Here is a 51,841-nt window from a genome sequence, read left to right on the forward strand (position 1 = left end):
ATAATCATGGGTTATTTCCTATTTTGCTTTATCGGAGCCATTTTTCCAGCACAAGAGTAGAGAATTATCCACTAATGTGCTTTTTAAAAAGTAGACACTCTCTTGATTTGATAGATAACCCACATCTGAGGCTTACTCATTATTATGTTTACGGGAAAATATAGATTGTTTAGGCCAATCTCCTCTGTAATATTTTGGAGACATACTGTGGAAATTTATTGACAATTTCAACTTTAGCTCTTTTGTCTTCCAGGTGCTTATCTTTTACCCCCTGTGTAAACTCCATGATCATCTGTGAAAATGTTGAATCCGGTGAGTAGATCAGCTTCACAAGAAAGCAGGTGCTGGAAAGGAGAAGCCTTGGTTAGAGTCATAGCGCCAAGTTGCCAGCAGGGGCTGGGTCCTGCACCATCGAGGACCTTAAGTCTTATTGGCTGACTGCGTTGGAAAGAGCACGTCCAGGCGGCATCATCCAGAAAACAGAGCTGACCCCTGTTCACATCTCACACTACAGTAGGACGGCACCTAGACTCAGATTCCGTAGTTTTCAATCATCCACCATATTCTAGGCACTATCCTAAGGCATATTTCCCAAAATTTATTTTATTTTATCCTTTTAACAACTGTGTAAGCAAGGTGATACCATCACTACCATCATTACCATCACTGTCACCACCATCATCGCTGTCACCACCATCATTGCTGTCACCATCATCACCACCACCATCACCGTCACCACCATCATTGCTGTCACCATCATCACCACCATCACCACCATCACCACCATCACCATCATCATCATCACCATAACCGTCATCACCACCGCCATAACCGTCATCACCATCACCACCACCATCACCATCATCACATCACTACTGTTGTAATCATCATCACCACTATCATCACCATCACCACCACCATAGCCATCATCACCATCACCATTACCATCATCACCACCGCCATAACCATCTTCACCATCACCGTCATCATCACCGCCATAGCCATCATCACCACCACCACCATAGCCATCATCACCATCACCATCACCATCATCACCACCACCACCATAACCATCATCACCATCGCCATCATCACCACCACCATAACCATCATCACCATCACCATCATCACCACCACCACCATAACCATCATCACCATCACCATCATCACCACCACCATAACCATCATCACCATCATCACCACCACTATAACCATCATCACCACCACCACCATGACCATCATCACCATCACCATCATCACTACCACTATAACCATCATCACCATCACCATCATCACCACCACTACCATAACCATCATCACCATCACCATCATCACCACCACTATAACCATCATCATCACCACCACTACCACCACCATCATCATCACCATTGTCATCATTCCTATTTCACATATGAGGACTGAGAGCCTCAAATGAATAAGTGACTTGCCCAAGGTGGCATAACTAGTAAGGGGCAATAAAAAGATTTGAACTCAGATCTTCCATTCCATGGCCCATGGTCTCTCCACCACTTTTTTAGGGCTTAGGATCAATCACATCCATTCTGATGGGTCACACATGGTGCTTGTTTCCTTGCTAGGTTTCTCTGAGTCATCAGTCTGAGGTTTACGTCCAACCTGGGCACTCTCCTGCTCCCTCAAGGGAATTGTTGTGATCCCCCCAGGGCCTCAAGAAAATTTCTAAGTTCCTGCCCAATGACCTGGCAGTTCCACTTCTGAGTATATAACCCAAAGAACTGGAAGACAGGTGTTCAAACAAAAACTTGTATGTGAATATTCCTTGTAGCACTATTCACAATAGCCAAAAGGTAGAAACACCCCAAGTGTCCATCACCTGATGAACAGATAAACAAAATGTGGTCTGTCCACACAATGGAATATTATTCAGCCATAGAAAGGAATGAAGAATGAAGTAGTGATACAAGGAGCAACCTCGAAAACATCATGCTAAGTGAAAGAAGCCAGGCACGAAGGCTGCATGTTGTGTGATTCTACTCATACACAATGTCCAGAATAGGCAAATCCACAGTCAGAAAGAAGATTAGTGGTTGCCAGGGGCCAGGGAGGGGGCTGGGGAGTGAGAGCTTAATAGCTATGGGGTTTCTTTGGGGGATGATGAAAAAGCTCTGGAACTAGATAACGGCGATGGTTGCATAACATCGTAAATGTACTAAATGCCATTAAATTGTACACTGTAAAATGGATAAAATGGTGAATTTTATGTTTTGGGTATTTTACTGCAATAAAAAATTCCTTACCTGAGATCTTCTCAGTTTAATCTCTCTCTCCGAAGGACACGTTAGGTAAGTACTCAAACAACACTCCTTGAAGCACAACACTATCACTGCTGGTGCATTCTTCAGAGCTACCTGCAAAGAAACGGTCTTTCTCTCTGACCTTTTGCCTCTGGCACCACATGTCTTAGATCTTAAATTCCAAATTACTTTGTAGCTTGAGATCCTCAGTCTACAGAACACTGCATCTTTGCCTTGAGAAGATGCCCCATGAGAAATCTTGGCCGTGTTTGGAAATTAACCAATATTTTAAAATTGTTCTTGATTTTCTTTCTGCTGTACAATTTGGAAAATCTGACATTTATGTGAGGTTAAAAAAGATTTTCTTTCTTTCTTTGATTACCAAGCAGCACAAAGTTCGGCTGGAGCGCCGGACAGTTGGCTCAACCAACCGGTGGCGTTTTCCTAAAGAGCCTTTCTCTGGGGACCTGCTGGCACTTTCCCAGATGTGCAAAGCTCTGAGCATAGACTTCGACAAAGCTCTGGAGAACCCAGACAGGTAAGGAGAATCAAAGGCCTGATGCAGGGTCCTTCAGGGTGGACTGCATTCCTGGAAGGGAAGGAAGCTGTCACAGTCACTTCTGCAAGGAAAGTTTCCTCTGGCTTGGTGTTTGGACATTTCTCACAAATATGCATTTTCACCTAACCAATTGACCTCCCTGCCCTGCCTCAATCACGTGGTATTCTGAGCAGCAGGCTAGACCATCACTTCCCCGTGTTACGAGCTCTCTCTTGCTCCTCCTGGAGACACAGAGCTGTATCCTGTTGCAGAAGGTACACTTCATTTCCCTGAGATTTGGACCTGGCTTTATGTTTCTTCCCTCCCTGGGCTGGCAGCATCTGTCTTGAGAGCTCACAGTCAAATCTGCCTGGGCGTACCTCTGGGGCAGCATCTGGCACAGAAGAGCTGCTTGCCCGATGTTTGCTGAGCAGGTAGCCCAGTCTTCCCTCCCTTGACCCACTAACCAACCCTGTACCATTGCCCAATTCCTTAGTGCCAGGGCCAGGCTGGAAAAGCAGGTGCTGGAGCTGGGCCTAGGAATAGAGGCACATTCCCAACATCCCCACCTGTCACTTCATCTCAAGCCATTTGGTCCCAAACAGTGAAGAGGACAGCTCACAGATGCCATTTATTCCATTAGCTTTTCCAATGATCCTAAAATGAACCCCAGCCCTTGGGGTCTACAGAGCCTGCAGGATACATGGTATATCTTGACAAGCAGCCATCGTACACAGGAGATGGCAGTGTGGTTACTTCTGTAATTTGGCACCTCCTAGCTCTGCTGATGACAGATGTTTGTGAGCATGGTTGAGCTCATAGGCATTGCTCCATATTTTCCAAAGCCCGTTTTCCACTTTGAGATCAGTCTGAACTCTTGACCCTGGCCCGCTCTTTCCAGACATGTCACCCAAGCCACCAAGGGGATAGAGGGTGGCTTGGGTCAGGTCCACTGCTCCTGTTGGGTAAACAACTCAAGCTCCCACCACCTCCCGTGGCTGAGTCACTAGTCATCATCCTGTTCCCTGGAAAGGGCAGCACGTAGTCAATGTTATCCTGGAACAGGCTCCCACTCAAAGCTGCCCCCAGGCATCCTGGCCCATGAGGTCTCATGCATCATGGAAACAGTGTGGCCAATTTGACAGTGCATTACACAGGCCAGATGTGGTCATCAAGAGTCCCTTGGCTGGTTGGCTTTCTTGAGATGACTGTCTTCAGGCTGTGAAGATATGACTCAAATTTTGTTTCATTTCCTTGCTCAGCATGATGAGTACATAATGTTTATGGACAAGTATCCTGTCTACGTTGTCATTCGTTCATTCAGCAAATATTTACTAAGCACCTGCACAATGGCTTGTGCTAGGGTCACAGCAGTAATCAAACACCATATCTGTCATGCAGAGGACACATGAGTAAACAGGCAGCCACAAGAAACTGCAGAAGTTTTAAGGGGGGTAATCCCAGGATGATTAGGGGGAGGGCTGCCAGCCCAGCCTCCCCTGAGAAAGCAACGACTAACCTTCTCGTGAAGGATGTGTAGGAGCTTGGCAAGGGAAAGGTGAGGGGGAGAGCATTCAGGCAGTAGGGCCAATGCCTCTGGGAGGATAGAAGCAGGAGCTGGTAACAGGGCCTGGAGCGGGGAGCACGGAGGGAGGAGGCTGCAGAGATGAGCAAGAGCTGAGGAGTGTGGGTTTCCCCCAGGAGCCCTGGGGAGACACTGGAGACTCTCAGCGAGAGAGGCAAGAACAGCTTTATACTTCCTGCGGGGCGTGCACCCTAGTGGAGCAGGGCTGGGATCTGGGAGGTGTAGGCAATGACTAGGGGGAGATGATGGTGGCTTGGGCGAAGGTCATGGCAATAAGGACAAAGAGACATGCACAAATTCAAAAGATATTTCTCCAGATCTAGGCAAGTGATCAGATGTGACAGTGCTCAGTATTCTGGCTTGTGCTGGTGCTGCCATTTCCAGAAACAGAAACCTCTGGGCCGAGGAGCAGGGTAGGGTTCAGGATAGATTCTGAGTTTAGTTTCTGAACATGCTGAGACTGGGGACTGAATGACGTCTAAACAAAATTGTTGGTGAGTTAACATCCCAGAAATAAGCAGAACCCTCTATTTTTTTCTCCAGCAGATATTTATTGAGCACCTACTACATGCCATTATTTTAGACACTCAACAAAGGAGGTTTCATTTAGGCAGTGAAGCATGCCTCAAATACCTCCGGGGTAAGTCCTACCCACAAACTGAAAACAGGAATCCACATTTTGAGCCAGCCATCAGACAGCCTATAGTTTATCAAATCAGCAGACAAATAATAACCCATGGAAATTTCCAAAGGGCAAGATGTGATAAGGTTGATTAATGGATGCTTTAGGGATGCTTATGCTAGAAAGATCCATGTCACATTGGAGACAAATGTCAGTATTAACTCCTGGATTTTTTGTTTGTAATTTTCCTTGAGGTTATGCATTCCACAACTTCAGAAATTTTTCTCTGAGAATTTGAAGAATGGGGCCATCCAAAGTGGGGAGGCAGGTGAGTTTTTGTCACCCATGGATTAAATCAGAATGTTGTTAACTTCAGGGGCATCTTGTGGTCTTTATGGAAGGAAACCAGCCCATACACTAGGTCACTAGTCTACAAATTGCAATTCTTTCCCACTGTACAATGTCCAACATACATACAATAGGTGTCCTGTAAATGTTTGTCAAATGCACAATGAATAAACCAAGCTTGGCAACCACATTTTCATATACTAATGGCCACAATAAAGACAGATGTGCTGATGTCAATAAATAGCCTTCAGACTGGAAGTCTCTGTCTCTTTGGGCTCTAGCCAGTCATAACAGATATTCACATCTGCCCTTGTACGAGAGGACTTTTGTGAGGTAGTATCAAGAATCAGAGCAGGTCTGCCCAGCTTAGAAAAAGGCTCATTGAGCCTCAGTGAGGAGCCTGGATAGATCAGCTCCTTAAAAGAGGTTTTTTTTGAATAAACCACACCCCACGGTATGGCTGCCTGAGATTGGAGCCAGCTTCTTTCCAAGGAGAGGCTAATAGATTTCTTCCCACCTGTCAACTCTGATTGACCCAGTGAAGTAGTCTGAGGCCACCTCCTGGCTGGGGAGAAAGTGTTCTGGGATTGACTAGTGATGCACTGGCCATCCTGAAAGTGGCAATCGGCATCTGGCAAGAGAACATGCCTCGTCCACAATTCTGCTCCTGCCGACAATCACCCTAACGGGGTGGGATTTTTTTCTAACCTAGCGTAACCAGACCACCTGAGGCAATCCAAGATTTGAGAGGTAAACTCAGATTCTGAACCCCAGCACCAAACGATACCATAAAGCTGGTGAATAACAATAAGGAAGAGGAAAACAGGTACCCAAAGTCATGCAGTCAAAATAATGGCACAGCCAAGAAGTAAGAAGATGGGGCTAGTGGCCTTCCGGGTCCTGTCTGGCACAGAGATTTAGGGTCTGGGGGATTGCCCCGGCCAGCCCCGTTCTCCCAGCCTTGCAGTAGCACAGGAGTTGAGCCATGCAGAGCCCTCACCCACAGCCTCTCGGGCCACTCCCAGACTATGTCCTTGCATTCTCCACCTGCCCTCCTATCACAGCCTCTTCTCGTTTTAATCATCTATGCTGCCCGCCGGTTAGACTCCCCGGCATTAAGCCTTCCACAGTTTGCAAAGAGTCGTCACATTGCCGTTGGCTCTTTGGTGGGCCCCACTCCCTGGAGGAGAATCCTGCTCTCTGATGAGCCTTTTACTGTGTGCACCTTGCTGTGGCCTCCCAGGTGGGTAGTAATTGGGTGCTAATAGCCCAGTCGTTCTCACCAGGGAACCAGGCAGCGATTTAGCTCCACAGGGGACATTTAGCAATGTCTGGAGACATTTTTGGTCTTTGTGACTGGGGAGGAGAGTGCTACTGGCATCCAGTAGGCAGAGGCCAGAGATTGCTGAGCATTCACAATGCACAGGACAGCCCCCACCACCGAGAATTATCTGGCCCAAAACATCAACAGTGCTGAGGCTGAGAAACTCTGTAACAAGGGAAGGAAAGATGAGCTGCCCCCAAAAGTGTCCCAGCTAGCGTCAGCTCTGCAAAACCTTTTCCGGTTCCCAAGTTGGTGGCATACGTGCCTCTGACGTCCCTGTTAGTCAGTATGTCTGTTGGACGTTTGTGGCTTCCTGTGGACCCTGTAGGACTGCTTACAGTGTCCCCTCAAAGCCAGTGAGCTCCTGAGGCCTCCACCCCACTGTTTCACTCCTGAATAGCTGATTGAATGGAGGAGGATTGGGGAGAAGCTAGTGCTTCTTTGGGAAGGGATGTTGTTGAATCATTTGTCCGCTGTTATTTTCTCTCCTCAGATGTGATTCTCGAATGCCTGGGCTACAGGTGGGAACTCCATCAGCCCCAGCTTTTTCAGTCCAAGACCTTGACCAAGCTGTACTTGGTGGCCCTGACACGGGGTACCACAAACCCCCCGAGGGAACTGGAGAAGCCTCTGCCAGGTACTTTCTCACCAGCACCTGGCGCTGCAGCCCCAGGGCCCTCTAGTTTGAGAGACCCCAGCTTGGCACTTGGTTATTTTGAGACCAGGGGGACTCTGGCTCCAGGGTGTGACCTCATCACATGACTTAAGCTCTGTTTTCTCAGTAAGATGGGGGTGGAGTTCTTATGTGGCTTTGAAGACTAGAGGAGGTAATAGATGTGAGGTTCTAGAATAACATCTGGCTCATGTGCGCACTCAGTAGATGCCAGTTATTATCCTTGTGATAACCCAAGTCTTGTCTGGCCAGCTAACACCCAGAGACTCTACCTACTTCTCTGAGAAGAGAAAACGGGCTGTGTTGAATCTTCTGAAGAGTTTTCTGGAAGGAAGGCATAGTTCTGATATCTGTGGCTTGTTTGTGCTCATTAGAGGTTTACACGTATATGTCTGTTTTATTGTCTTTTCTTTCCAACTTCACCTCATTCCAAAAAGAATTTAGGTCACTTCTTTCTTTCTCCTTTTTCATCCTAACCATCCCCAGCCTCCTCTTACCTGTTCTATAAGTCTTCCCCGAACACATTGCCAATTTCTTTGGGCAACAGATCGACATCACCTCACACTGACTCATGAGCAGGTGCTGTGGAAAATTCAAGGCCCGCAAAGCCAGACAGTCTGCCGGTCAGGATGGGTTTGCATTTCCAGGACATGGCAGCAAAGCCCTGTTATTCTGGAGCCAGACAGACAGCTGGAGTCCCCTGTCGCCACCCCTCCCTGAGCCTGGGGAGAGAGCCCTGCTGCCTGCAGAGTCTGCCTGGCCCCAAAGCCTCTGACTCAGCCCCTCCCCGGCTGAGCTGGCAGTGAGAGCCAGCTGCAGCTTTTTCACAGAATCGGAGAGGCCTTGGTGCTAGCTCTTCCTAGGCGTCCATCGCAGTGTCTCCAAGAGCAGGACTGGGCTCCAAGAGCAGACTGGGCATCTCCCCTGTGCCCAGGACAGAGCATTCCCCAGGCCACCATGGAAGGCTCTGGTGACTCAGGCAGTGAGCACATTGGAGAGAAAGAGATTTGGGAAGGAGCAAGGGACGTTATTAATGTCATGGTCTTTAACATGTCCAGAATGGTTTCACTAAAAAGAGATTTGGCCCTGCTAAGACAAGCTACTATGATCCAAGCCCCTCTGCTAGGTGCTGGCCTGGCTGGGAGACATCAGTGAAGGTGCGGAAATAAAACCTCAATGCCCTGGACTGTCACGACTTGCCAGGGTCTCTCTCAAGCACCATGAACTAATCAGACCCTGGGACTTGTGTCTCCAAGACTTTCAATGGGAATAGTCACACTCCTTCATGTGCCCATACATGTCTCACAATAACGGTTTGCACACCCATCTCACAGTTACTACTTTCGTGCTCTTGAGAACGTCTGTGTCGCTGTCCTGGAATCAGCAGCAGAGGAGGTTTCTGATCCTGCCCTGGAGCGGTGGGCTCTGCGGAGGCGGAGACCCTCCCAGCTGCCCAGCCTCCCCCAGCTGCACTTGAATGGGACCTGCTTATTCTCCAGGAGGAAACCCAAGAAGGAAACAGCACTCTTTTATTGAAAGCAAACCAACCATCTTGGTTTCGGAGAACCTCAGCAGAGAATGACCAAATTATTCCTTTCCTATCCTACTTGGGGGTCTTACTTAACCCGGAGGGGATGTTAAACTTCTGTCTTCCACTCACTCTGACCTCGCCGATAAAATTCCTTCCTTCCTTCAGCAAACTTTGAGTGCTTAGCCCATGCCAGGCGCTGTAACAGGAACTTACCACTGGGGCGACAGAGGAGCCAACCCAGCATGATGAGAGGCACTATCAATGGCATGACACAGAGTCATACGAACTGCACCTCCTGGGAACCTTCCGTGTGCTGGGCACTCAGGGCGCTGTCTCAGTTACGGGGAAGGGTAGGCTGGCGCAGGCAGACGGGAGGCCGTGTGGTAACGCCAGAGAGGAAAATGACCCTGAGCCGGGAACAAGGCCTGGCACTTAGTAGATGCTCAATAAAATATTTGCTGAATGACAGCCTGAACTGAGCCAAGTGCTAGAGGATACTGAGGGGAGACTGAGGAAAGGGGACCTTTGTTCTCTCTTTTTTCTGCAGTCTGTGCAGTTGCAAAGCATGACATCCTTTTTGCTGCCTAACGTATGTCATTTTTCATTATTGGAACCTTGAGCTTACTGGTGATGGAACTCTTTCATTCCATTAGTTCAGCTGATCTGTACTTTGCACCAGTGTGTGCAGGACTGTGGTGGGTCTGGGGATGGAATGGCCAGTAAACCATCCACCGTGCCACCCCACAGATCCATGGGGTGACAGCAGGTCGTGGTAAGGCTAGTCTGTGAGGAAGAAAGAAGCCCGTATGGTATCAAGGAGGGCCTCTCTGAGGAGGGACATGTGAGCAGGCCCCTGACGAGGGAGGGTCCACACTGTCCTGGGGAACAGGACAAGAGGAGGCAGGTTTGGGGTACGGTGAGCAGAATGGGGGGAAGGGGTCAGAGGTCACAGGACCTTGGGTCATTGGTGGGGCTTTGGCTCATGCATCAAGGGTGTGGGACGTTGCTGGAGACCCGGAGGCAGGGCCATGTTGAGACTCACATTTGAGAGTGACTCCGAGTGGATGGGGTTGGCTGGTGATGAATTGGCCCCCCCCCTTGTCCTTCTTCCTGGAAGCATTTGGTGGCAGGGCTCCCCAGTCTGGAGGTGTTCCAGGCAAAGTGTCAAGAGCCACTGGGTGGACGCTTTGGTCCCACATCATCCTTCAGCAGGTGGTCACTGGGCTCCCTCCTCAGGCCTGCCCTGCCCTAGGTGTTGGGAGAGCAGAAGCCACCAAGGCCCACTCTTTGTCCCCAAATTGCCCACAGCATAATGGGGGAGGGTGTGGAGGGAAGAGAGAAAGAGAGAGTTCTAGTAATAAATATTTAAAATGCATTGTGAGCATCAGTTTCCGTTTTGACAATGCCCAGTGGCTGTGGACGATCGTTGGGGGAAAGCTGAGTAAGGGAGCACAAGAACTCTCTGCACTATTTTTGCAACTTCTTGTGAGTCTTGGACTATTTCAAAATAAATAATTATTTTTAAATGTATCCACTAAACAAACTAAATATAATGTAATGCATGCCAAGATCAAGGTTGTGCTAAGGGCAGTGGGGGCTTCGCGCGGGGTCCTCGCTGTGGCTCTCGCAGAGACACACACGTCATTGTCTGACTTCCTTTACCAGCTCAGTTGCCAGAGAAGATCAAAGAAAGGTTCCCTGTGAAGAAGATGATCATTTCCTTGAAGATCAACGACCCGGTGGTCACTAAAGTTGGTAATGCACACCTGTCTTCATGTTCTGAGAATGCCATTGAACAAAAGGTCCTCCCAGACTTAGAAACAAACATGCTAACCACAAACAAGCAGTGCATATTCCTTATCAAAAATGCCTGACCAGTGCAAAGAAAGAAGGGGCAAGAGGGCTGGGATGACATGGAGAGATGGGGGAGGTGGAATGCTGCTAAACAGAGGTGCTTGTCAGTGGGACAGGGAAGGATGCGGAAGGGAAGGAAGCAGTCAGCCCCTTCCCGAGCTCACTCCCACCCGGAAGCCCTCAGGCCCACCCTTGCTCCCCAGCAGGCTTGACCTTCCCCCTCCCAACGAGGACCCCAGCTGGGGGGCTTCCAGTAGCAGAAGCCACCCCCAGGGTGCTCCCCTGGACTCTCTTCCCATCCCTTCCTGGCCACCTAGACTTCTGTGTTAGTGCAACATGTGTGACATCACGTGATGATGCGGGTTTAAAAGTTGCTAGGTCACGATATAATCCACGTGAGCGGGTCCAGCCAGTTGTCCTCAGAGGACACCATGATGACACAGCAGCACTATTTGGGATCATGTAGGACTTGGAATGGGCCAAATCCATCTGGCTGGCCCCCAGCCAAGGCAGTCTAGTCCCTGAACTATCAAATTATCCTGGATCTTTTCAGGAGTCCTTGGCCTCTTTTGAAGTCCCTAGACTCCAAGGGAAATCTGCTGTAAGCTATGTGTCATCTCCAGAGAAAAAAATGCACCTGCACACAATTGCTGCACGTTTGGGCAGTCAGACTTCTGCATAGGCCAAGGCCCCAGGTTAAGCAAGACCCCTGAGACAGTCTCACCCCTGAAGTGACCAAAGCAGAGACCCTGAGGCTGGGCTGGAAAGAGCGTCCTTTCTACAGGAGCTCAGCTTTCTTTAGTTTCCTCCTCAACTCCCTCGGGGAGGCCAGGGCTCAGACTGAAACTTGCCCGGCAGTGTCTGCACCAAGGGCAGGGCTGGTGTGTTTTCTTGAAGGGCCTCTCTGCCTGCCCAGCTGCAGGGGACAGGGAGGGCCCCGGGAGGCGTCCTGCGTGCAGAGCCCATGCTGAGGGCTCTCTCGGCTGCTGCCTCCCCAGCCTTCGCCACGGCCCTGAAGAGCCTCTACATAAGCGAGGTGGAGGTGAACTTGGACGATGTGCTGGGGGTGCTGGCCTCTGCCCACGTTCTCCAGTTCAGCAGCCTGTTCCAAAGGTAAGGACACGCGGCCAGGCTCCGGCCAGGGTTGGCGCTGGGTAATATCAGAAGGGCCCGGCCCGGCCCGTTCCATGGAGCATTTCTCTTCCCTGGGCTAAGATGCCTCGGGTTTTTTGGGCCAAGCACTGCTTTGAACCTGGAAAAGAACCAAGACTATTAATTCGCACTAATGCATCACGAGCTTGTAACTGAGCCCTCTCTCCAGCAACACACTGGTGCTAACCAAATGATCCTCCACCCACAGGGATGAAATGCCAGTGGGGGACTCCCACCACCAGGAGAGACTTTGCACTTGTGGGCATGCAAAGCTACTTCCCCGTAGCCCTCAGAGCAGGCTTGCTTGTCAATTCCACCTCTCCTCATTTTTGCCTAAAAAATTCTCTCTCCATGAACACACACTCATCAACTGGCCGTTGGAGGACAGGTTGACTTTTCCCATCATTGTCAGGCCTCGTGTTTTTTTCCCACTCTGTCCAAATAAAGCCTTGTATTTTCTTGTAAATAATATTTTTATTGTTACAAATGTTACACACAGTCATTGCAGATCTTTTGGAAGAGAGAAAAAGGCAAAGATCAAAGTCAAAAATCGCCCAGGGATTTCACTGCCTATTTTGGGGCACAGCCGTTCTCCAGGGCAGTCAGCCCTGCTGGGCACCTGGGCTGCCCACTAGGGGAGCTTCCAGGGTAAACAGGAGGCAGTCACAGTGGACTGGCATCGGATGTGGAAGCTTCCTCATCCTGACATGCTTACCTGGGATTCTGGACGCCTATAGGGTTTGTGGAGGCTGAAAGCATTAGGGAACCATAGACACGTCTCAGTGTCTGCCTTTGTCCAAGCAGCCACTGAAGAGCAGTCTAGGAGGCTGAGCATCAGAGGCTCCCAGCTTTCACTGGATTTTTTCTGCAGAGTCCAAAGCAACCTGGCGTGTGAGATGCAGGGCCTGTCCTCAGCCCTGCAACAAGCAGCGTCTTAGCCTCCAGGTACCTGAGTGGTCTCCACTGTCAAATGCAGCTCATAATATTTGTCCTTCCTACTTTCCAGGACTTTGTTGATTAGGGGATGTCAGCACCCAGGGCTTTGGGATGGAGTGTTTGCCATGATCAGACACTGTTCTCAACTCTTTGCGGGGATTACCTCATTTCCTTCTCCCTGCATCCCTAGGAGGTAGTACTATTACTATGCTCATTTTACAGATGAGGAAACTGAGGCCTCCAGAGGTAAGTAACTTACCGAAGGCCACGTAGCTCCCAAGAGAGAAGCTAGGACTTAAAGGAGGTCTAGGGGCCCCAGAGCCTGCACCCCTAACACTGTACTATTCTGCTTTGCTCAGGTGAGGCGGTAATGTCACCTGCTCATTTGTGGTCCTGGCCCTCCCTGCACCCCTCCCTTCAGTGGCATTTGGTCAGGTGGGGTTTGCGTAGGATCATTCACTTCTCAGTTTATTCCATCATCCCTTCGTTCATTCGTCTGCTCCTTCAGGAACAATTTCCTGGGCTTCTCCAGCCTGCCTAGGGGACAGGAATGGACCAAACAGGCAGGGTCCCTGCCTCTACAGCCTCCTGTCCAACAGTCTCCAAGACACTGGAAAGGAGTAAAGCTGGGTGGAGCGGAGGATGGGAATGGAAAATTTCGTGCTGTATATTACTAATTTCAAGTAAAGTTGGTACCTATGATAAGAAAAAGCATTTCTTAGAACCACTTCTCCCCTTTGTATCCTATAATATTCCCGTGTTCGTTAATGATTATGAAAGGGTAAGTGAACCAAATGGAAAATCATTAATGGGATTCATTTTTCTAGAATATTTTGTTCCTTCTCCTGGGCTTTTTCAGAGATGTGTGCTGACTGCACTAATGTCCTGAAGGCAGAGGTGATAATCTCGCAGATTTTTGCTCTCCTAATTCCTGATGCAATTCAATACAGAGAGGAGATTTAGGGCAGGGGATGGTCTGCCTGGCTTGTTTCACCTCAAGAATCAGTTTCATCTCAGTGAATGAATGAATGAATGAATGAATGAATGAATATCCCATCCAAGCCAAGAGAGGACATCAGCTGCTCTGCAGAGGGCAGAGACAGAATCCCTCCTGGTGACCTTGCAGGTTTTAACTTACTTTTTGTAGAGTCCACACAGCCAGATTCAATCTCACAAACATGTTTGAGCTGGTGCCTCATTCCTGGGGTCACCTGAGATGACTCAGGCCAGGCACTTACTTGACCTGGAACATCTGACAGCCTCCTTGGGGATGGAGATGCCCTGTGAACCCTGAGAAGCAGGTGCTTAGAGGCCTGGACCCATCTGCAGGGGACACACTGAGGAGGAGCCCAGAGCCCTGAAAAGGCACTCCAGCATGTCAGCATGGTCAGACTTGTGGGGCTGGCTGGCTGTGGTAGATGACAGATGAGCAACCATAGGCAGAGCCATCTTGTGTAGGGTCTTGGAGTCGTCTAACGAACCTGGACTTGACGCTGCAGATCATCAGGGAAAAAGTCTGGGTTTTCCTGAGATTGGCCCTTCCATTGCATATGTCACCTGCCTTCGGCTCAGCACAGCTTTTGACTCAGGGCACGTGCGTGCAGCTATTTCTGGTGCTGTGCAGGAAGCTATCTCCACTCACGTGCTGGAAGAGCAGCTTCCCTCTTGAGGCAGGGCCTCCTGCCACCTCCTGTCTCTGAGCCTTGGCTGTCCGACCTCAGGCCCGGATTGGGAGCCCCATCTTCCTCTCAGAGCCCCAGCCCTGGCTTATCTGGGGGTGAGCTGATGGCTTGTTCTCCATTCTCCTTCCTCCTCCCCCACCTCGTTTGGAATGCCAGGGCGGGAAGGGCTTTGGAGATCGGCAGATGTAGGCCTGCCGGAAGCTGGTGGGACTTGCCCAAGAGTCTACAGGTAACTGAGGACAGACTGGTATTCTAGGGCAGAGGCCAGAGCAGGCCTGAACGCAGGGGGCTGGGTCTTGCCTGCCTTTGAGAGGTTGATGGTGCAGTTGTCCGTGGTGTGGCTGCACAAGCCTTGATGTGTGTGTGTGTGTGTGTGTGTGTGTGTGTGTGTGTGTGTGTGTGTGTGTGTGTGTGTGTGTGTGTGTGGAGTGGAACAGAAATGCCCTGGGTCACTCCGGTAGCATCGTGACATCCAGGCGCTGGATGAACCCTCAGAGTGCCCAGACAGCTGCTTACCTCTGAATCACACATAACTGAGGCCCATCTTTAGGGGATGAAGTGTGTGCATGCAGGTTCCACTGGGTGCTGTTCCTTTGACTCTCACATCAATGTCCCCATTGGCACTTGGGCTGGAGTCTCAGCTGGGATCATGGTTGTTGCATGCATGTGTGCACACATACACACATGCATGCACACACACGTGCACATTAGCATCTCCCTCATGGTCACTTGGGGTCCTCCAGGCTCACAGGGCCCGAAGGGCATTTCCTTGCCTCTACACGGGGCTGAACTCCCTTATGGGCAACTGCCTGGGCCTTTAGAATTTCCAGAAGTGGGAATCCCCATTCTCTCTGAGCCTAGAGGCGGGTCTAGGCCACTCAGGTCTGAGAAGCCCGACCATCCCATTTCAGCCTGGCCAGTGGGTCCGACAAGGAGGAAGGGGAGCATAAGAAGATGCCAGCCTCCTGAGGTGCTCATTTCTGCACCCCAAATCCACGTCCAGCTAGTTCTGCCCATGCATCTCGACAGACAAAAGCTGGCACCCAGGGGTCCTGTGCCCGATGAGGGTGGGACCTGAGCCTGCTGCTCAGCCCCCTCAACTCCTTGGGCTTCACCCTCTGCTGACTGGTGAGGCCATGAGCTCCAGGAGGAGAGGGGCTTCGTCTGTCCGTGGCGGTATGTCCAGGGCTGGCACAGCACAGGCACTCAGGATGAATTGGTGTTGGGGGGGCTGCTTCCTGGCCATGTGTCATTTTATGGAAGGTGCAGGGAGGCAAGGGACCAGGTAGAAGGAGGCCGTGGAAATCCAAGTTAAGGGAACATTGAGGAGGAGCAATCGGGGGACTTCCAAGAGGAGGTGGTGCTGGAGCTGAGCCCAGGAGGATTCCAGCAGTCAAAGGGTGGGAGAGAAGGGGACTTCGGGCAGAGCAGCATCAAGCCTGGGATGGTCCTGGCCACTAAGACCCTCTGCGGCTGGAGCGAGAGATGAAGGGAAAGGCAGGCCGGGAGGTTAGGGTGAGCTGGGGTGCGAGGAGCGTGGAGCCGCGTGAGCAGGTCCTGCTTGGTCCACTCAGCAAAGGCTTGGCAGGGGAGAGGGCAGGAGCCCCATGCAGCTGCAGCCTGGAGCATGCGGTGGGGGGTGGGAGGCCACGGAGGCAGGGAGTCGGCTGTTGAGAGGCTGTGGCTGAGGCCCAGCTGAGGGACGGGGAGGAGAGGAGGGCAGGCCCAAGAAACAGTGACAATGTGGAATTGCCAGGATTTAGAGATCTGATGAGCCAGAGTGCCGAGAGGTGGCACCGAGGCCTGGTGTTTACACAGCACAGGTTTCCCCAAGACAATTTCTCATGATGGGTATGACCAGTCTCACGGTAGTGAAGGGACAGTCCTAGAATCTCAGGGGGTAAAGTGCTTGGTCATGACCCAATTATTTATTCATTTATTATTTCTTACCTTATTCCAGTAAAGGTTTTAGGGAGCTTAAACAAATGCATAAAATAAAACAACAGGAGATTAAACTGTTTAAAGAAAAATAGGGATGGAGAAGCTAAAATTGTGCACTGTAACAACCTACAGTCTGGCTATACGTGGACCACACCTTTGGCTCTGAACTTCCTAGCAGCTGAGATGAAAAGAGAAACTTGATCAGAAACATTAGATAATATCAAGATTAGATTAAAAATTTTTTAGAATAAATCCTTTGGGGGAAATACAGTTCCTATTAGTATTAAAACCATGGGTGTCTTTATCAGATGATCCCAGGGGCTCAATGCTGTCAGCAATACCTGTAGAGTAAATGCAACTGTAAATCTTACAATGCTCTTTCGCCATGTTGACAAAGGCTTCACACCAAAATACCACTCAGTAAAAGCTATTCTTCGGAGGTGTGGTTGTTGTTGGTAAGAAGCTGCCAGCTCTGGGCTGGTCTGGCTTCATTGAAGAATGCATTTTCGAATATGTGCGAGAGTTCCTGGATATCCTTTGAGCCTTGGTCCATGAGCGTTGTGTATTTCACCTGAGTCAAGGATAACCAGAGGGACGATGAGTTCAAGGTTGTGCTTCAGTATGAGCCCAGTAGCAGTTCTCTGGTGCCGTGTTCAAGGAAGTGGACATGCTTTAAGGCAATTTTGCCGAAGAAAGGTTAATACCTGCTATGAAAGCTGAGTCACTGAAACTCCCGTGACCCCACCTCGCACCCAGCACATCCAGCCCCTCCCCCACTCCCCTCCCCCAGGGCATCCTCCTGGTTTGCTCTCCCTCCTTCCCTGCACAGCTGCTGTGCCAGCCTCGATGTTCCTTCAAAGTATGGCCCCTGCTGCTGCCTCAGGGCCTTTGTACGTGCTGTTTCCTCTTCTTGGAATGCTGGTCTCCCAATCCCCGGCCTGGCCAATTCATTGTCGCTCTCTTACAGGTTTTAAGTGTCCTTCCTGATTTCTGATCACTTTTCTGATCTAATCACTCTAGGCTGGAGTCCCTTTTCTGCATTCTCATGGCACCTTGTTCTTTAACTTTTTAACCCTTCACACAACTGTAATGATGTGGTTATCTGTCTGAATGTTTACTTACCGTGTCACCTCACTGGCCTATCAGCTTTGTTCTCTGCACACCAAGGGCCTCGCCAGGTGGCTCATGGTACGTGCTCAGTAAATAGATCCTTAACGAGTATGCCAAGTTAACATGTCCTAGTCATGAGAAAGAACTGAGATTTTCATCAGAAAGCTGCTCTTTGAATCCTTTGTGCAGAGAGGGTGTCAGCCCCCTCTAGCAGCACTGCAATGGTCTGTACAGGAAGAAAAGGCCTCAGGCAGGAAGGTCGTGAGATGGCCATCTTGGCTAAAATTAGGCAGTTAGGCACCTTTAGGAGCGTTAGCTCTGACCAATAATATTGCTCCCTGGTGACAAGTATAGTTTGTTTCCTTCCGAAGGATTTGATATCAGGCCTCATCTCCCTCAGCCCAGAGCTCTTTGTAACAGGCCCTTCAGGGCTTGTCCTCTGGCCAAAAGTCCATATCCCTAAAATGAGGCTTCCTGCCATGTGCAAGGTCTCTGCTGCCATCTTGGAGTTGAACAAAACTTCTGGGGCTGCCCGCTTCTCTGAGAGCAGCCCAGGGGTCCTCTAGGAACAGCAGTTCTTTCTCTGCAGGTGTGTGGTCATGATGATGAATGGACTCACGCCCAGCACCATCAAGAACTTCTACCTGGCCGGCTGCAAGGTGAGAACAACCTGGACCCTTGGGGGCCTTCAAGAGTACCCCAGACTCTGGGATCTCACCTACCGGGCCCAGCTCCAAAAAATGTATTCGGAGGCACCAACTTAAGGATAGTAATATTTTAGTTTGCCAAGTGAACACATTTTTTAAAAAAATCATTTTATTTTTAAAAGGATGTTTTAACACCAAAAAAGTAAAAAGGACTTAATCTTGCGGGGAGGTAGGAAGTAGCACAGCCTTTCTCCCCAAGACAGCAGACAACCTTCCAGGACATTCTTGCTGGAGTTGTGTCATCTTGTCCCACCTGGGCCCAGTCAGAGTGCTGTGTCAGTGCTGGGGACAAATGACCCAGTCCAACTCTGTCATTACCAGAGGAGAAAACTGAGACCCAAGTAGGGCAGCAGCTTGCCCAGGTGACCAGCTTTGGAGGGGCAGTGCTGGGTTCAAACCTCAGGCCACCTGATCCCAGTTCCCTCCATGTGGCCACCATTGACCTGGAGGAACACAGGCATTGTGAAACAGACGCATTTTACCATAACATTCGGATCACGCACAATCAGCCTGTCACAGTTCTCTTGTCATCATATCTGAGAATGTTTTATCTGCCTGTTTTGTCAAAGACCACTACGTGGTCCTCCCCCTCACTCTACTAGTATTAGAAAGTCACTCTTGGTGGCATCTTTGCATTCTAGTCTGCATTTCCCAGCAACTCTTTTACCCCAGAAGGACCCCAAACCCTGAGGATGTTCAAGGTGTGCAAGACCCTCTCAGGGTCCACTTTCCCTGTCCTTTAATTCTTGCTTTTAAGGTGTGTGCCCCTTATAGCCTCAGAACTCCACATGGCCTATCTGGCCCTTCTGTGATCAGTCACTGACTTTAGCCCAGGGATTTCTGTGTCCAAGGCCCACCTGAGCTTGTGTCTGGCTCTGCCACTTAACTGGCACGTGACCACAGGCAAGAGCGGAAACCTGGGAGCCTCAGTTTCTCCATTGGTAAAATAGGGATAATTATGAACCAACTTAGTAGGATTGGGGTAAGGATTGATTTAAATCAACCAGGTGCAGCGCCCCAAGCCTAGCAAACACTCAGACAATGGTACCTGCTATAATTTGTGTATTCTGTGAAAAAGGTTTGAGCACGTCCGGGCGTGACATTCACTCTCGGGCACGCATGCAGCATCATCGCAGGCCAGCAGAGGGCGCTGAGAACTCAGAAATTCCTTTGGCTTTTCTTGCCTTCTCAGTACAAGGAAGAGCAGCTCACCACGGCCTGTGTGAAGTGGTTGGAAATGAACTTGGTCCCTCTGGTGGGGACACAGATCCACCTCCGGAAAATCCCTCAGGAGCTGCTCCACAAAGTGCTGATGTCCCCCAGGTTAGATCTGGTTCCAGGGGTGGGCCTGTTGGGAAAGAATGTGCCCAGGGGGGCTGCCCCCACACCCCTGCAGAGCATGCTTGTGTCCTCCTTGACGCCAAACTTCCTGCCCTCCTGGATGGCCAGGCCTCGAGTGGGCCTGAAACTCAGGGAACTGTGTGAGGGATTGGGGAGGGAGCTCCCTTCACACTCCTTCTAGGTAGGGACCCTCTGGGTGCCCGCTGTCTCATTACCCACCTGGGTGAGAAAAGTGAAAGATCTTATTGCCTAAGTAATTTTTTTAAAAAAATCAAATTAAGATTAAAATCAAATTAAATTCATGACAACATGAATACACATTGATTGTGGAAATTTTGGAAAACAGGGAAAGGCTGAAAAGGGGAAATAAAACCTCTTACCCTAAATTAGTGTACATCTCCAGCCCTGACCCCTCTAATGAATAGCTCTAGAACCAGATACTTGAGAGAGTGACCTCTCTGACAGTTAAGACTAAACCCCAATTCTTGGTGCCCCTTGCCCTTTACTGTACCCTCACTCCACACCCAGTGTTCCTCGACCACTTGACCAGCTGCTCGAGCTAGGCCCTGAGGGTCCTCTGGACACCACGCCACTCTGGCCTCACTCTGACCTTGAGGTCAGTTCTCCTTACGGACTGAGCCCATCTCTATGGGCTTTCTGTCCACGGGCACCAGCCCCAGCCAAGCCTCCGTTGTCTCTCATTTGGACCATCACAGCGACCTCTAACTCAGTGTCTGCCTTCTGGTCTTGACCCCTTTCCAATCACATCTCTGGCCACGGGGCTTTGGCTCTGTGGACCAGTCCCCTGAGTCATTCATGGAACCATTCCCCAGTGCTTGGCTTTTTCGGTTATTTCCAGTGTTTTATAAATATAAATATCACCTTGGTCCTTTGACATACGTTTATCATAATCTCCGATTATTTCCCCACATTAAACTCCTAGAAATGAAATTACCAAGTCAAAAGGACTTTCTGTTTGTTTCCATTAGTCTTTTAAAAAATATTTCATTTGAAAATAATTTGCAACTTAAGAAAAATTCCAAGAGTAATATAAAGAGTATCAACATACCCTTTACCCTGAGCCAGCCTATTATTCAATTTGTGCCCTGTTTTGTCATTTATATCTATATGTGTATCTACATGTACACATACTCAGGGGATGAGAAGGGGCCTGGCAGGGACGTGCATTTCAGGCAGCAGGGTCAGCACTCACAGAGGCCCGTGAGGCAGGACTCAGCAGGGAAGTCTGGGCAGGAGCCAAAGGCCCGTGGCTGGACGTGTGCTTGGAAGGGGGTCAAGACCAGAAGGCAGACGCTGAGTTAGAGGTCACTGTGGTGGTCCACATGAGAGATGTGTATATGTATCTACACACACACCTACTTTTTTCCTGAACTGTTGGAGGTAAGTTGCACACATAATGCTCCTTTACCCCAAATGCTTCAGTGTTTATTTCCTATAAAAAAATTTTTGTTTAATATAACCTCAGTCAGTGCAGTTATCAACTTCAAGCAATTTAACATTGATATAATACTTTAACATCATTGGCCCGATACCGTCTTTTACACACTTTTTCCCTCCGATGCAGGATCCAGTTTAGGATCACATATTGCATTTTGTGTTGTCTCGTTTCTTTGAGCCTCTTTTTAATAGGATCTTGGCACCTGTTGCAAGTTACCAAGGTTGTATTCCCTTTGGGTGAATTTAAAAAGTGAAAACTAAATTCTACTAACAATCTTAGTGGTAACTTAGAGAATAAGTGTTTACCCACGTCAGTGTGGTGGAGAGCCTTGTGATTTCAGAAGTTAGATCTGGAAAGACTGACTCCACTGCTGGCTTGCATTTACTAAGCAGCATGTAGTGCCCTCACATTGATGGAGACGAAAGGCTGCTAGAACAGAGTTCTGATGTTGAGGGAGACCAGACCATATTATCTAAGAAGACTCCAGCCAGGAACCCCAGCCCCATGAGCAGCCCCAGGGCACTGGGTGTGTCCCCAGAGTCATTCTGCTCTGTCCTCCTAGGCCTCTCCCGACTCGTGCACTCCCCCACCCTCAAAGGGGCAAAGGTTATGCAATCATTGAAGAAAATATAAACATGACATCTCTTAGACTTTTCACAACACTGTCCCTCCCTTGGAAAGGCTGAGCTGTCCCACCCTGGTACCATTTAACCAAAAAGGGTGGGGGGTGGGGGGAAATGTCTGACCACAACCAGAACGTTAGTGATGGAATAGGCCTGACAAAATGTAGCTGGGCAGGAAAAGAGGTCAAGGACATTACGTGTTCAGTGTCTAGACTCACCAGCTGGGGCAGACATGAGTGATTTGGAAACTGGGTCCTGCTCCTCCTGCCCCCTCCCCAGGAGCTGTCTGCACAGGCAGTCCAGGGCTACCCCAGCTCACGGAGGGCAGAGCCCGCATGGCCTCAAGTGGGCAAGGAGATGGTACCACAGTTGATGGCTGCCCAGATTCGGGTTCACATCATCCAAAGTCAATCTCCAGTGGCCACCCATTTTAAAGCCTGGGGTCAGTGGGGGACAGAGGATGCAGGAAGAGGGACGCTTGTTAGAAATTTAACCAGGCTGGGGTTCCTTGTCTACGGGCGCTTGGTGAGTGGATTGGGTGCCATGGCCCACACCTGATTAAGAATGCACCTATCCGTGAGCTAACTTTTGTTGAGCACTTTGTGATGTGTGCTATGCCATGTGCACTGTCCCTATTAATCCCTGCAACCCCATGGGGCAGGTCTGGTGATTATCCCTGAGATAACAGGAGCTCCAAGCCCAAATCCTGCCCTCAACCCTGCACCTCCTCATTTGCTGTGGAGGCTGAGTCTTTCCAGCAGCCAGAGGAACACAGCAGGAACTGGATTGTCCCGAAGAGTCTTGTGGCCTCAGAGTGGAATGTGTGGAAGTGCCAACTCCTGAGGTCAGGGGGACATGTCCCTCGGCCTCACTCAGCTGTGCCTCCAGCCACCATCTGTGGCCCATCCCCAGGTGTGGTGTTTGGAACAACATCCGTTTTCAGCAGATGCTTCAACTTCTGGGCCGTTTAGTCTTCCCCGTCTCTTTGACCTCATCTGCCTCTGGGTTTTGCTTTCCATTTTGTAAACGACCTGGGGTAAAATATACACACCTTTCCTGACCTCCTGGGCCTCTGGTTTTATTTTGTTTGCCTGGGCATTTGGTGTTCAGTTCATTTTCTCCTTAGAGGTCACCACTAGGTTACCCTGTGCTACTGACTCTAATATTATGAAACCTTCATTCCAAGTTCTGTTTTCCTGGAAGCCAAGCTCCTTGTGGACATAGGAGGATGGGGACCTCCCAGGACTATCTAATTCCTGTCTACGCAAAAGGCTACCTTGCAACCAGGGGGCTCTGTGTCTCTCCGTGTTTCCAGTTCTCCCTGACTTCCTGCCTATGGTCCAAGGAGTCCTGGGGTCTCAGGGCTTCCCTAAGAAAAGCCACCCCGTCCTCCTGGTCATGTATGTCCCACGGCCTTCTTCTCAGTGTGAGACGCTGGTTCCCACTGGCATCTGGAAGAACTCCACTAATGTTAAAGCTTCTCTGGCTATAATAACTATAACTACCAATTATGTAAGCACTAGTTGTGTACAGAACACTCTGAGTGGGTTGGCCAGACTAATTCCTATAGCAGCCCCATGGGGTGGGTACTGCTACCTGTGTTTTTCACCTGTGGATTGGAGATTTCAGGAAATGTAGGGACTAGCCAAAGGTCCCCCCATGCAACATGAGAGTTGGGATTTGAACTCAGGTCTGAGTGGCCTCAAAGCCCATGGTCATAACCAGCCCCCTGACATGCTGCCCTTCATGAGGCCTTCTTTTTCCTTATTGATGGTCAAGATCAATAACGATATTGATATTATTATTATCAATGTAAAAAAAATTATAAAGGTGGGAGGATAATACAAAACACAATCATGCTCATGTCCTCAAATGAACAAATATAGTTGGCCCTCCGTATCTGTGGGTTCTGCATCCACAGATTCAGTCACCTGAGAATTGAAAATATTAAAAAAAGATCACAATGATAAAAAAATAAATAAAAAACAATATAGTGTAACAGCTATTCACATAGCAGTTACATTGCATTAGGTGTTGTAAGTAATCTAGAGATGATTTAAATGACATGGGAGGATGTGCGTAGGTCATATGCGGATACGACGCCATTTTATAAAAGGGACTTGAGCGTCCACGGATTTTGGTTACTGTGGGGTCCTGGAACCAATCCCCTGAAGATATGGAGGGATGACTGTAGTAACATTTTGTCATAAATTAAGACGTCAAGCATTGCCAGTAAAGCAGGTCACCTATGTTCCGCTTCCCAGTCCTGTTCCCTTCCGCTCTGTCTGTCCCTTTGCTTCCTATCAAACCACGGTTAGGAACTTGTGCAGAACCAATGCATGTGACATGCTCTTACTACATATGTGTCATCTGTAAGTAAAGTGTAATCTTGTTTTGCAAAGGTTTGAACTTCAAATACATGTTCTCACAGTGATTGTGATGTTCTGCGGCTTATTCAGGAACATCAAGCGGTGTGTTGTCTCCATGTTGACACTTACATATCTAATTAGCATTTTAAATTTAGTGTCCCTCATTGTCTCTTTTTATGGTTTTTAGTTTAAAGTCTATTTTGTCAGATATAAGAATAGCTACTCCAGCTCGTTTTTCTTTTCTGTTTGCATGGTAAATCTTTTTCCATCCTTTCACTCTTAGTCTGTGTGAATCTTTATGGGTGAGGTGGGTCTCTTGTAGACAGCATATAGTTGGGTCCTGCTTTTTGATCCAGTCAGCCAGTCTGTGTCTTTTAATTGGGGAATTTAAGCCTTTTACTGGGCACAGACTTCATGAATACGACCCCAAAAGCACGGGCAACCAAAGGAAAAATAAACAAATGGGATTATATCAAACTAAAAAGCTTCTGCACAGCAAAAGAAACAATTAACAGAGTTAAAAGACAACCAACAGAGTGGGAGAAAATATTTGCAAAATATACATCTGACAAAGGATTAATATCCAGAATATATAAGGAACTCAAACAACTGTACAAGAAGAAAACAAGCAACCCAATTAAAAAATGGGCAAAAGAGCTAAGTAGGCATTTCTCTAAGGAAGATATACAAATGGCCAACAGACATATGAAAAAATGCTCAACATCACTCAGCATCCGGGAAATGCAAATCAAAACCACACTGAGATACCATCTAACCCCAGTTAGGATGGCTAAAATCCAAAAGACTATGAACGATAAATGCTGGCGAGGTTGCGGAGAAAAAGGAACTCTCATACATTGTTGGTGGGACTGCAAAATGGTGCAGCCTCTATGGAAAATGGTATGGAGGTTCCTCAAACAATTGCAGATAGATCTACCATACGACCCAACTATCCCACTGTTGGGAATATACCCAGAGGAATGGAAATCATCAAGTCGAAGGTATACCTGTTTCCCAATGTTTATCGCAGCACTCTTTACAATAGCCAAGAGTTGGAACCAGCCCAAATGCCCATCATCGGATGAGTGGATACGGAAAATGTGGTACATCTACACAATGGAATACTACTCAGCTATAAAAACGAATGAAATACTGCCATTTGCAACAACATGGATAGACCTTGAGAGAATTATATTAAGTGAAACAAGTCAGGCACAGAAAGAGAAATACCACATGTTCTCACTTATTGGTGGGAGCTAAAAATTAATATATAAATTCACACACACACACACACACACGCACACAAACCGGGGGGGGGGGGAAGAAGATATAACAACCACAATTATTTGAAGTTGATATGACAAGCAAACAGAAAGGACATTGTTGGGGGGGAGGGGGGGAGGGAGAAGGGAGGGAGGTTTTGGTGATGGGGAGCAATAATCAGACACGATGTATATCGACAAAATAAAATTAAAAAAAAAAAAATAAATAAATAAATTTAATTGTTGTGCAGGGTTCTATTGAATGGACACACAGCGATCTTTTTTCATTCCCTTCCTAATGGCCTTTCATTTTGTTTATTTTGTTGCTATGACAAACAGTGCTGCCATGAGCATGCTTGTTCGTATCTCATTCACACGGGCACAGCTTTCTCTATGGTCTATGTTCAAAATGGGGCTTTCATTGTGTATATACAGTTTTCTCAAATAAAATATAGAAGACAGGAGGACAGTGTCTTGTGAAAAGCATTTTTTCCCTCCTAAAGAACAAACACCAGTTGTGTTCCAGGGGCTGCTAGCAAGCAGCAGTAAACACAAGTAGTGCACAGCCCAGCTGCGTCCGCCTGTGCTGCAGGGAGGTTTGGAGTCACTGTGAGTCCCATTCTCATTGAGGCCATCAGAGCTCTTAGGTAAATGAAAGCATGTTTGACTGTCCTCGGCATGGTTACTTGCTGCAGGAACTGATACTTTTGGGTACTGATACTGGTTTAAAGGCAAAAGGCTTTGCTTCAATAATTATCCTTCATAAATAAAACCAGATTCTGATCAGTGGAGCTCCAGATTGTTCCCCGTGCTGCTACGAGCTCCTCTTTTGTAAGATCTCCAAGAACTTTCTAGGCTTCAGGAATGCATGCATGGAGTCTGTGCTGGAAGTCACGTAGTTTTTCCAGTTGAGCTGACACATTTCTTTGTGGGGACATCACACCCAGTGGCTCTGCGAGGAATCGCCCCGTTCCTGCCTCGCCGTTGTTGCCCAGACAGCGGCCAACTTGGTCCTGTCTAGCCGGGATCAAAGCCCATGCATCTGTAGGTGGCCCGAAAATGGAAAAGGAGGAAAGAGACAGTTCTGCTCTGTCCAGAAATAGCATGAGAGGTGGGTGGTGACATTTCCATTGCTGTTTAGAGTCACGACTTAGCCTGGGTTCCACCCACTATGCCCACTTAAAGTGGTGAATAAAGAGACTGGGGCATATTTTAAAGCAGGGTGCCATGTCCACGGTCAGAGACTGAAAATATCAACGAGTCTAAGAAACGTTGAAATGGCTTCGTCGATAATCATCAGAGGCCGTTGGAAACGCTGTTTGGGGAACAACCATACTTTACAGGGCTGACGTCACCAAGGGCACCAGCCGCTCTTTGGCATCATTTGTTTCTTGAGGAAGGGCCTCATGCTGCTGCAGGCACAGGGTGGGCTCTGGAGCCGTCACCCAGCCCTGCCACTTACGAGCAAGAGCTGCCATTTACTGAGCATGTCGTTATGTGCCAGGTGCTGTGCTAAGCTCTTTGTATGTGGGTGGTCAGCAGAATAATGGCCTCAAAGACGTCCATGTCCCAATCCCTGGAACCCGTGAATATGTTAGGTTATATGGCAAGGGGGAATTAAGGTTGCAGTTGGAATTAAGGTTGCTAATCAGCTGACTTTAAAGTTATCTGGGATTACCTGGGTGGGCTCAGTGTAATCACAAGGGTCTTTAAATGGAGAAGAGGGAGGCAGAAAACTCAGGAACAGAGAGAGATTTAAAGATGCTGTGCTACTGGCATGAAGATGGAAGAAGGGGCCACAAGACAGGGAGTGCCGGTGGCTTCTAGATGCTGGAAAAGGCAAAGGGACAAATCTCCTCAGCGCCTCCGGGAGGAACAGGGCCCTGCTGACACCTTGATCTCAGCCCAGTGAGATCTACTTTGTACTTCTGACCTCCAGAACTATGAAATAGCAAATCTGTGTTGTTTGAAGCTGTGTGGCTTGTGATAATTTGTCACAGCAGCTGTACGAGACTCATACATGTGTCACCTCCTCTGCTTGTGGCCTGTCTCTTATGCGCAGTTGCTGGGCTTGCTCTTTTACAGACGAGGATGTGGCAGCTTCTTGCAGGAGGTTCCAAAGCCAGTTTGGCGCAGATTATTCTAATGTGACCGATGCCCAGATCTGAGCCCAGCATTGTGTGACATTGAATAAGTCATTCGTGTTTTAGCCCTCAAGCAGGGCTAAGACCGGGGTGAGGCATATGAAGCATTCACTTTGGTTGCAAAATTTAGGGTGACACCAAAAAAAACACAGTCATCAAGATAAAATATATTTTTGTGCAATATTTTAAGATCAAAATTAATGCAAAAAAACCATGATAAACAAAATATTAAAATTTTAAATAAACACAAGGTCAGTCTCAATTTCCACATCTATAAAAGTAAAGACTATATTCCAGCTTTGTAGGATTATTGTGTGCAATCAAAAGAATCTACAGCAAACATCTAGGGAACACCCAGCACATAGTGGGAACTCGATCAATGGTGGCCATTGTTTTGCAGCAGCACGGGGGTGGGTGACAGCACAGGCCCAGTGTCAGGCTGCTGAGGCTCGAATCCCAGCTCCTCCATTCACCAGCTCAGTGACCCTGAGCAAGTCACTTGACTTCTTTTTGAGGCCACCTGTAGAATGAAGTGTGGAGGTGCCTCATCCCTAAACTCACTTTTAACTTTATTTTCTTATGTATGATGTGGTTATTTGCCATTCCTAAAATTTCTTCTCCATCTTTTATTTTGGCCAGGTTGTTCACCTTTAGTGAGTTTCATCTTCTGAAGACAATACTTTTGTGGGTCTACTTGCAATTAAGCCACAGCATTCAGGCAATTCCGATCCATGAAACCGTGCTGGCATTTTTTAACAGGTAACGTAACTTAGTATTGATTGATGAAATGTACATACACTGGGTTTTTTTCCTCGTTCGTAATATCATGGGGGAGACGCATCAGTGATACAATTTTTCATAGTATCATTCAGAGTGCACAGAATGCAATTTTCTTTATGGGGCCTAAGATTACGGGATGCCTTTGAATCACTAAATTACTTGGAAAAGTAAATAACATGTGGGTGTAATGTGAGGTCATCATATGCTTCTGGGAACTTGTGTGTCCATTATTAGACATGATGTAAAAGGTGTTCCTTTTGTTCAGGAAAACTACACTGACCTTTAAAACTTCATTTTTAAGGTCCCTAAATAGGATCAGGTCATTCTCATTTATATTTTGCTGGATGGCATATAAAATTGTGAGTTTTCTGGACAAATGAAAAAACATTTGAGTGTACAAAGATTTCATAGCATTAATCCAGTGTCTTATACTCGTTAAACTTGTAAATTCTGAAAGTTGTATATCTCAACACTGAAGGGAAAAATAACAGCAGTAATGACAGTGGGCACCATGTAAACATGTTTCACTAAGCGCCGTGACTCTGACAAGTACTTTCCACGCATTATCTCATTTAATCTGCATAATACTAAGGGGCTGGCCTTATTATTCCCACTTTACAGATGAGGAAACTGAGGTAGAGATGAAATATCTCATCAGAGACCACACAAGTAGTAAGGGATGGAGTCTGACTTGAACTCAGATCTGCCAAAGGCTGGGACGCTCGGCTGCCCACTCCTGGGAAGGCAGGTGGGATTCCTGTCTCGTGCCAGCTGCAGGTGGTTCAGTGGCAGCTCCCTGGACAAGGCATTTAGAAAGATCCTGAGGCTGCATCTAGGTTCAGGGTTGTTGTTAGCCAAGGACTTCTAAAACTGCCTGCAGTGCACTTTCTCTCCCTCCCTGTGTCCCCCTCTGCCTGTGAGTGTTTTCTGTCTGTCCAGTCAAGAGTGCCTCCATCTGCTGTGGCAGCCTGGGGATGGGGAGCCGGCTGGGGGTGACAGTGTGTGTGGTAGTTGGTGGCCTCCAGTGTGAGTCTCCTTTGCCTCTATTGAAACTTCATGAAATATGCTCACATCACCCCAGCTGGCTGTGCAGTGTGGTGACCCTGTAGCCAAAGACAATCCCAGGTGGCCTCAGAGGCTGTGCCCCAGGCAGGAAGTAACGGGTGGCCTCCCCATCACCGTCAGGTTTGTGTTTCTGTTCTTCAGCAGAAATGAGGGCTCCCGAGCATGATAAGGCATGTTCAAGGAAGACATTTCTTTCGTACATATGGGTTTAGCAGATAAACGGGTCCTCACACATTAATCCACGGATTGACCCGTGCAAGTCAAGTTTCATTTGCATTCTTCTGAAGCATTCAATCCATTCCTGGAACATCTGTGCACCATGTTAACTAAGGAGCCTTTTATTCCCTGTCTCGTTATTTGGGGAAAGCAGTATTCAGTGCCAGGATTATGTATACTTTGCTTAGTTTCTATATAATTTGAACCCAAATGTTTTAAACACCGCACCCCCCCCAACTCTTTTAATAGCCCCGAGACACTGTTTCCAATGAGTCACGCACATCAGGAGAAATTGGTACTTGGCTCCAGGTCAGCCCTCGTACTGGAAATGTCTTAGCACTGGGAGATAGGAAATGAGCTGGAATGTGGGTGATTCATTGGAGCTGTGGTTTTCATGTGGGAGAAGGAAGGGGAAGAGGGAGGTAGGGTGTGTGGCCCCCTCCACCAAAGGTGGAGCTCCCGTGGCCTTCCGTAGCACCGAGCTGGGAACTCCAGCGCTCCAGCCCAGAGTGTAACATGCATAGGGATTTCTCCCTATCATAGCTTTTCTATTTTCCTCTTGAATCTACATTGATTGGAATTTAACCCCCAAACCTCATACTTCCACACAGTATGTCCCTAAGCCCCCTGATCATGCACAGTTTTCCCCATTGGAAAATGTTTGCTTGTTTCCAAGTTGTCTCACTGCTCCGACCTAAGCACCAATGATATCTTCTAACAGGGCCCTGGGCCCTCTCACAGCAGTGCATGGGTGGCTCTGACAGCCTGTGTGTCTGCCCTGGGTCCCTTCCCTCCCACACTCCTGTTCTGACCTCCACCCTCTCCAGCAAGCTTTGGGTCCAACTGGGAGAAAAGATGGGAAAGTGGGGGCTCAGACGATCTTCCCCCTGCATCGCCCAGGCCCCCTGTCCCCACGGCCTCTCAGCTCCAAGGACCGTGGGGCCCATTTATAGAATTGGGGATAGTTCTCCTCCTGTCCCAGCTCACTCTTCTGCCCCAGAGTGGTGACACCTCTAAGGTGTGCCCCTGTCAATGCCCTCCACCTCTCAAATTCATCTCCTGAGTCCCTGGGATCCCTCACCTGGGGATCAGCCCTGTGTCTGCTCCTGCTTATCCCACCCCAGCCTGCTGCGTCTCCTTTCTTGGGCTGTCCATGGTGGGGACATCCCCAAAGGGCCTCTCCAACTAGCCCCTTATGAACCTCTTGATTCATGTATGTGTCCTGCCTTCCCAGGCACATAAGAAGAATTCGTCACTCCCAACTTACCTGGCACTGTGCTAGGCATGTAATAGCTTATTGAATGATGAAATTCCATCAAACATTTTTATGTAGCTTAGTTCCCCTCAGAAAAGAAGGTCTAATATGCTGCTACAAAATTCAGAGAATACCATGTTTGTGGCAACTTGAAGTAACAGGATCATAGACAAGTTTCCATTTTTATTGATGACTAGTGCCTATTGGGTGCACTAGAAGGATCCTGAGCTTTTCTCTAAGTTCAGTAGGGAAGAACATCTTGGTAGGTTAGTGGTATCTACCCTAGACACAGGCTCGGAGATTGGTGGTGACTATGTGCCATGTTTGCTGTCCCCTCCTGAGGATCCCCAGGACTGACCAGCAGCAGCGCAGAGCCTGGTAGCTGCTGGCCTAGCAGGGCTGGTGGCCGGAAGGCTCAGGCAGCTACATGGCACTCTGTTTGCAGTGGAGGTGGAGGTGGCCTGTGGGGAGTCACAGTTAGACTGGCCCAGAAGTGGATCACCAGGAGAGTTGAGCTTCAAAGTCCAATGGGGCCAAAGGGAATGGCTCATCAAGGAAGTTTCAGTGGCCAATGACAAGGATGTGCCAGGAGCATATAAAGGTGGGACAGAGGGACAGACCCCTGGGAGACAATAAATAGGCCCAGGAATGAGAGTGGAGGAAGTTGACTATTTGGCCCTAATTTTAAAGCTGCAAATACTGATGAAATAATCTAAATGACAGAGTGATCTCTAAGCTCTCTCCAGGGGAGGGGGACATTTTGAGGCCATCACATTATGGGGACTTCCAAAATGGGATAGTAGCTTCATAATGTGGCAGCAGGGAGACAAGCTACCCAAATGCTAGATAGCAGGTGACCCTGTGACCTAGTAGGAAGGAGGCTGAGCTGCACTGTGAGTGTGGCCTTGGCTGGCTCAGCATCTGAAAGGAGGGCTAACAGTAGCAACGGAGCAAAACGAATCCGACGCCCTTTCCTCATCTGTCTCAGCAGTGTCTGGAAGTTGAGCTAGGTGGGAGCATGTTTGAATAACTGTCTTCTCCAGTGACAACTGTACCTGCAAATAAAAACACAGGTCCAAGCCTTTTCTACTCTCCCATTTTCTCTCACTCATTGATTTTTTTCAATCTTTCATTCATTCAACAAATATTTATTGAACATGTACTGTGTGCCTGGGACACTAATGGAACGTTGAAGGGACAGTTTCTCTACTTAGCCAGATGTTTAGGAACATCTTCAGGCTTACTTTTATTGCTGTTTAAGAACATCAGTATAGGAAGAGAACATGCACACACACAGAGACACATACACACACACAAACACACACGTGCACGCTAACACATACATACTTGCACATACATAAACACACACAGACACACACATCCCTCTGTACCCCACAGCCTGTTTTCCTGGCAATGGTTATTTTAGCAAAACAAATAGTCTGTCCAGAATTAAATTTAACACCTCCTTGCAGGAAAAACAAAAAAGGTAAGCAAAGCCGTTTTCTTCATCTGTGGGGAAAACATCATCATTTCATTCCATTAGCAGCCTGAGAAGTTCGGGAAAGCTGTCAAAACTCATAGTTGGAGAAGGGCCCACAGCAAATTCTTAAACTTTTCTTAAAGTACATTTTAAATCAAAACATAGAATTTTTCTTCTATGTTTTCTTCTGGGAGATTTATAGTTTTAGCTCTCACATTCATATTTATGATTAATTTTGAGTTAAGTTGTGCACATAGGAGGTAAAAGTTAAGGTTCATGCTTGTATGGAGACACCCAACTATTCCAGTGCCGTTTGTTGAAAAGATTACTCTATTTTTCTGGAGTTGCTTTCGGTATCTTTGTCAAAAGTCAACCTACCATATGTGTGTGTCTATTTCTAGACTCAATATTCTGTTCTCTTGAGCTATCTGCCTATTTTATACTAATATGCTATCTTTACTACTGTAGCTTTGTAGTAAGTCTTGAAACAAGGTAGTGTTAGTTCACTAGCTTTGGTTTACTTTTTTGAGGTTATTTTGGCTAGTCTGGTTCCCTTGCATTTTCATATTAATTTAAAAATTGGCCTGCCAATTTTTATAGAAAAAACTCATGGGATTTTGATAAGGATTGTTTGAATTCACAGACCAATTTGGGGATAATTTACATGTTAACAAGATTGAGTCTTCTGATCCATGACCATGGTATATATTTCCATTTATTTAGGTCCTCTTTTATTTCTCTCATCACTGTTTTGTAGGAGGTCTTGCACATTGTTTAGAAAATTATATCTAAGTATTTTATGTTTTGAACATTATTTTAATGAGTATTGTTATTTTAGTTTTGATTTCTGATTGTTCTTTGCTAATACCAATGTAGAAATACAATTGATTTCTGTACATTGATTTTGTACTCTGCAACCTTCCTAAGCTCACTTATTAGTTCTAGTATCTTTTTTGTAGTTTCCCTAAGATTTTCTACATAGACAATCTTATCACCTGTGAATAAAAACGGTCTACTTCTTTCTTTCTGTCTGTATACCTCTTTTTTTCCCTTGCCTGATTACATTAACTAGAATGTTCAGTATGATGTTGAGTAGAAGTAGTAAAAGCGGACATTCTTGCCTTATTCTATATTACATGGCAAAAGAATTCAATCTTTTACCCTTAAGTAGAATGTTAACAGCAGGTTTTTTGTAGATATCCTGCATCAGGTTGAGGAGTTTGCTTTCATTCACAGTTTGATGAGAGATTTTTATCAGGAATAGATGTTTTATTTTGTCAAATGTTTAATTTGTTCTTTTCTAGTTTCATAAAGCGAAAACTTAGGTCACTGATTTAAGGCCTTTTCTTTTTTCTGTAATGTAAGTGTTTAGTGCTATAAATTTCCCTCTATGTACTGCTTTAGCTGCATCCCACAAATTATGATACGCTGTGTTTTGAATTCATCCCATTCAAAATACTTTCTAATTTCCCCTTTGAGTTCTTCTGTGACCCATGGGTTATTTAAAACTGTGTTCTTTGGTTTTCAAATATTTGAGGATTTTCCAGAGATATCTCTGTTATTGATTTCTAATTTAATTCCTTTATTATCAGAGAAAATACTTTGCATGATTTTAATTCTTTTAAATTATTGAGACTTGTTTTATGTCCAGATATGTTCTCTCTCAGTAAATGTTTATTATCTTTTTAACGTGTATAGAATTTGTTGTGATAGCCCCTTTTTCATATATGATACTGGTAAATTGTATATTTCTTTTCTTTTTTTCCTTGATCAGACTTGCTAGAGGTTTGTTTTATTAGTCTTTTAAAAGAAACACCTTTTGGCTTTGTTGACTTTTTTCAGTGATATGTTTTCTGTTTTATTAATTTTTCTCTTCATTATTTCCTTACTTCTACTTTCTTTGAGTATTATTTGATGTTCTTTTTCTAACTTCTTGAGATATATAACTAGATAATTGATTTCTAGGCTTTCTTCTTTTCTAATTTAGGGCTATAAATTTCCTTCAGCTGCATTCTACAAGTTTTGATATGATGTGCAGTTGTATAGTGTATTGGGTCACAAGTGGGTCTGGCTTTTTCTAGCTTTGGATTGGGGGACAGACTGAAGTAGAGAATGTGAGGAGGACAAGGGACCAGTTGCCACTGACTGCATGAAGGGCAAAGAGTCTGAACTAAGGTGGTGACATGAGATGGAGTGGACACAGTGGCCAAGGGACCAGTTGCCACTGACTGCATGAAGGGCAAAGAGTCTGAACTAAGGTGGTGACATGGAGATGGAGTGGACACAGTGGCCAAGGGACCAGTTGCCACTGACTGCATGAAGGGCAAAGAGTCTGAACTAAGGTGGTGACATGGAGATGGAGTGGACACAGTGGCCAAGGGACCAGTTGCCACTGACTGCATGAAGGGCAAAGAGTCTGAACTAAGGTGGTGACATGGAGATGGAGTGGACACAGTGGCCAAGGGACCAGTTGCCACTGACTGCATGAAGGGCAAAGAGTCTGAACTAAGGTGGTGACATGGAGATGGAGTGGACACAGTGGCCATAAGAGCAATTGTGGCAGCAAGATTTCATTCATTCACCTGGTATACCTGGCTAGAGAGGAAGAGGAGAAAAGTAACCCACTGCAGTTTGGTAATTTATACAAAACCATGGCATCTATGCAGATGATTTTATTTTGGATTGATTATGGTGAATTTAGATAGATCAGCTCATTTATTGGGAGCTCAGAGCTACGGGGTTTTTTAAATGCTGTCTTGCTGGAGTGATCTACTATGGTTATACGCTTGGCTCGGGTCTCCCCGAGAAGATTCTCTGGGAGCACCTCCTTCCCCTCTGTCTGATTCAGATGCCTGTTTTCTGGGCTCCATAGTATCCCACAAGCATCTCTATAAGCTTTCTCACTTGTTTATTTAAAACATCTATTGTGACGATCTTTTCCTAAGTATGGTTCCCACATCAGCTGTTTGCAGCAGGGACTGTGTCTCATTAACTTTATACTTCCAGACCCCCATATCTAATAGCTGTTCGCTGAGTAGTAAATGAATGACATAGTGAGTGTTCTTTAGTGGTGATTTTAATCTCTGAAATATTTCACTTTAACTCTGAAAACTACTCTGCATTAAATGTCAGATAAATATTACAAGGAGGAAAGTAGTGACTTTCTGGTCATCTGTTTGGTGTTCAGTGAAAACAATTGATGTGTCCCAGAGCCTCCTTGAGAGTAACAGCTCCCAAGAAGTGGCCAGAGCACAGATGGTTTCAGTTCTGCTGGGTGTGAATTTGACCTCATGGGCAACTTTCTCCCTCCACCCTTAGGCACTACAATGCATGTTACATTTCAGATGAAACTCTCTTCTCAGGGCCTGGGGATGACTCTTCACTTGCTTTGTATATGCTCAGGCTCAGCAGGAGATTGTAAACTTGCCCCTTGCTTCTTTTGGTCCCATGTGTCCTCTTCTTGGTGCCTGGGACAGGGCTGGATCTGAGTGACCTCTGGAGGGTGGAAAATCCAACCTAATAGCAGATGAAATTGGTCATAATAATTAGAAGCAGAAAAAATCTTCCCTCCTCCAAAACCCCTTCCTCTGGAGAACAGTGTAGAACTTTTCTTATGATGACAAAAGTTGGGGTGAATGTCACTTTGGAAGCTACATGACAATAAAATGTGTTCAGTTCATGTCAGTTCTTAAATTGCTCACTTTATCAGCTCGAAGGAGGTTGACGCTGGAAGGTCCCTTACAGATCGACTGGTCCCATCCTTTCATCTTGCTGTGGAGTGAACTGAGGCCCAGGGATGGTAAGGGGCTCGCTCAGGCTCCTTTTGCAAATTGGTGGCAGTAGTGGGGTTGACCTAGGTTTTCTAGGTCTTCTGGCACATTGTTGTACTTTGAGATCTCAGGGTTCAGGACAGACAAGTCATAACAGATGTGTAATTTGGTCCACTGATTTATTAAATCACTAAATGGGTCCCTCAGACACTGCAAGGGTGAATTCTGGTAATGAGCTTACAACCTCACTGGAAAAAGGTCATTGAAAGCAGTCAGCAAAGCCAATTCTACATGATTCCAACTTCTAGACTTGCCTGACCTCTCCAGCTGAGTCTCTTCTTTCCTGTGCTCTATCCAAATCTGACCCAGTCTTTACGGAGCTGGCGAAGGACAGGTCCAGGAAGCCTTCCCTGATCTCACCTGCACCTGGGACAGATTCCTCCTCTGAGCTTCTCTCTGCAGAGAAAACCAGAGCATGTGCTGTGGGTGTGCACTGGCCTGACAAACCCACAGCACTTTTCCCCGCCTTCCCACACAAACCGCCCGGGGGGACCACCCAGGGGAATTGCCAAGGAAAGTTGCCCAGCTGTAACCTGCACCCCAGGTTCCCTGAGCCTACTGATTTCTCAAGGGAAATTCTCTGTGATGCTGTGTCCCCAGGGTAGGCAGAGGCCGTGTGCCTCTTGTGATTCATGAATGGCATTTGCAGATGTAGCCACAGAGTCACCATGAAACTAGGCACCCCTAGTGTGGCAGCACTGATCCCTTTACCAGAGCATTCATTTTGAAATAGCCCATGAGTCATGGACATTAGAGCCATTAAATCGTTCTCTCTTAGAATTGCTCTGCCAAGCCCTGCACAGGGAGGTTGATGTATTCTGAGACAAGAGGATTTCTCATTACCTGGCTTTCATGCTTCTTGACTCATTCATGTCTTCTCTTGCTCAGACCAGTATTGTCTCTGCCCTTCTTTAGCTCGGCTCTCTGGAACCCAAATCTCCCTTGTTCTCAAGGTCCCTGTGTGTTATTGATTTTAAGTCCTTACTAATTTTTCACTCCCCCACATTGCTTCTTGGCTTTCCAAACATACCGAGAGGCACCAAAGCACGTCTTCAACAATAAGCACCGAGAACCGGAAGGAGCACAGGAGTCCAGATGTAGGATTTCCTTAAGAAGCACAGCTGTGGTTATCATTATCAGAGTTCTAGTGAATCCTGCCCAGTTTTCCCTTTGGACAAGGATCAGGTCCATCTTGACAGTCAGAATGACATTGGATTGGGTGTCAATGAATGACTAATAGGACTTGGCCTGAAAAATGAGGATGGCAACAGCAGACAGGATCACATGGGCAGAAGGATATCAGCATGGAATGGCCTGTATGTGCATGCACGTGTGTGAATGTGTACAGCAGGGCTGGCACTTCTGGCACTTCTAGAGGATAAATTGTGCATGAATGGAGAGATGGAAGGGTGGGATTGAGTCTGGAGAGCTGGCAGAGACCAGATCATCTAACCAATTCACCCAACATATTGCAAGCTGAGTGCTAGGCACTGTAAGAGGCAGTGAGAGCACAACAGTACACATAGCAGACACAAATCCCATCTTCACGGAGCTTGCAATCTAGGAAGCAGAGACAGACAACACATAAGGTGTGTGTTAGGAGAGGTCAGCCCTGAGTCCGGGTCCCACTTCTGCCATATACTGCCTATGAGACTTTGGGCAAGTAACCTGACCATTGTGCGTGAAGGTGACGGGGCCCCTTACCAGGACTGGTGGGCGGATGGAGCAGCTCTGACTCAGGGAAGAGGCCCAGAGCAGCTCTTGGCAGTAGGTGCTGAATGGTAATGACATCTGGTGGGTGATGATGTGGTGGTGGCAGCAGGAACTGTTGTTTCATGTACCACACTTTGGGGTGGGGAGCCAAGAGGACCGTTCCTCATTCTTTGATTGCAGAAGATGCCCAGGTCGATACTGAGTTACATCCTGGAAAAAAGTTGTGTTTCCTTCTCATTGTGAGTTATTGCCCCCAAATGTGTATTTTTTTCCTAACCGCTTTAAAATTTAACATATCATTTCAAATAGTTTTCAAATAAGCTAAGTAACTTTTTCACCCTAATCCTTTTTAAAATTGTGTAAAACTTGTATAACATAAAATTTACCACGTGAACCATTTCTGTGCATTAAGCAAGCACATTCACATTGTCGTGCGACCTTCACCACCATTCATCTCCGGTTCATTTCCATCTGCCCAAACTGAAAATCTGTACCCATTCAACAATAAATCTCCATTCCCTCATCCCAACTCCCGGCCCCTGGCAACCACCATTCTACTTTCTGTCTCTATGAATTTGACTATTCTAGGTCCTCACAGAGTAGACTTACACAGTGTCTGTTCTTTAGTGTCTGGCTTGTCTCACTTAGCACACTCTCTTCAAGGTTCATCCATGTAGTAACGTGTCAAAATACTGAAGAGTGCATTTTAAGACAAAAATTTGAGGCACTGAGCCTAAGAGGGCTTCTGGTCTTACACTCAGCAGGAATATGGTAAATGACTCCAGCAAATGACAGGACAGAGGAGGTAAGAAAGTTGTGGCTAAAAGCAGCTAAAATTACAATCTGTACCAGTCAGAGGGTGACATGTCCCCAAGCACAGTCTTTCAGGAGATTGATGAGGAATTTGTCTCCAGGGACTTGAGAGCAAGACCCAGAACCAACGTGGGTGTCTTTCAGTATCAAGGAACTGTGAACAGTCTTCTCTAAAGCCGTCACGCCCCAAGGGTTTCCCAGTGAACTTCGGGAGGTGGAGATCATGACCCGAAGTCTGTCCCAGAAAAGTAAATGCCAAACCACAAGTGGTCTTTGCACAGACAGAGCTCAGCACCAGGGGAAACCAGCATGAGGTTCCACCGACAGAGCCATGCAAAGAAGTCCCAGACTCAGCAGCCTGCTCACTCCCATTTTATGTGACATCGAGTGAACACACTCCTCATTAGGCCAGAGGGCAGCAGATACCTCTGCTCCCAGACAGGAGGTTGCAGATAAAATGGAAAAAGAGCTAGGCCAGACTTGGGAGGCCCGCGGAGGACGCTGGCTCTGTGACATTGGACCTCATGAGGCTCTAGCAGCAGGCGTATACTGATTGGTTCCAGGGGCTAGCCCACACCCCTCAGATCCTTAGAGATTTTAGAAAATCAGGAGCTGAGGACACCATTTTCTCCTGTTGAGGTGGCCCATGGCTTAGGCGATTTAGAGAGTGGCAATGAGGATGAATGCCACCGAGAACAATCCCATGCCCTTGACCAGCTTGAGTCCAGGCCACTGTCCCTGAGTGAGAGAACAGTGATGGTCCCCACAGGGTACTGAGGACTCGCTGGCACCAGCTGTTGTGCCATGCCCTCCCAGGCACTGTCGCTTTTGCTCCTCCCATCCACCCAAGAGGCGCTTGTGGCTATTGTCCCCACTTGACAAAGAAGGAGAGTGAAGCTCAGAGAGGCTCTTCCACATGACCGATGGATGGCTGGGCCAGCCAAGCCCCTGGTCCCTCTGTGTGTTGGGCAATGAGCCAACTCAGGACCTCTCTGGGTCCTCCATAGTAGTGGACATCATTGCCACTTCCTCGTGACCCCAAGTGGTCCAAAAGTCCAACCACCTGTCTCAACAAAGCTGCTCCCAAGTCCTCTGGGAGGGGAGGGTTGTCCAGAGAGACCTGGCTGCTGGTCGTCTGGGTCCGAGTGCCTCTCGAAGGAGAATCAGGGCCTTGGGGTGTCCTACTCTCCCAGTAGTCTTCCTGCTCGAAGCTAAGCTGCAGTATTGGGGCCAGGTGGCTTCTGCGTGGAGGGGGAAATGCCTTCCTCTAAATCTGTCCTTTCCATCCTGTGGCTGATGCTGCAGCTGCAGCAGGAGCTCACTGCTCAGGGCAGTGCTGGGCTGTGGGAGCCTTGCTCACTGTCCAGGTCACTCGGCTAGGCTAGGGGGGCGGGGGCTGCGACGGCTTGGCCCCTTCCTCCCTCCTTGACACCTGCCATCCAGCCATGATGCCTCCTCAGTTTTTCCTCTGTTAAATGGTCAAAGAGAGGCATAGATGGCATCCAGATCAGTCTGTGGAAAGGAAGCAAGCACGTGTTGTATGTCCCACTAAGATGTCACCAGCTCAGCTCCACTTGCCCTGAGCAACGGAGGGCTAGTTCCAGGATCAATAGCCCTGCGCTCCTGAAAGTATCGACCTCACTTCATGTACGCCTGTTCTGTCTGCCTCCAGAGACAGGCACATAGTACAGTCTAATAAATAATCATTGAATCGAACCAGAACTCATTTGTCTGTGAGCCTGTCTCGCCTCCCACAACTCCTCAGCACCCCTAGACCTATCTACTGGGATCACTGACCACAGAGGAGGTGGAGAGAGTCCCGGGGATCCTCAGATCTTATGAAAAGAACTGGTTCCAGCAGGCTGGCAGACATCTCCAACAGAGGCGGGACACAGGCCAGTGGTGCGTTCGGTCCAGGCGGGACAGGGTGTGATTTGGACATCACCCTTGATTCATGAAAAAATAATCTGAAAGTACCATTGGCTGGTCTTATACAGGATCTGCCTTGAGGGAGTGACTTTGCATTTTCAAAGGCACTTGGAAAAATTATCCCCCATTGTCCCCATTTGTGAAAAGACCATTTTGCGAAGCAAATTATTTCAGAACAAGGGTGTGTCTGTCTTTGTGTCTTCTCGGGAGGAATCTGATTTTCTCAAGCCAGCCCTGACCTTTAGCCCTGTGTAAAAGTTAATTAGAGTTTGGTATTAACACTGTAGCGGAACTGATCCTGAAACCAGCTGCTGAAACTGGTTACCCACAATCTGCTATTTTTTTCCTTTTAATTCTGCCAGGAAGTGCTTTTGAGGTGCCCCACTTGGCCACTTACTGGGAGCACAGCATATGTAGAGGAGGGTCAGCAGTCCCGAGTTCAAGTCCTGACTGAGCCTTTGCTTTTCATCTGTGAAAGGGAGATGATAATACGTGCCCCCTCTGTCCCCCCCAGGAAGTTTGAGAAACTCAAGCGAGAAAATGTATACTGAAATCCTCTGTGAAGTATCGTGTTCGCAACAGTCACTTAATATGTATTTGATGGGCATCTACTATGTGCCCAGCTCAGTGGTAGACACTGAGCGGATACAAGCATTGGTCTCATTGCAGTCTCTAGGGTTAGACTTTACAAATGCTAGCTAGCCAAGCCACCCCTGCTTCCCCTCACCTAACCCACCCCAAGGGACCCAGGCACCATCGACGTCTGGCTGGTGAAACCAGTAGTCTCTATGACAGGGCTTCCACTAGCCCTAGCTAATGCCAGAAAGGAGTTTTCTGAAGGCCTTTTATTCTTCTTTGTGCCTCTGCTAAGCGTTCCCAAGAAGTGCTGCTTTCTGGACCGGGATATAGGACACAACTTGATGCCCCTGTTCCTCTGCTTGCGTCTGCACGGCATCACCAGGGGTAAGTCCCAGCATGTGAGGGACCTGCCCCACCCCCCAACCACTCCCGGGGAAGCCTCACCAGATGTTTCCGAGGAAATCAGCTGAGATCTGCCATTGTCTCTTCCAAGCTGTGTGACTTTGGGCAAGTCACATAACTGCTTGGTCTCAGTTTCCTTGTCTGTAAATTAGGGAGAATCAGAGCTCCTATGAAATACCGTGATGGATAGATGGGCTTAAATATTGTGAAGCAGCACACAGCTGCCAGGGGCTGTTTTATTGCCAGCTAACTGTGTGCCCTGCCTCTTAGCATGGGATTGGCTTCTGTGTCACATGTTTGGAGATTTGAGAGAACACTCTGCTCTGTGCTCCAGACCCGGGCTTGTGCTTCCTCAACCTCATGCTCTGGGCACAGAGGAAGGCAACTGTGACTTGGGAAGAGGAAGAAAATATTGGGGAACATGTTTGGGGCAGCCAGGAGGCCACCCAGTGAGATCTTTGCATCTGAAAGGACTTTGGAGCACTTTTTCAAAGCCATTTCTAGTTATCCAAATATAATAAGTAAGTTTAAAACTCAGGGATGGTTGATGGAACGAGGTAGTTTTGTCCAAGAGGCTTCTAGACACTCTGAAAACAGTGATTATTCAATCTCAGACCTCTCCTGCCAAGCAGGATTGCAGCCAAGGAGCTGTGGATGCTTGGGGGCAGGGTGGGGGTGGGGTGCTCTGTAACTTACAAAGACCTTAGGGATTCCTGGGGCCTTGGGAAGGCAGACCTAGGGAAGAGTATGGGCAGAAAAATAAAAACAGAAGCAATTTTTAATTGGACCAATGTGTAGCCTAAATATCTTCTTCCTTTTTTCTTTGTAATAATTTTGGGTAATATTGTGAGAATTGGAATAGCTTTGAAGGGCATGGTTGATTGTTCACAGCTGTCCTTTGAGGCCCAGGGATGGCTTCTCCTTTAACAGTTGTTCCCAAGGTACCTTCCAAGGCTCACCGGGCAACAGTACCTTCTTTTAGGATTGTTGGGAATTTATTCCTTTCAAAATAATAAAAGTTTAACTTAAAAGCATTACTATGTAGTATAGAAGATTTCCTACTGAGGTTAAAACTGCTATCCAGTTTGGAGTAAATTCATTCATTCCTTTGGAAGTTTATTTGTATAAGTTCTTCAAAGAGAGTTAATTTGGAGTGCAAAAGTAATTGACTCTGAACACAACCACGGTGATTCTGAGCTGTCTTACTGCCGTTTTATCAACCTAACCTTAAATGCCTTTTATAAACCAAACCTGCCCTTTTCCCTTCTGTCAGCTTCTGACTTCTTTCTTTTTATTTCTATAAATGAGACTTTAGAGTTTCTGTTGTGAATAAAACTGTAAAAATGTTCCCCTGTGTTTCTTCCAAGGCAAGGATCTGGAGGAGTTAAGGCACATTAACTTCATCCCGGAGGCATGGCTGGTCCAGGTTACAGCCAACCATTACCACGCAGTGAGTCGCCAGCTCAGCAAAGAAACAATTATTGAAATTTATTGCCTCTGACTTGGCTTTTTCTGGTGGAGATGTGTTTCACATTTGAAACCTCTGGGCCTTTGAGGTCAGGACATATCTGGATCCTCTTCCAGGGGAAGTGGGAAGAGCCAAGCCTGGGAAGGGGAGGAGGAAAGAGGCCCAGCCTTGGAATCCGGGCACTTAGAACATCTGCCATGTTGGGCTGGAGAGTTAGATGGAGTGGGGGAGCACGGGTCACACTGTCCTCCCGATCGAGTCCCCTGACAGACACAAATGAAACATGTGCTTGTTAGTGAAAATGTTCAAAATGCAGAGAAATTGAAAGAAAGAAAAGAAATACCCTGAGACCCAAAGACTGCCACTGTTAACATCTCACTGCATTTAATTGCCTTCAGTCTTTATATACATATCTAATGCACTCAGTTAAGAGCATTTCCTAACACCATGTTTATTGGCTGCAAACTCTTCTACTGAGAGGATGTGCCATAACCAATGCTAGTTTGTCATTCCTTTATTACAGAAAATTTATGGTGTTTCTAATTGTTTACGGTTATACGTGACAGTATGGGCAACATATTTGCATGTAATCATTTATTTTACTATACTTTGAACTATTTCCTTACAGGAGATTCTCAAGAGTAGAAATACTGGCACAAAAAGGAATACGCATTTTTGTGTTTGGTACATATCAACAAATGTTGGGACCAAATTACTCTTCCCCCTGTAATAAATGAGCATGTCTCACTTTGTACTCCCTCAGCAGTGGAGAGCATTGTAATTTCAAACCACTTTTGCTAACTGAGAAGGGAACAATGGCATCTCGTTTTTTAACATGCATGTCCTTTATTACTAGCAAATTACGAATATTTTGCCATGTGGCATTTCCTCTTTTGTGAATTGTCTATGCAAACTGTCGTACTTCTAATGTGTTTCCAATTTTGCATTTTTAGAGATGAAGTAGGGCAGTGTTTGAGTTCTGAAGATGCATGAGTCACTACTTAAAATTCAATCCAGTTCAACAAATACCTATTGTAATGTGCAAACCACAGTGCTCTCAGCTCCCTGCACCGTAGATAATGACTCAGAGGAACATAACTCAAAACTACCCTCTAACAGCAGTGGAGGAGCAACGGAGAGAGGGGACAGTCTCTGGGGCTGACACCTCAGGAAGTCCCCACCTTCCTCTTCAACCCCCACCTCCTTCTCCACACCCTCCGACCCTGCCTACCTCCTTCCTTTTGCCCCCAGCTGCCAACGTCATCCTCCTGAAATAGGCTGCCTCCCCTCCCCCGCCGGCACCACGGAGCCTGCCATGCAGTCTTCACTTGCCTTTGACTTTATGACCATAGTCATTCTCTGCCTTGTGATTGGGCTCTTGCATACACATTTTACTTCCCAGTGACACTGCTCGGGCATTTTTCCTTTTCTCCTCTTTGCATCCTCTGAAAGAAAGCATCGGGCACAGTACCTTGCACATCATAGGTTTTCAACACGTGCTTGTGGACTGGCTGAATTGCTGAGTGCAGAGTCTACAGACAGAACTCTCTTTTGAGCATGGTGGGGGTGTGGGGTGGGGATGAGGAGAGGATCAGGCTGCCCTTAAACTGTGTGCTTTTCCCTTTCAGCTGATGAGCGGGGGTGACATGGCCTACCTGAAAGATTTTACCACCCAGGCTGTGAGATTCGGGCTGCTCTTCAACCAGGTACTGAAAACTGGACCTGAAGGATTAATCGTCCCTCCCACGCTTGGTTATGGACCTTTGCAGGGCAGCACACAATCCCTTCTTGTCTTTGGTAGGAAGGTCAGGGGAGAAGAGGGAATCGTGGGTGTTTCTTCTGTGTGCTCATCAGTTCTAGGAAATAAAATTCACAAGACAGGGGCCTGGGACAGGCTGTTCAGTAATCTGATGTGTGTCCCAAATTTCCCTGTGGAGGTGACCAACTGTCCCAGTGTTCTGGGGGTGAAGGAGTTTCCCTGGGATGCAGGACTCTCAGTTCTAAAGCCAGGAAAGGCCTGGGCAAACTGGGATGAGTTGGTCACCCTATTCCCCACAAACATCAACAGCTCCCAGCTGGCTCAATAAGAGACTCCACTCAAAGCCCATGCAAGGGTAGACTCATTCTTGGCAGCTATTTGGATGGATTCCAGAATCAGACTGCGGTGGGTCAAGGAGCTCAACTTCAAGGCATCTTGGTGCTCAGTCACCAGGGCGCAGGGTCTGTGCTTAGTGGGTGTGCTTTGTCTGGGGTTCCCTGTGATAGGCACGATTCTCCAAGAAATTGCTACTCTCCTTCCACTTCTTTAAAGAATCACCAGTAGTGATCTCAAAAGAATTTGGGATCCTGAATCTATCATCAGAGTCCCCTCTGAGTCAGGCCTGGATGGGCGAGTCCCGCCCCTTGGTTGCAGAGACCTGCTTACGTGGGCAGACTGCAGATTGCAAGGGCCAGGACTTCTTGCAAGTACCATGAGGATGGAGTGTCTCTTAGGCCTTGAATTGGAACAAACTGTTTTGTTTCAAAGATGTGCAGACCACAGGTCAGCTAAGGATGAACAAGTTCTTCTCCTCACTAAGTAACATGCAGAGTAACTAATATTGTCGCTACTCAGTAACTACTACTAACTCTGCTACTAACATCTATTAACTGTCCTAACTGTTAGTTACTACTGTAACTACCCTAAAGATTTGTAGAGTCGCTGCAATTTGGCTTTTCCTATGGTTCCTAGGCGAAAATTGCGATCGTATCATCACTTTCAAATCAGTTGCCAAATGAACCGCTTTTGTAGTTGCTATGATTTGTCTCACTATGTCCTCTTGACCTTGAGCACTGAGGTTTTTTCCCCTCTTCACTTTGTTTTTTCTCTTTCCCAATTTAGGAATATACAACTTACTCAAAAGTGATTGCTATATATGGATTCTTCTTTGAGATAAAGGGAATCAGACATGATACTACCTCTTATAGTTTTTATATGCAGGTAAGAAAGACAGCCCAGGAAAGAAAGACAATCTTTTAGATGCAGAGTCAATTCAAGATGAATTAATAATAATTTATTAATCATTAATTAATAATTAATAGGAGCTTATCGTAAGTGCTAATCATGCTCATATACGTGATCTCATTTAATTTTTACAGCAACCATGGGAGGTAGGTACTGTTAGCCCATTTAGTAGATGACGATCTCAAAACTGAGTGTCTCTGTGTTCATATGGCCTCTGTTGGTAAAGCCGGAGTTAAGTTCCAGTCTTCTCTCTCCACATTTGGGCTCAGTTCATCTTCAGTTCATACATGGTGGGTGACACTTACACATGGTCATTCTTCCATGGAGGTAACAGGTAGTGACCACAAGTGGGAGAGGAGATGGTCTTGTTCAGAGGGGAAAAGCAGGGCTGTGGGCAGGACACCAGAGAAGTCAGGAGGGTGGGTGACTTCACCTCAATGCTCCTGCTGGCCTTTTGGGAGAGGCAGGAGAATGCGGTGTCAAGAGTGCCTGGTGAGCTGCACGACCAAGCAAGTCCCAGCACCTCCCTCTGCCCAGTTTCCTCATCCCTGAGATGGGGAAGGTAACAGGACCTACCTCACTGGGTTGTTGTGAAGGTTGTGCAAAGGGGCAGGGCCTGACACAGGAAGGTCTACAGGTGTTAGAAATGGCGATGGTGATGACAGTGACCACTGTGGTGAAGGACTGCTGTGTACACACAGGATTTGCCTGTAAGTCTCTCTTCTAAACGGCAAGCTGCTTGAGAAGCCAGATCACATGAATCTCTTTATTACCACTGCCAATCACAGCCCCTGGAACACAGGGGCGCTTTGGGCGAGCGACTGAATGAAGGATTGGATAAATGAATGAACACACAAATGAAGAAGCCTGAGTATGAGTCCCAGCTTTGCCACTACCTCATCACATGCCCTTGAGCAAGTCACCACTCTTCCTTGGGCCTCAGTTCGTGGTCTCCAGTGACTCGGGCCTCTCACTACCCATGGATTTCAGTGGTTTGGGTGTGGTGAGGGCTCAAATGCCGGCTGACTCAGCAGCCTAGGCTCTCAGGAAATGGTGCCATTTGGGACATGCCTCTGGCTGTCTGCACACTTATGCAGGAGGGTCTATATGCCAGGACCTGGGTTTTGCTAACTCTGGATCACCCCGGTTGCAGTTCCACCTGAGATGGGTCACTGTCTTTGCAGAGAGTAAGGCACACAGACCTAGAATCCCCCTCTGAGGTCTGCAAGTGCAGCCCTGTTAGCCTGAGAGCGGAACGCTTGGTGAAGTACGAGATCAGAGCCCAGACCCTGGTCGACGGCAAGTGGCAGGAGTTCAGTACAAACCAGATCATGCAGAAGTTTGGGTTTGTCAAGTCGTCCTGCAAAAGCCACGTGAGTGTTTGTCTTTGTCCTTGTCTTTTCTTTGATTTCCTTTTATTCTTTGGTTGCCAAACCCAAGTCTGGCTCCCTGCCCCATACAAAAACCCTGGCTTGGCTCACCAAAATCTGTTACCCCAGAGCATTGACTCTTGGCTGAGGCTCACCAAAATCTTGTTAACAAACCCAAGTCTTGCTGCCTGCCCCAAACAAAAAAACCCAAATGTTGGTGAAAATGGAAGTCAGCTTTTATTCAGGAACACGGGTGATCTGAGGAGAGATGTTAGGCAAACCCATCTCTCCGGTAAACCTGGAGGAAAATGGCCAGATGAAAGCCATCTTAGAGACTCAGATTTACTGAAGGGTTTTTAAAGAGGGGGTTGAGGGAATGGAACGTGGGAAATGAAAAGCAGGAGGGAGGGGCACGTGTAAGGAGCCAGGTGCAGATTCTTACCAAGTGTCCCTCTAGCTTTTGTTCTTGTCGTTGACGTTATCTTAGGGTCCTGCAGGATTCTGATTTGCTTCAGGGTGGAATCAGCACAGCTTAATTGATGTCTTCCTTGGTGTCTCAGGGTCTGGATAGTACGTGTCTCATGGCAAGTCTGCAGCTACAGGCTGACTAGAAAACAACTTTACGTTTATGTAAATAATGTTGTCTTGCCCAGTGAGCAAGGTTCGAAATATGAAATCACCATGAGAAAAGAGGGTACTCAGAGAAATGCATGCCAAGAAAAACACTGTCTTTAAGTATTCTTGCAGCCCATGTGGTTTTAGGTCCTAACATGGCTTCAGTCCTGCTCACTTCAGCACTTTCTCCTCCCACCCCAACTCCACTCTTCTTTGGGGATTCCTGACTTTAAATCTCCAGTGATCCACAGAAGCTTGCACAGTTTCTTAAGGCTCATCATAGCTCCATGAAAGAGAAACCTTCTAGAATGAAAAGCACGGGAAACTGATAATGATAATCCAAATCAGACTGCTGGATTTGGGTCACAACAGATCCATTTTATAAACGTCAAATAGTGTGTGTGTTTATATATATGTGTGCATGTGTATATATGTGTGTATGTGTATATGTGTGTGTGTGTGTGTGTGTGTGTGTGTGTGTATACATACATGTTTTGGAGGCAGGAGAGGCTCAGTGGAGTGTATTTGCTGCCACAATCTCACTGGTGCTTGTGCATAACCCACCACTTCTCCTGAAATCCATAGCCCGGGCCACCTGCCTCACTGGCCCATTCAGGAGGACTGAGCCCAACTACCCCAGTGGGCGATGCCAGCATCCAGGTGATTCAGTACCTGGACTGGCTTCTGACAGCCCCACCCACAAATTGCAAGGGGGCCTAGAAGGGACACTTTGAGCTGTGAATTCAAGGAGGTCTGGGACCCCCCCTTGCTTCCCTGCCAGGAATGGGACTTTGCCATGAACCAGTGAGTAACTCTTGATCCTGGCTGCACAACAGAATCACCTGGCACTTTACAACTCCCCGGGCCAGAGCAGCACCCAGATCACGGGGCCAGATACTCCACGAGTGGGGCCTGGGTATCAGTATTTTTAAAAGCTTCCCAGATTGTTTTTTATGATTTTGGATCAAGGGAACATGAAAGAGATTTCTGAGGAGCTGGAAATGTCCTTTATCTTGACCGGCGTGATGGTTACACAGGAGGGCTTACTTTGGGAAAATTCATCAGGCTGTACTCTTAAGATTTGTGCGTTGGTTGTATTTAGGTCATAATAACATTTTTATTTATTTATTTATTTATTTATTTAAATTTTTATTTTGTCGATATACATTGTGGCTAATTGTTGCTCCCCATCACCAAAACCTCCCTCCCTTCTCCCTCCCCCCCTCCCCCCCAACAATGTCCTTTCTGTTTGCTTGTCGTATCAACTTCAAATAATTGTGGTTGTTATATCTTCTTCCCCCCCCCCCGGTTTTGTGTGTGTGTGTGTGTGTGTGTGTGTGTGTGTGTGTGAATTTATATATTAATTTTTAGCTCCCACCAATAAGTGAGAACATGTGGTATTTCTCTTTCTGTGCCTGACTTGTTTCACTTACTATAATTCTCTCAAGGTCCATCCATGTTGTTGCAAATGGCAGTATTTCATTCGTTTTTATAGCTGAGTAGTATTCCATTGTGTAGATGTACCACATTTTCCGTATCCACTCATCTGATGATGGGCATTTGGGCTGGTTCCAACTCTTGGCTATTGTAAAGAGTGCTGCAATGAACATTGGGGAACAGGTATACCTTCGACTTGATGATTTCCATTCCTCTGGGTATATTCCCAACAGTGGGATAGCTGGGTCGTATGGTAGATCTATTTGCAATTGTTTAAGGAACCTCCATACCATTTTCCATAGAGGCTGCACCATTTTGCAGTCCCACCAACAATGTATGAGAGTTCCTTTTTCTCCTCAACCTCGCCAGCATTTATCGTTCATAGTCTTTTGGATTTTAGCCATCCTAACTGGGGTTAGATGGTATCTCAATGTGGTTTTGATTTGCATTTCCCGGATGCTGAGTGATGTTGAGCATTTTTTCATATGTCTGTTGGCCATTTGGATATCTTCCTTAGAGAAATGCCTACTTAGCTCTTTTGCCCATTTTTTAATTGGGTTGCTTGTTTTCTTCTTGTAAAGTTGTTTGAGTTCCTTATATATTCTGGATATTAATCCTTTGTCAGACGTATATTTTGCAAATATTTTCTCCCACTCTGTTGGTTGTCTTTTAACTCTTTTAATTGTTTCTTTTGCTGTGCAGAAGCTTTTTAGTTTGATATAATCCCATTTGTTTATTTTTCCTTTGGTTGCCCGTGCTTTTGGGGTCGTATTCATGAAGTCTGTGCCCAGTCCTATTTCCTGAAGTGTTTCTCCTATGTTTTCTTTAAGAAGTTTTATTGTTTCAGGGTGTATATTTAAATCCTTAATCCATTTTGAGTTGATTTTAGTATATGGTGAGAGGTATGGATCTAGTTTCATTCTCCTGCATATGGATATCCAGTTATCCCAGCACCATTTGCTGAAGAGGCAGTCCCTTCCCCAGTGAATAGGCTTGGTGCCTTTGTCAAAGATCAGATGGCAGTAAGTGTGTGGGTTGATTTCTGGATTCTCTATTCTATTCCATTGGTCAGTGTGTCTGTTTTTATGCCAGTACCATACTGTTTTGGTTATTATAGCTTTGTAGTATAGCTTAAAGTCAGGTAGTGTTATGCCTCCAGCTTTATTTTTTTTGCTCAGCATTGCTTTGGCTATGCGTGGTCTTTTATTGTTCCATATAAATGTCTGAATAGTTTTTTCCATTTCTGAGAAAAATGTCTTTGGAATTTTGATGGGGATTGCATTGAATTTGTATATCACTTTGGGTAGTATGGACATTTTCACTATGTTGATTCTTCCAATCCAAGAGCATGGGATATCTTTCCATCTTCTTGTATCCTCTCTAATTTCTCTCAGCAGTGGTTTGTAGTTCTCGTTATAGAGATTTTTCACCTCCTTGGTTAACTCAATTCCTAAGTATTTTAATTTTTTGGTGGCTATTGTAAATGGGCCGGCTTTCTTGATTTCTCGTTCTGCATGTTCAGTATTGGAGAAAAGAAATGCTACTGATTTTTGTGTTAATAACATTTTTAAAGTTTGTTTTAAAACCCTCCCTAGGTGATTCTGACGTGCAGCCAGAGTTGAGAACCACGAGCTTACACAATTGTTAAGCCTTCCTTATCTCCCTTCTGGAGGTCAATTGTATTTATCCTAAAAGTTCTATTTGCTTTGTTTTGTTTCATATTTTAGGCCTTGAAAATCCAAACTGTGGGCATCCCAATCTATGCAAGTTTTGCATTCATCTTCCCAGTATCATGACAGTTTCCAGAAGAATCTATGGGATTTCCCCACCACCAGTCTGCGTAAAAGAGAATAAAATGACATTAAAAGGGAGTACTGATGGATTCGGCTGACTTTCCTAGTTAGTAATGGTCTCGAGAACTTTTGCTCCTATTTGTATCATTTGAGGATAGAAAATGCTAGAGCCACGAGTACATTTGCCGTCATTGACCCCAAAGCACCCTGAGACCAGCCCTAACTTTTTGCACTGTCCCTCTCGGGGCCATGGGAACACCCACAGAAACAGCAGATGCCAGCTGGGAGCATTAAATCCTTCCCTTAGGGTGCAGCTCTGCCTCTAACCAGAACAACATACCTGACAATTGTCCCTGGCAGTTTCAGCTCAGACAGAACAAGAGGTAGGAAGGGAAGGAAACAACTATAAGGTACAGAGTGACTTCTTTATTACCCTGCCTTTTTAAATATAACTCTGTGGTTTGGAAAAAGTGAGGTAGGGAGCTTTTCTTCCTACTTTTTGTATTAGTTTTCTATTGCAGTGTAACAAAGTACCACACATTTAGTGATGTAAAACAACACATATTTATTATTTCACAGCTTTCATGGTTGAGGAATCCAGGCACAGCATCACTGGGT

The 51,841-nt window shown here is 46.9% G+C and overlaps 1 protein-coding gene across 1 annotated transcript; it reads left to right on the top strand.

Annotated features, from left to right (window-relative positions):
- Positions 1-300: 300 nt before the first annotated feature.
- BTBD16 (BTB domain containing 16) lies at positions 301-51,226 on the top strand. Its single transcript, XM_063101612.1, has 15 exons — positions 301-312; positions 2,633-2,811; positions 5,273-5,346; positions 7,184-7,327; positions 10,560-10,649; positions 11,747-11,861; positions 18,159-18,228; positions 19,469-19,599; positions 28,114-28,233; positions 41,427-41,518; positions 42,904-42,986; positions 44,633-44,710; positions 45,886-45,984; positions 47,193-47,381; positions 51,158-51,226. The coding sequence occupies exons 1-15, from the start codon at positions 301-303 to the stop codon at positions 51,224-51,226; spliced, it is 1,545 nt and encodes a 514-aa protein (XP_062957682.1).
- The last annotated feature ends 615 nt before the right edge of the window (positions 51,227-51,841 follow it).

This window comes from Cynocephalus volans, chromosome 7 (assembly GCF_027409185.1).
Source record: "Cynocephalus volans isolate mCynVol1 chromosome 7, mCynVol1.pri, whole genome shotgun sequence".
Lineage (NCBI taxonomy): Eukaryota > Metazoa > Chordata > Mammalia > Dermoptera > Cynocephalidae > Cynocephalus > Cynocephalus volans.

What these genes read in the sequence shown, in the direction of transcription:
- BTBD16 (XM_063101612.1), top strand. An exon ending in AAAGTGCTGATGTCCCCCAG is followed by an intron (nt 19,600 to 28,113) that starts GTTAGATCTGGT and finishes TATTTTGGCCAG; the next exon opens with GTTGTTCACCTTTAGTGAGT. An exon ending in CAGCCAACCATTACCACGCA is followed by an intron (nt 42,987 to 44,632) that starts GTGAGTCGCCAG and finishes TTTCCCTTTCAG; the next exon opens with CTGATGAGCGGGGGTGACAT.